Source organism: Jatropha curcas, chromosome 9 (assembly GCF_041381405.1).
Source record: "Jatropha curcas cultivar XTBG-Jc1 chromosome 9, XTBG_Jcur_1.0, whole genome shotgun sequence".
Classification (NCBI taxonomy): domain Eukaryota; kingdom Viridiplantae; phylum Streptophyta; class Magnoliopsida; order Malpighiales; family Euphorbiaceae; genus Jatropha; species Jatropha curcas.
Window position 1 is genome coordinate 24,477,019 of NC_143159.1, and position 60,948 is coordinate 24,537,966.

The 60,948-nt window shown below is 33.2% G+C and overlaps 3 protein-coding genes, 1 long non-coding RNA gene, 1 other non-coding gene and 2 pseudogenes across 5 annotated transcripts; 5 read left to right on the plus strand and 2 right to left on the minus strand.

Moving 5' to 3' along the window:
• The window catches only part of LOC149493869 (cytochrome P450 81Q32 pseudogene), a 14,186-nt pseudogene extending 13,423 nt beyond the window's left edge, over positions 1-763 (plus strand).
• Positions 764-8,100: 7,337 nt separating this feature from the next.
• On the plus strand, positions 8,101-12,130 carry LOC149493871 (putative terpene synthase 3). The gene is made up of 7 exons (XM_089725686.1): positions 8,101-8,478; positions 8,602-8,873; positions 8,975-9,340; positions 9,651-9,869; positions 9,976-10,114; positions 10,973-11,221; positions 11,710-12,130. Exons 1-7 carry the CDS (start codon positions 8,374-8,376, stop codon positions 12,001-12,003), a joined length of 1,644 nt encoding a protein of 547 aa, XP_089581812.1. The 5' UTR covers positions 8,101-8,373; the 3' UTR covers positions 12,004-12,130.
• A 26,717-nt stretch (positions 12,131-38,847) lies between these two features.
• On the plus strand, positions 38,848-42,932 carry LOC105643655 (cytochrome P450 81Q32). Its single transcript, XM_089726154.1, has 2 exons — positions 38,848-39,729; positions 42,273-42,932. The coding sequence occupies exons 1-2, from the start codon at positions 38,848-38,850 to the stop codon at positions 42,900-42,902; spliced, it is 1,512 nt and encodes a 503-aa protein (XP_089582280.1). The 3' UTR covers positions 42,903-42,932.
• A 4,435-nt stretch (positions 42,933-47,367) lies between these two features.
• Positions 47,368-50,910, minus strand: LOC149493872 (uncharacterized). The gene is made up of 5 exons (XM_089726378.1): positions 50,211-50,910; positions 49,297-49,376; positions 48,611-48,798; positions 47,727-48,007; positions 47,368-47,537 (listed from the first exon to the last, which is right to left on the minus strand). Exons 1-5 carry the CDS (start codon positions 50,908-50,910, stop codon positions 47,368-47,370), a joined length of 1,419 nt encoding a protein of 472 aa, XP_089582504.1.
• A 943-nt stretch (positions 50,911-51,853) lies between these two features.
• LOC149493873 (small nucleolar RNA R71) lies at positions 51,854-51,960 on the plus strand. The gene has a single exon (XR_016322767.1). It is a non-coding gene; the product is annotated as a small nucleolar RNA R71 (small nucleolar RNA).
• A 3,586-nt stretch (positions 51,961-55,546) lies between these two features.
• LOC149493874 (uncharacterized) lies at positions 55,547-56,148 on the minus strand. Its single transcript, XR_016322671.1, has 2 exons — positions 55,936-56,148; positions 55,547-55,826 (listed from the first exon to the last, which is right to left on the minus strand). It is a non-coding gene; the product is annotated as an uncharacterized LOC149493874 (long non-coding RNA).
• A 2,525-nt stretch (positions 56,149-58,673) lies between these two features.
• LOC149493875 (putative terpene synthase 3 pseudogene) lies at positions 58,674-59,534 on the plus strand (annotated as a pseudogene).
• Positions 59,535-60,948: the final 1,414 nt, after the last annotated feature.

Genomic DNA, 60,948 nt, shown 5'->3' on the forward strand with positions numbered 1-60,948 from the left:
AATTGGTGAAAATTTTTGTAAACAAAATGACTCGAACCTAAGACTTCTCACATTTATAAAAATACTAATTAGACCACACTTAATTAGTTGGTAACTATATTTATATAACAAGTTATTACAATTTCTATTGTAGGATATTGTATTTGGTGGGACTGAAGCAACAGCCATTACAATAGAATGGGCAATGTCAAATTTACTTAATCACCCTGAAATTCTGGAGAAGGCAAAGAAAGAGTTGGACACAAAGATCGATGATAAAGAAAGCTTGATGGATGAAACTGTTGTTTCTAAATCACCATATCTTCAAAGTATTATAACAGAAACCCTAAGATTGCATCCACCAGGTCCACTCCTTATTCCACATTTATCATCTCAAGAGTGTAATGTTGGAGGGTACAGTGTTGAACCCAATACAATGCTGCTTGTTAATGCTTGGGCTGTACATAGAGACCCCAAGTTATGGGATGACGCAGCTAAATTTAAGCCTGAGAGATTTGAGAGTGGAACTAATCAAGGTATTGAAGCCAACAAGTTGTTGCCTTTTGGGTTAGGAAGGAGGTCATGTCCTGGGATTGGTTTAGCCAACCGGGTTCTAGGGTTTGGTTTAGGGTCTTTGATTCAGTGCTTTGAATGGAGAAGGGTAAGTGATCTGGAAATTGATATGTCTGAAGGGATTGGAATCACCATGCCCAAAGCTCAGCCATTAGTGGCCATGTGCAAGGCACGTGATATCATGACGAAAGCCCTATCTTCTTCTCCATGAAGCTTGACTTACTTCTTGGAATGTTGTGATATAAAGCAAGTTCTTGTGTGTTAATTTGTAATAATGACTTTTACATTATGAATGTTAAGATGTATGAGTTCGGTTCTCGCGTTCTTCCTGTTCAGTTCTTATTCTCTGTCTTTCTATTTTTCTCTTATTTATTCTCACCCTCTTTATAATGTTAATTAAAAAAAATATATATTTGGCTCTCTTTGCATGGTTTGATTAAATTCGAAGGTTCGCTGGATTACTATCTTCTTTGTCACTTTGTTCACTGTCTGGCTTAGAAGAATAGCATGGTGTTCAACTTAGAAAGGTTGGATTGTGAATCTGTGGCGGAAATAATTAAACTCAGGAGCTTCGATATCCTTACAACTAATCACCCTTATTTACCATATTCTATTAGCGATTGGTTTTCACAACCAATGTTAGTTAGCACTTATGTTCATAATAGTTCGAACTCTCTCTCTTTTCCAAGATCTTTAGTATGTTGGGAAAATCCAATAGATGGGATATTAAAGTTTAATTTTCGAAATAGTCGCTTTATAATCAATAATATCAAAGCTATACTTTAAAAAAAATTAATTATTGATTTATTTATTAACTTTCCAATCTATAAGAGTAAGAGTTCCTTTCTTTATTAAAAGTCCGTCTTCTTTCGGTCTGATTATTTTCTCTTTTTCTCTTTTATTTTTTTGAGCGTAAAGTTTTTCTTTTTTATTCATTAGCAAGATCGATAGCTTGAAAATAACATTGTCTACTAACAGGGGATATAGTCTTCCCCTTGAACTAAGAAGTAAAAATAGTTTATGGATAAATTTCAAATTAACAAATTTAATAGGGCTAAAATTGCTAATACCTATATATATAAGAAAAACAATTGTGAATCCACTACTTTGTCTGGCCACTGGCTCCATTCTTTATTTCTAGTGGGTTTTACTTTCAAGGGGAAAAAATATTTTCACGGATGGGCCTGCTAAGAAAGGTGTAGATGCATTAATCGCTTTTTTTTGGCATGGACTCGAGAAATATGCATCTACCTTTATTGAAAGTTTGAAGGCACAATTGTGTTTTGCATATCTTTGCTTTGTTTTATAAGACATCAGTTTTCTATTTATGCGAATCTCATTACAGATTCCAGCCTATCTGGGAGGAGGCTAGATAGTTTATTTTCAGAGTATACAGCTACAATTTCCTCAACATCTATTTCTTGAAATCTTCTTTAAGTTCAAAAAAATCTGCTACCAGAACCATCTTGAAAGAAAAGAGCAAGTTCAATTAGCCTCTTACCTGTTCTATCGATTAAATGCTTTGAAGTAGTCCCAATATCAGTTCTTTTCAGGAGTTCAAGAGCCCATACACTTTGAGAACCTAAAGCTTCCATCAAGATGATCCATTGCATTCCATTTCTGATTTCAAGATCAACTATATGTATCTTTTTTTAACCTGCCACGTGCTCTAGAATAGACTGAATTACTGAAAAAATGGGCAATTCGACAGAAGGGAATTGCTTGGTGATATGCAATGGCGGGTGAGCTTAGGGTTGTTATTGCTTCATGCATATCTAACGACTGCTTTTTCTCCACGATTCCAAATTGTGCATCTATTCTCTCTTGAAGAGCTTCAGGGAAGTAATAAACGACTCGTTGAACTGGATCTAACGGAAAAAGGCCATGAATTTTTTAGCAATCTCCCCCCACTGTAAAACTGTTGATTGCCCACTTTCTCAGCAGAAGCCAGGAGGCATTGCACGAGTTCTACGTCTCTGATTGCTTTATCAGAGAAGCCCAAGGAAATATGAGAAGGATTTTTAAGCATGTGAACAACATCTATTGCCTGGGAAGAGGACTTGAGAAACCTTGCTCCTGCAATTCTAAGAATTTCTTCTGTTGACAATTCCTGGCATACCGCCTTATTATTACATGGTATATCTTTTTCTTCGATCTTCAATCTTTTAAACCCCTTATTGTATTGTCTTAATAGTTCAAATGGAAATGCATTTCCTTTCTTTGACTGTTCGAGTTGTCTCCATATGTTTTCTTGATAGATTCTGTTATCAGAGCAAAGGGAATCAGGATCAGAACCTACAGATTCTTCGAGTTCTTCAGATTCAGAAAAAGGACTTTCTACTCTTTTGTTTGCTGCTTCCTCACTCTCAGGATAAATAAATAAATAAATAAATAAAGATATAAACATATGGAGAAAATTTCCAGTAACCATAAAAAGTTACTTAAAATTTCGAAAGGAATTAAAGAAACCATTTCAGTTAACAAAGAGCAGATAAAAGCAGAGTACATCGATTTAACTATAAAAGTCATTTGCAAATAATAAAATTTAACTTAATTATATTAAATTCTTGAAAGAACTACCGATATAGAATAGAATAAAAAATGCAAGACCAACATGCTTCCTTTTGTATTGAAAAGCTACGACTTACCAGTTCATACAAAATCTAATTGATTGAAATTCCATCTAGTAATAATAAATTTCTATCTTTGAGTGAACATTCAATCAACAAAAAGAAGATAACGGGGGACGGGATAGAACTTGGACCTGTACAATAATTTTAATGAAGTCCTATTAGAGAATTATTAAATTCTGCAATTTTTAATACATATGCAGTTTGAGCAAGAAAGGGGACATGTTGCTTCTGCAGTAGAATGTTGTATGAAGCAATATGGTGTGTCAAAGCAGGAAGCTTACGAAAAGCTGAATAAAATAGTTGCTAATATGTGGAAAGATCTGAACGAGGAGCTGATGAAAGATATTGATATTCCAAAACCTATTCTAATGTGCATTCTGAACATTGTACGTGTAATCGATGTTGTGTACAAGGATGAAGATAGCTATACCCACTCCAACACTTCTCTGAAGGATATTCTGGCTACCTTTTTAGTCAATCCTGTGGCTGTTTAAGCATTAATCAATTGCTTTGTGTTTCTGAAATGTAATTGGAGAAGCAAATAAATGGTTGTGATGTGAAGTTCAGTTTCATATATTATGAATCTGAAAGTGATCTAATAAAGTTCAAACTTGTTCTGGATTTGGTTTTCTAAGTTTTGCTTAATTGCTAATTATTGTATTTCTAATGATAATTAGTTTATATTAGTGAATATTGCATGTTGAGATTGTCTTTTAGAGGAGTGGGTGATTGAAAGAAAGCTTTGAGGCATGAATAATCACTTTCTTTTAAGGATTTATTAAGGCTTAATTGATAAGTGTTATTTTTATAGTATTTTTATTGTGATTTTGATTATAATTTCTATTACTTTTAATTTATTTAAATTAGTTTTTATGTAATATTGATATGTTTTTATTTAAAAGCTTCCTTGAAACACAACTCACTTGATTTTGAGGAAAAATGTAGGGTTTTGCAAGAAAAAGGACAAAAATAAGGTAAAAATTCATTAAGCACGCCCGTGCTGCTACAGTGCCCCCCATGCTACAGTGCCCGTGCTGTTATTGCATAAGACTTCCAGAGGAGTGCACGCCCCAGACCGTGCTACAGTGCACGCCCGTGCTGCTACAGTGCCCCCGTGCTACAGTGCCCGTGCAAATCAGCACGCCCGTGCTGTTATTGCATAAGACTTCCAGAGGAGTGCACGCCCCAGCCCGTGCTACAGTGCACGCCCGTGCCAAGCAAGGAATCCTAAACTTAGTCAAAAGTTGCCAACTAACTTCCACCAATTTATGGAGCTAATCTTGGACAACTTTCTTCACATACAAATCAAGCCTTAATTTATGCACATGGAAGACATGATTGAGAGAAATTCAAGGCTTGATTGAGAGCTTTATTCCATAAACAAGGTGGAATTTATTCCATAAACAAGATGGAATTTATTCCCTAAACAATGTAGAAGTTCTCTCCCAAGAAGTCTATATAAAGAGAGGAAGGATGCATTGTAAAAGGATTGGCATACTCTACATCTCTTCTCCCATCTCTCATTTCTTAGTCTTGTACATAGTTTTATTTTCTTTAGAAGTTAAGTATTCAAGAGTTGTGCAAGGTTTTCAAGGAAGCCATCCAAGCATTTTATCGCTAGTTCTTATTTCTAAACTCTTAATCTTGTTTATTTCTTTCATTATCTTTATTGATTATGGAATATTTATCAAGTATTATTGAGTTTTATTTAATTACTATGTGTAACTAAATTCTTATACTAGGGGTTTGATGTAGCTTAAACTCTTTTCCAATTTATGCAATTAGATTTATTTTTCCTTATTCAAGTTATGATTTATTAATGAACTTAATGCTTCTAGGCAGAATTTTCCCCTAGATTGATTTATTTCAATTATCACTATCGGAAGAAGGATCTTTGATATGAAAAGGTTAATAAAACACATGAGAATAATAACTTGATGCGGAAGTTATACGGTTTGACTCATGGGGGGTTTTCATAAGTTAATGACCTTAGGTTATGAATTCACAAAACAAACCATAAAACTTAATGATTTAATTCATGTTTGATTGCGCTATTGGAAGATAGGTAATTAGACCGGGTTAAAATAGCTAACAATACATCGGGAGAGCTTGTTAGTGATTTTTGGGTTGTTTCCCCTACTTGAATAATTAAATTGATCAATGAACTAATGAAATAAATTGGATAGAGTTAAGTGAAATCAAAACCCCTAGTAGTTTTACTTCCTTGATTTCTTTAATCAATAATTGCTTGCTTAACTTCTTACTTTTACTTGTTGAATTTAATTTCTATAAATAATTTCCTCATCTATCGTTTAAATAATAATAGGATAATATAATTTTGGTACTTGGTATACAATCCCTGTGGATACGATACTCTACTCACTCTATATTACTTACAGCGAATTCGTACACTTGCGAAATAAGCTGTCATTAATGTATCAGAATATGAGAATAAATTTATAAGTATAGTATTTGAGAGATGTGCAATTAAAGCAAATAATAAGTTATTTTTTTATTAAATGGATAATAATATAACTATATTATCAATCCAAAAAATTACAGCCGTTAGGATTTTTCATCTTTAAAATATAGATAATATGAAAATAAAATATGTAATTGAAAAGAATCATATTTTTATTAAATTAATTTTTATTCTATGCTTGTGGCAAGTAATATAAATTTATGTTATGAAATTATTAGTTAGCACATTTATTTAAAAATTAAATTTTAATTATGCAACATTAATTGGACAGATCGATGGAATTTTTTTTTAATTTTATAAGTGTCACATGATAATTTAAAAAAAATAAAAATATTTTTGCATCTGCAATTTTATCTTTAATTACAATTGAGAGTATTATTGCTACAAAAAGTCGAATTAAGGTAAAATTGACAAAAATATCAAAACAGGGTGAAATTGTAACAATTTGCAAAGTTCAAATTACCAAAATATTTTGATATATTAGGCAAGATTTAATTACCCCCACTTAATTCAACTCGAGCTTTTACTCGAACCTAAAAATATTATATATAATAATATAATATTAATTTTAAAAATAATCGAATCAAATCGTACAAAATAAAGGAAAATTTCAGAATTTTGAAAGAAAATACAATATTAAATAAAGAGAGTGTCTTGAAATTTCTCTTTATTTCGGATTTATATATATTCTTTGTCATTATATTTTTTTTGAGGATAATTCTTTATCATTATTAAATTAGTCATTTTTAGTTTTTGTATTGCACATAATGAAGTCTTCAAACTTTGTTCTATCATTTAAAAAGAGTTAAACATATACCTAGTCAATCATGAAGAAAGGATCAGTAACACTCAATATACGATAAAGATTTTAATCATAAAAAAGAAAGAAAAACAAGACCGTAAAAATCCTAAATCGTAACGTAAGCAAGAAGGATGAAGAATAATTTTTTAGTGCTTTGCTTTTAGCAGACTCAATATTTATTGTTCTTCTGAGTAACATGTTCAAATGTCCACATGAATATGTGGATTATTTAATTTTCACAGGGAGTAATCAGCATATGTAATAATTTTTTAGTGCTTTGCTTTTAGCAGACTCAATATTTATTGTTCTTCTGAGTAACATGTTCAAATGTCCACATGAATATGTGGATTATTTAATTTTCACAGGGAGTAATCAGCATATGTTTGAAGAATTCAAGAAAGCGATGACTCGTGAGTTTGAAATGACTGATATTGGCCTCATGTCATATTACCTTGGCATTGAAGTGAAGCAGAATGATGATGGAATTTTCATTTCTCAAAGTGGCTTTGCAAAGGAGGTTTTGAAGAAGTTCAAAATGGAGAATTGCAATCCTGTCAAAACACCGGTTGAATGCAGCTTAAAGTTGACTAAAGATGAAAATGGTGTGAAAGTGAATCCGACAATTTTTCGAAGCCTGGTTGGAAGTCTTAGATATCTGACGTGCACAAGGCCAGACATCCTATATGCAGTTGGATTGGTGAGTAGATACATGGAAGCACCAACGGAATCTCATTGGAATGCATCAAAAAGAATACTCCGTTATTTAAAAGGTACAATCAATTTTGGCCTCCACTACTCAATCTCTGATGAATTTAAATTAGTTGGATATAGTGATAGTGATTGGGCCGGTGACAAGGATGATCGAAAAAGCACGATAGGTTTTGTATTTTTCATTGGTAATACGGCATTCACTTGGAATTCCAAGAAGCAACCCATTGTGACTTTGTCAACTTGTGAGGCAGAATATGTTGCTGCGACAGCATGTGTATGTCATGCAATATGGCTGAAAAGATTTCTGAAGGAATTGAAGATAGCTCAACATGGTCCAACCGAAATTTTTGTAGATAATAAATCTGCATTGGCGTTGGCAAAGAATCCAGTGTTCCATGATCGAAGCAAGCATATCAACACAAGGTTTCATTTTATCAGAGAGTGCATTGAGCAGAAAGAAGTCACATTGAAGTATGTGAGAACGCAAGATCAAGTTGCTGACATTTTCACGAGGCCGCTCAAATATGACGTGTTCAATCAATTGCGAGCATTGCTGGGAGTAACAGATAATTAAGTTTACGGGGGAGTATTGGAATATAAAAAATAAAATAATTGAACTTAATTAAATAAAATAGAAGAGGAGCAGAAGACACGTATCCAAGACAAAGCTCACATGGAAGTTTGGATAAATTCACATGGTAATGTTTTTTCTCATAATTGTTTTGTATGTGTTGGCAAAATAATTCAAAGGGAAACTATGGACATGATGCATCCACGTAAATGGTTGAACATTTGTGGCAAATGAGATGTTTAGTTGGAACAAGTGGCAGGAAACAAAAGATTATATTTGTGGTGTGCATGCTATTTCAAGCCCTATAAATATTGGCAGAAACTTGTATTCCATATATGAGTGAAATATAGAACAAAAGTGTAGTATTTTGAGAAGTAATATTAATTTTCATTGAGTGTTGTGCTTATGATTTTTTTTAATTAAAGTCCTAATTAGTCCAACATTTAAGACCTTAAGAAATTTTAACTTCTCATAAGTTCCCATTTACTTTTCCAAACTATATATGGCTTCACACACTCTCTCTATATATAGTCCCAAAGCCTTGAAACACTAAGTCATTTCACGACGCTATTACTTATCTTGTAGCCTTCTTTCTCAATTCCAAAACACAAAACATCAAAAGATGACCCTTCAAGCTGCTACGCAAACAACTCAGGTTCATCGAACAGCAGAGTTTCACCCATCCGTGTGGGGTGACTACTTCATCAAGCATGTATCGGACAATAATGTAAAGCAATTGGCAATTTATTTTTACTTTCTCAAAATAAATGTTCAAATATCAATTAACTTCTATGAAATGGTTTGATTCTTTAGAAACAGTATGATTTTTGCTTCTTAAGATTTTCTGCAGATAGTGAGCGTTTGGAGTGAAGAAGCCGAAGTTCTTAAAAAAGAAGTGAGGGAAATGCTTAGCTCTGCTGCTGGTAAACCTTCAGAGCAACTCAACTTGATCGATGCAATTCAACGACTAGGCATTGCTTGCCATTTTGAAGGACAAATAGAAGAAGCATTAAAACAAATTTATACTACTTATCAAAATCTGAATGATGATGACGACCTTTATACTGTTGCTCTTCGATTTCGGCTACTGAGACAAGAGGGTTATAATGTTTCAACTGGTAAGCCCCCCTACTTCCAATCCTTAAAAAAAACAAAAGAAAGAAAATAAAATATAATATTATGAGAAGAGGGTTATAATGTTTCAACTTTTTTCGGGTGGACAGATGTTTTAACAAGTTCAAGGATTCAGAAGGTAACTTTAAGGAATATCTAATCAAAGATGTGCGATGTGTGTTAAGCTTGTATGAAGCTTCATATCTCAGTATACAAGGAGAAACCATACTAGATGAAGCTTTTGAGTTCACTAAAACTCACCTTATCGCAACCCAATTGAGTTCTCCTCCTTCTGATCAAGTTAGCCATGCCTTAAGGTGGCCTGCGCGTAGGGGCTTACCCAGGAAAGAGGCTTGGCATTACTTCTCTATCTACAAGCAACGCGAGGAACACAGCGAAACTCTGTTGAAGCTGGCTAAACTGGATTACAATATAGTACAAAAATTGCATCAGAAGGATATGAGCAGGATCACAAAGTAAGCTATTTTAAAGGATTACATACAAACTACTCCTCAGATCTGTCTTAATATGCACTATGGTCCTTATATTTGATGAGAATTATCATTTTTAGCCCCCATAATATACTCTACCTTCTCAAAAATTAAAGTGTTAAGCCATCAATAGATCACATAGACTAAAGTTATTGATCTTACAAAATTGAGGACCAAATTGCATATTCGAGCAAAACTAAAGGAGTGTTCTGTAATTAACAATTTTAAATAATTAAGAATCTCCATTGCAGAAGAAATAACGAGAAAAGAAATTAATTGAGTTGTGAATTTTCAGGTGGTGGATAGACTTGGATTTCACAACAAAGCTACCTTTTGCTCGAGACAGAGTGATCGAATGTTCGTTTTGGGCATTAGGAACATTTTCTGAGCCACACTTCGTTTTTGCTAGAAAAGTATTGTCTAAAGCTATGGCTATGGTGTGTGTAATGGATGATATCTATGATGTGCATGGCACAATTGAGGAACTTGAGCTTTTCACCAAAGTGATTGAAAGGTTAATTTGTTAATTAAGTACACATCCCTTTACTAATTAGTTCATAAGCAAGGTTTACGAACTATAATTAATCTGTTTTTTTTTTTTAATGTAATTTGACTTTCAGCTGGGATATTAGCATGAAAGACCAACTTCCAGATTACATGAAGGTGTATTTTGAAGCATTATTAGATTTTTATTCTGAAATAGAGAAAGAAACAACCAAGGAAGGAAGGTCTTTCTGTATTCATTATGCGAAAGAAGCGGTAAAACTTTCTTTTCTTACCAAACAAATGATTACAAAATATTTTTATTTTACATTTTTCCTGAGTTTAATTTACAGCGCTCACAATTAAACCCTTGCTAGATCATTAATCTGAATCATAAGTTTCAGTCCTAGAGTATCAGAACTTAGATCATTTTGGTTTTGGTCCAATTCCAGCATTTGTTTTGATTTTGAATATGTTCGGCAATATTAGCTGTTTTAATAGCCGTTAGCTATTAATTTATAGCTAGTAGTTGTTTATCTAAGAGTTTAAATTAGAAGTAATCAGTAAGAATAATTGTTTAACTTAAAATGATAAAAATTGACGTTAGCTGTTTAATTAGTTGAATTCGGAGGAAAAAAGATAAGGAGTATGATTATCAAAAAAATTTAAATAAAATCTAAATGCTAAACGTTAGATATTTAACACTTCATAAAAAACTCCTTCAACTTCTAAAAACTATTATAAAAGCTATGTTATTGAATAGCTACAATTAATAGAAATAAAATTTTGAGTTGTTAAAACGCTAAAAATTAGCTGAAAAGCTGTTGCCGAACAGAATCTTCGACATGGTCTGGCAAGGTATAATTCTTGTCTGGCTCCTTTGGTTTTTAATTTTGATTTGAAATAGAAATTTCTAGACCAATTTTGGTCGAAATGGACCTACGGCTGTCCGTATTTGGTATAATAAATTATAAATTTTGATTTCGTAATGTTTAGAACAATAAAATGAATATTTTTGTTCATATTAACTAAATATGAAACACGAAATTTCAAATGAATTTGAAAAATTTTTGTAGCATTTAATTATACCAAATGAGGTTTAAATGGATGTTAATAGGATGAATGAAATTGCAGGTGAAGAAGCAAGTTGGAGCCTACATAACTGAAGCAAGATGGTTCAACAATCATTATGTGCCAACATTTGAAGAATATATTTCTAATGCTGTGATTAGTTATACTTATCCCATGTTGATAACCTTATCATTTTGTGCGATGGGTGAAGTTGCTTCAAAGGAAGTATTTGATTGGCTATTCACTGAACCTAAACTTCTATATACTGCATCAGGTCTCGCAAGGCTCATCAATGACATTATGTCCCATGAGGTATGCCAAATTAGTAGTGTCATTGCTATTTCACTTTAATGTTTCTTTTTATACTTCAACGAGTTGTCTATATCCGTATCTGTTTTTACGATCCATGGTAATCTTCATTCGCCTTTGAAGACAAAGGTGCTCACCTGAGGGAGTTTAATACTTCACTTTAAAGACACATGAGGTGAGAAAATTTTATTTAGACTTGGTCGTAATGACTAAAGACACATGAAGTGGATCTCATATTTGAAATCCATCCTATATATAGATAGATAGATATATGTATAGATCCTTTTTTTTTTTTTATACAGATAGTATGGTGCTACAATTTCAGCAGACTTCAAACTCAAACTCATAAATCAATGCAGTACAAAGGCTCATTAAGGGCAACCTATATAGAGTAGAAAATAATTGGGGGGCAGGATAGATTCTTGTACAGTAATTTTAATTAAGTCCAATTAGAGAATTATTAAATGCTGCAATTTTCAATATGTATGCAGTTTGAGCAAGAAAGGGGACATGTTGCTTCTGCAGTAGAATGTTGTATGAAGCAATATGGTGTGTCAAAGCAGGAAGCTTACGAAAAGCTGAATAAAATAGTTGCTCATATGTGGAAAGATCTGAACGAGGAGCTGATGAAAGAAATTGATATTCCAAAACCTATTCTAACGTGCATTCTGAACATTGAACGTGTAATGGATGTTGTGTACAAGGATGAAGATAGCTATACCCACTCCAACACTTCTCTGAAGGATATTCTGGCTACCTTTTTAGTCAATCCTGTGGCTGTTTAAGCATTAATCAATTGCTTTGTGTTTCCGAAATGTAATTGGAGAATCAAATAAATGGTTGTGATGTGAAGTTCAGTTTCATATATTATGAATCTGAAAGTGATCTAATAAAGTTCAACCTTGTTCTGGATTTGGTTTTCTAAGTTTTGCTTAATTGCTAATTATTGTATTTCTGATGATAATTAGTTTATAGTAGTGAATATTGCATGTTGAGATTGTCTTTTAGAGGAGTGGGTGATTGAAAGAAAGCTTTGAGACATGAATAATCACTTTCTTTTAAGGATTTATTAAGGCTTAATGTATCAGAATATTTCGAACTTTGTTTATTTTTCAATTTCATCTTATTTTCAATTTCACCAGAATATTTCTATTTTATCTTAATTTTGACTTTTTTGCAGCAATAATACTCTCAATTACAGTTAAGGATGGAATTGCAATTTACAAATAAAAAAATACTTTTTATCATTCTTTTAAATTAATAATAAAAGTACGGTTTGAATGCCTTTTGGATATCAAATTATAATCAAATTTAGGGAGTAACACACTTATAAATTTATAAGTATAGAATTTGAGAGATGTGCAATTAAAACAATTAACAAGTTATTTTTTTATTAAATGAACACTAATATAACTATATTATCAATCCAAAAAATTGCAGCCATTAGGATTTTTCATCTTGAAAATATAGGTAATATGAAAATTAAATATGTAATTGAAAAAATTATACTTTTATTAAATTAATTTTTATGCCATGTGGCAAGTAATATAAATTTATGTTATTAAATTTTTAATTAGTACATTTATTTAAAAAATAAATTTTAATTTATGCAACATTAATTGGATAGACGGATGGAAATTTTTTAAAATTTTATAAGTGTCTCATGATAATTTAAAAAAGATAAAAATACTTTTTGCATCTGTAATTTTATTTTTAATTACAATTGAGGATATTATTGCTACAAAAAGTCGAATTAAAGTAAAATTAACAAAAATATCAAAATACGATGAACTTGTGAAAATTTACAAAATTCAAGTTACGAGAATATTTTGATATATTAGGCAAGGATTTAATTACCCCCACTTAATTGTTGCAAGGTCATAGCAATAATCCTCCGAGGATATAACAAAGATACTTTGTAAGTCTTATTTACAAATCGATGACAAAGGAGAAGAAATTATTTTTCAGTCTTTGAATCGGTTATTATAAAACACTTATTTTTTTTAAGTAAAATCAGATCGTTTTTTATTTGATTTACAAACTTACTTCGGTTTCAAGTAAAATCTATTTTCAATTTTCAATTTTTATGGTTCGATTTGGTTCGATTTGAAATCAAACCGCCCATTTGCATATCCCTACTTTACAGCATCTTTTCTATCAAAAGTATTATATTTATGAAATGGAGCATATATGGGGGTCTACATGATTGTACCATCTATCCTCTCATTTTATATCTAATTTCTGATACTTGCATTATTTTTTGTCTAATGTAATCTTTTATGATTTTGTTAACCTTACGTGACCACACATCCATCTCAGAATTCGTATCTCCAAAGCATTCAACACACTACTATATAACATAAAGAAAAAACAGAATTCAATAAAAAATATCTAATTTAATATGTAAGGATGATATAATATTTGTTACAAAATAAATTATGAAATTCACCTATCCAGACTTGGTCTATAGGCTCATCCATAAACCAAACAAACATCAATGCAGGTTATGATGAATAATCTTCAACATAAAAATTGTCACAAACTCCATAGAATTCTAACACAAAGCCAAACCATAAATTAAGCTCTTCTTAATAAATCACATTCGCAATAATGGGATGTAAATGCGCCAAGCCGACTCGTGAGCTATTCGAGCTCGGCTTGAAAAAAATTCGAAAAAGCTCGGCTTGAATCGAGTTTGAGCATTCTCGTTTAGCAATCGAATTAAGCTTGAAGCTAATGATGTTCAACTCGAAAGCTCATGTAGGCTTATCGAGCTTTTATATATACATATATATAATATTATTTAGGTTTACTCGAGCCTAAAAATATTATATATAATATAATATTAGTTTTAAAAATAATCGAATCAAATCATAAAAAATAAAGGAAATTTTCAGAATTTTGAAAGAAAATACAATATTAAATAAAGAGAGTGTCTTGAAATTTCTGTTTATTTCGGCTTTATATATATTCTTTGTCATTATATTTTTTTGAGGATAATTCTTTATCATTATTAAATTAGTCATTTTTAGTTTTTGTATTACACATAATGAAGTCTTCAAACTTTGTTCTATCATTTAAAAAGAATTAAACATATACCTAGTCAATCATGAAGAAAGGATCAGTAACACTCAATATACGATAAAGATTTTAATCATAAAAAAGAAAGAAAAACAAGACCGTAAAAATCCTAAATCGTAACGTAAGCAAGAAGGATGAAGAATAATTTTTTAGTGCTTTGCTTTTAGCAGACTCAATATTTATTGTTCTTCTGAGTAACATGTTCAAATATATTGAAAAAAAAAAAATTTGTCAAGAGTTGGTAAACTGTCAAGAATTTTGAAAATTAATAGAAGAAGAAGACAAGCACATAAAGACACACTGAAGATGGCTAAATAATTAAATTTTTCATTAAAAAATTTGTAGCACTCTAAATTTTCCGAGAGATGTATTATGTGAATGTCATTTTTAAAGTCCTCAAAATTTAGGGTTTTCACATTGAATTCTTATTTTTTACATTTTTTATTCATTAGAAGTTATATATTCGGAATAATAATATATGTTATAGTTCTCTTCTTTAAATTTATTATAAATACTTTAATATGAATTGAATTGGAGATTGAAACATTTAAATGCAGCTTCAACTTTAATCACTGTCTTAGAGGGTGAACATAAATTGGTTAAAAATCAAAAAATCAAATCAATAATAATTATTCACTTTGATTAGTTTAATTATATTTTTAAGTCGTTTTAATTTCCGATTTTTTGGCTCAATTATAGAAATAAACTAAATTTTCGCAAAGTCGAACCAAATTATTTAAATTGAATCAATTTAATTCTATTCAATTTAGTATATACTTTGATTTTTGACTGTGTAGAAAAAATATAATGCAATTTTCGGATTACCGGATCGGTTAGGTTGAAAATTCTTTTCACAGCAAAAGAAGAACTAATAAAAATTATATTGATAATCGTTTAAAAATGTTAAAAATCTGCTTTTTCTTTCGTGGAGAAAATATCAAACTTTGTTATAATAATTAAAAACTAAATAAGTGGTAAGCAAATATTTTAATACGTGATATATAGTCAACGGATGATGTGATTAAAAACCGAAAATACGTAAATTCACCCTGAAACTTTTACCAAAAAAATCTTAAGGCCTCCTCAACTTTCAAAGTGATTTTATAGCACCTTAAATTTTATTTTTTATAATAATCTCATACCTTATCATACTCACAGAAAGTTATGCTGGACAACGAGTGTCATGATGTGTACAATTACACCCTAAGTAATCAGATAATCAAATTCCAAGACCTTTAAGATGGATAAAGCTAAATTCTATGAAAAGAAATTCAATTAAAATATAAAAATACAAAAGAAATTGAAATAATAAAAATATCAGCCAAAAACAATTGAAGATATGAAATCCAAAATAGGCAATATTGCCCTTTTAGTAAAAATATTGGTGCCACTTGTTTTGCCTCCTCCATGAGGAACAAACAAAATAAATAAAAAGGGGGAAAGAGAATATCAAATTAGTTAGGATGAAAAGTTAATCTAGGAAGAAGGTTTTTATGAAAACCTTCGTCTCTTAATCAGATTTTTCATGAAAATCAGTTCCTAAAACCATGCAAAGCCTCAATCTTTTGTTGAAGTATTTGTTGCGTTTTATCAAGAATTGCAGAGAATTTTTTGATCCCTAAATCAAAAGTTGTAGCAATATTTGAAGAGAAAACGTGAATTTTTAGAAAATTGAGACATTGAGAGACCTTGAGAAAGAAGAGTAAACGAACAATTGTTGAAGAAGGGAGAGAAATTTTCTAAGAGAGCAGAGAGAAAAAGGTAAGTTAAAATAATGTTTTTAATTAGTTTAATAATAGAAATATGTAATTTTAATTACTTAATTAAGCACTTATCTAATGTGTATAGATGTGTTATTATTACAAAAAATAAAATTTAAGATTTTTTAGTAAAAGTTAAAGGAAAAATTTATGTATTCAACGTGTGTTAAAATCAACAATATCGAATTTATAATGACTTGGTCCTGCTTTATAAATTAGGGATAGTTTGACGTGTCATTGTCATTGTGGTATGTAAAATGTTATAAATCCAAGTACTAACGACATTCATTCCAGCGTCAACTCCTAATTAATTAACATAGGTACAATTATTTATTCATAGGGATCCAAATCAAAACCTTTTGATCCACTTAAATATTTATTTATTACTAGTACATAACGAGAGAAAGAGTAAGAGAAAAAGGAAGAATAAAATAAAGAAATTTGTTTGTATAGAAGAGAAAGAAAGGGCTCGACAATTATGTAAGTAGGTATACATGTGTTCCTTCTTATCACATTAACGCTCCGTTTGGTAATGATTATCTGATATGTTCTCTAGTGCAGCGGAAGAAACCAGATTAGTGATTGAATGTTTGTTGGTCACTGATTTAGTTAGATCTACTGTAGGAAAATTAGGTGCTACTACTAGGTTGGTAAGGCCAGGACTCTCCACACGAATTGTTTGCAGCAAGTTAAGCAAATGGCTATACTGTTCTAAGGTCAATGCCACATTTGTGCTCAATCTCAAGGCTTCTTGATTTGCAAAATTCACTGAATAACCATTGTCTCGAGATGTAGAGGAGAAATTATTGGTTAGGTGGCTTGCAAATCCCACATCGAAAGAAAGGGAAGGGAATAGGAAGTTGTTTGGCTATAAAAGGAGCTTAGCTCCTTAAGTTTTATTTATTCCAAAACTTGTCTTTCAATTCTTAAGTGGGTTAGACAAGTTTCTCTCCTCTCTCAATTTGTATATTTCTTTAGTGAAATATAAATTTAGTTGTGTCCGAGGACGTAGGCAAAATTGGCCGAACCTCGTTAAATTTTGGTATTCTCTTTTATTTATTGCTTTTGTCTTTATTTATTTAATAGCTATTGTTGGGTAAAAATATTTTTGGTGGTTATTGTCTAATTAATTACTTCTAGGTAAATTCTGTCTAGGCAAGTGGGTTTTAAGTGAGACCATTTGTGACTCCTCCACTTACCTGGGAATTTACTTAGTGTAGTTAGTAAGTACAGTAATTCACAAATTGCTTTTGGTGGAAAAAGCCCAATTTCCACAACAATTGGTATCAGAGCCAAGGTTACTAAGTATTCACTGTGGTTGCAGCATAGTCTGATCTGCCACATAAAAAAGGTTTCCTTGGTTGTGTTCCGCATTTTGAAAATTGTTTTTTATAGCTATTAAATATTTAAAGCAAAAATGACAGACGGAAAGAAAAATACCACACCTGTTACAGCATCAACCTTCGTAAGAAATGCTGTATCAAATGCAAGATTTACAGTGGAGATTTTCGATGGGACCGGTCATTTCGGCATGTGGCAAAGTGAAGTTCTAGACGCTCTCTTTCAGCAAGGTCTAGATGTTGCTATTGAAAAAGAGAAACCAAACGAGATGGAGGAAAGTGAATGGAAGACCATCAATCGTCTGGCATGTGGTACAATTCGGTCATGTCTTTCTAGAGAGCAAAAATATGCTTTCTCGAAAGAAACTTCTGCGAACAAATTGTGGAAGGCATTGGAGGAGAAATTTTTGAAGAAAAACAATCAGAATAAACTCTTCATGAAGAAGAAATTGTATCGCTTCGATTATGTTCCTGGTACCACTATGAATGAACACATCACAAAATTTAATCAGTTGGTGGGTGATTTGTTCAATTTGGATGTGATATTTGGAGACGAAGATTTGGCAGTGTTGTTGCTAGCATCTCTTCCAGATGAATTTGAGCATCTTACAACGACTCTAATCTATGGGAATAAAGAAGTGACTTTCAGTGAAGTTTGTGCTGATCTTTACAGTCATGAACTGAGAAAGATAGAAAAGAAGGAAAAGGCAACTGAAGTAGAAGCTCTGGTGGTTGGAGGCCGTTCACGAAGCCAAAAGAAAGGGGGAAAGAAAAGTAGATCCCGTTCAAGATCCAGAGTTGAAAAAGATGAGTGTGCCTTTTGTCGTGAGAAAGGTCACTGGAAGAAAAATTGCCCAAAGCTGAAAGCCAAAGGCAAAGCTGTTATTAATTCAAACATAGCTGAGTGTGATGATGAAGACTCAGACTTCTCATTAGTTATCATGACATCTATAGACAATTCATCAGCAAATTTGTCAAGTTCTAGTGAGGTATGGCTGCTAGACTCTGCATGCAGTCATCATATGAGTCCCCACCGGGACTGGTTTTTTGACTTTAAAGAACTTGAAAATGAAGTTGTCTATACTGCAAATAATGTTCCTTGCTTCACAGAAGGGATTGGTTCAGTCCGTTTGAAGAATCATGATGGGTCAATCAGGATCCTGACTGATGTTCGATATGTACCGAGTTTGACAAAGAATCTCATTTCAGTGGGAGTCTTAGAATCAAAAGGACTCACTGTAATTGCAAAAGATGGAGTGATGAAAGTCATCTCAGGTGCACTTGTGGTGATGAAAGGAGTTCGGAGAAGGAATAATTTGTATTACTATCAGGGTAATACAATTATTGGATCGACAGCAACAGTTGTTTCTAGTGATGACAAAGAATTGGAAACAACCAGATTGTGGCATAGGCGTTTGGGACATGCAGGTGAAAAATCCTTGAAAAGATTGTCAGATCAGGGATTATTGAAAAATGTCAAAACCTGCAAGTTGGACTTCTGTGAGCATTGCACTAAAGGAAAGCAGACAAGAGTGAAATTTGGCACCGGAATCCATAATACCAAGGGTATTTTGGACTATGTTCACTCTGATGTATGGGGACCCTCTACAACAGCTTCTTTGAGTGGTAAACACTATTATGTGACCTTTGTTGATGATTACTCTCGAAGGGTTTGGGTGTATACTTTGAAGTCAAAAGATGAAGTGCTAGGAGTTTTCCTTAAATGGAAAAAACTGGTGGAAACTCAGACTGGCAGACGCATCAAATGTCTCCGAACAGACAATGGAGGAGAATACAAAAATGATGCTTTTGATAAAATCTGTGCAGATGAAGGCATTGTTCGACACTTCACAGTTAGAAATACACCGCAGCAGAATGGGGTGGCAGAACGCATGAACCGAACGTTGCTGGAGAAAGTTCGGTGTATGTTGTCTAATGCTGGGTTACACAAGAAATTTTGGGCTGAGGCTTTGTCATATGCGTGCCATCTCATTAATCGATTACCATCAACTGCTATTGGTGGCAAAACACCTATAGAGGTATGGTGTGGAGAACCTGCTAATGATTATGATTCCTTACGTGTATTTGGTTCCACTGCATATTATCATGTTAAGGAATCGAAGCTGGATCCAAGAGCTAAGAAAGCCATTTTCATGGGGATAAGCACTGGTGTTAAAGGCTATCGACTATGGTGTACAGAATCAAAGAAAATAATCTTTAGCAGAGATGTCACTTTTGATAAATCTACCATGTTAAAAAAGGTGACAGTAGAGAAGCCAGATGGTACTCCACAACAGGTGGAGGATACTCCCAAACAGGTGGAGTTTGATAGAAAAATCCCAGTGGCAAGTACTGAACCTGCAGAAACTCCTGAGGTAGAAGGAGGTTCAGATGAAGAAGAGGTTCAACTCCAAGAACCTCCACAGCAACTTGAGTCAATTGCACTTGATAGGCCAAGGAGAGTTATAAGAAAGCCTGCTCGTTTTGATGATATGGTGGCCTATGCATCTCCAATTGCAGATGATAGCATTCCATCCACTTTCAATGAAGCTGTCAAAAGTTCAGAAGAAGTAAAGTGGAGAAAAGCTATGGAAGATGAAATGAAGTCCCTTTATAAGAATCAGACGTGGAACTTAGTTGATCCACCAAAGGGAAAGAAGGCAATTGGATGCAAATGGGTATATGCAAAGAAAGATGGATTTCCTGACAGAGACAGTGTTCACTATAAGGCAAGGTTGGTAGCTAAAGGCTACGCTCAGACGGAGGGAATTGATTATAATGAAGTATTTTCTCCAGTTGTAAAACATTCCTCCATTCGGATTTTGTTAGCCTTGGTAGCACAGTTTGATTTGGAACTAGTTCAATTGGATGTAAAAACTGCATTTTTACATGGAGATCTGGAAGAGGAAATCTATATGACTCAGCCAGAAGGATTTAAGGTTGTTGGAAAGGAAAATATGGTATGCAAACTTGAAAAATCGCTTTATGGATTGAAGCAATCTCCGAGGCAGTGGTACAAGCGATTTGATAAGTTTATGCAAAGGCAGAAGTACACAAGAAGCAAATATGATCATTGTGTGTATTTGCGCAAGCTACAAGATGGCTCTTTCATTTATCTACTTTTGTATGTTGATGATATGCTAATAGCTTCAAAGAATAAACAAGAAATTGAGAATTTGAAGAATCAGTTGAATCAAGAATTTGAAATGAAAGATCTGGGCGAAGCAAAAAGGATTCTCGGCATGGAGATAACCAGAGATAGGAAATTGGGGAGACTTTGTCTGAATCAGAAGCAATATCTGAGAAAAATACTAAAGCGTTTTGGTATGGATGACAAAACCAAACCTGTTAGTACACCTCTTGCTCCTCATTTCAAACTCAGTGCAGCTCAGTCGCCAAAAAATGATGCAGAACGGGAATACATGTCAAGAGTTCCCTATGCAAATGCTGTAGGTAGCTTGATGTATGCTATGGTGTGTACAAGACCTGACATTTCACAGGCAGTTGGAGTTGTGAGCAGATACATGCATGATCCTGGCAAGGAGCATTGGCAAGCTGTGAAATGGATTCTGCGGTACCTTCAGAACACCGTGGATGTTGGATTGATTTTTGAGCAGGATAAGAATAGTGGTCAACGCATAGTCGGATACTGTGATTCTGATTATGCCGGTGATTTGGATAAACGTCGATCAACTACTGGTTATGTGTTTACTCTTGCAAAAGCACCAGTTAGTTGGAAGTCTACTTTACAGTCAACAGTGGCTTTGTCTACAACAGAGGCAGAGTACATGGCAGTTACAGAGGCTGTTAAGGAGGCAATTTGGCTTCAAGGATTGCTTGATGAATTGGGAATTAGGCAAAATAACATTGTTGTACATTGCGATAGTCAAAGTGCTATTCACTTGGCAAAGAACCAAGTTTATCATGCAAGGACGAAGCATATCGATGTTCGATTTCATTTTGTCAGAGAAATTCTGGAGGAAAGACAGGTTCAACTCCAGAAGATTCAGACTGCTGAAAATCCTGCTGATATGTTGACAAAAGTGGTGACAGCTGTCAAGTTCAAACATTGTTTGGACTTGATCAATATTGTTAAAAATTGAAGCTTGGCATTGCCAAGCACATTTGAAGACATTACAACTTTGTGAGAGAAAGAGCAGAAGCTTGCATTGGTGGGATTTTCGCCAAGGTGGAGATTATTGGTTAGGTGGCTTGCAAATCCCACATCGAAAGAAAGGGAAGGGAATAGGAAGTTGTTTGGCTATAAAAGGAGCTTAGCTCCTTAAGTTTTATTTATTCCAAAACTTGTCTTCCAATTCTTAAGTGGGTTAGACAAGTTTCTCTCCTCTCTCAATTTGTATATTTCTTTAGTGAAATATAAATTTAGTTGTGTCCGAGGACGTAGGCAAAATTGGCCGAACCTCGTTAAATTTTGGTATTCTCTTTTATTTATTGCTTTTGTCTTTATTTATTTAATAGCTATTGTTGGGTAAAAATATTTTTGGTGGTTATTGTCTAATTAATTACTTCTAGGTAAATTCTGTCTAGGCAAGTGGGTTTTAAGTGAGACCATTTGTGACTCCTCCACTTACCTGGGAATTTACTTAGTGTAGTTAGTAAGTACAGTAATTCACAAATTGCTTTTGGTGGAAAAAGCCCAATTTCCACAACAGAAATCTACAGTATTAATAACATTATTTGCAGAGACTGTATGAAGCTTCTGTTTAGAGCCATAACTAGGTGGAAACCTGTGCTTCTTGCTTCTTGTAACAGGTATCAATTGTGTGTCTAGATTGCCCATAGTAGGTGCCAAACCTATTATCAGCAGTAGATCATTAGTAATTAAACCTCTAAAAAGGTTGTTTTGGCTTAGGAAAGCTTTTAGCATCAATAAAAAAACCTTGTTTATTACTGCGAGAGGATCAAGTAACAAAATCTGTGATTTAACTGTATTGAATTGATCATTCAAGCCTTTAAGAAATCTAATAATATGATCATTCTCTTGATATTGCTTAATTTTGTTCACAATTCCATAAGTACAAGGATTCTGACGTATACAAACAGGTAGAGCTCTAAAATTAGGAAGTTCATCCCATAAGATTTTCAGTTTAGTGAAATGTTCAGCAATCAAGAGCATAAATCTCCTCTTGTAAGTCAGAAATTCTAACAATATCTCCCTGTGGAAATCTTTCTTTGAGATCATCCCAAATCTCAACAGCTTTGTCTAACCACAAGACACTTTGTGTAAGTGAAGGCGATAAAGAATGAATGAGCCAAGAGAGTACCATAGTTTTGCATCGTTCCCAAACAGGATAAAGCAGATCTCCTACAGCAGGTATTATAAGAGTTCCATCAAAGAACTTCAATTTGTTCTTGGAAAGAAGCGCCATCTTTATAGTGCGAGACCAGGTATGATAATTTGCTCCTATCAAAACCGGTGAAACCAGTAAGAGCTGAATTCTCATTTGGATGGAGATAAAAGTGATGCATTGGATCTTGTGTTGGATGCAAAGTTGGAGTCGTCATCGAGTGAATCAGTCAAACGAAATTAAATTGACAAAGGAAATCTCTTAATTTGTAGAGAAATCAAAGATTAATCAAGAAAAATCTGAAAATGGCTAACCAGATTATGTTTGGCAAGGGAGAAAGAGAGAAAATCAAAGGAAGCGGAAGTAAATTAGAGAAAGAGCTCTAATACCATATGAAGTTTCAGAAAAAAAGGAGAAACTGAATTTGATTATGTGTATTAATGAACCAGAAAGAATAATTACACTGATATTTATTTACAGTTATATATCGCAAAAATTACAAGCTACTACCAATTAATTTGCTTAGCCGTACAATTGGTTGCAACAAACTGATTTCCTCTAACTAACATTGGTGTTCTTTTTCCTTTTTGATTGCTGACTTGGTTTATCATGTAACAAGTATAAATAAATTTAATATATAAAATTCATTTATAAATAAATATTTCATGTTTAGAATAAATTTAAAATTGAAAATTTATTTACTTTTATTTTCTAAAATAATTTTAGTATAATAAATTCATAAGGGTAGGGGATGAATAGTTTTCCCATACAATTTTGGGTCATTTAAGTTTGTGTAATTCACTTGGAAATTCTATATTTTTAATAGAATTTTTTGTTTAGTTATATTCAAATCCATAAAATTAAATTCGTAGAATTTGATTGTTCATTTTTTCTCACACCTTATATGAGAATTTAGATTTATAAATGAATTCCATAAAATTTTGCGAAATTCATTTATTCTAAATAAAGGGTAACAGTGAAAAGTTTCAAATTAGATATGAATTAAAGAAATCATTCAACCATCTCAGTTTGAAAAAAATATATAACTGTCTAAATTATTTTTTATTAATTTTTTAAATAATTAACGCTTCTTTAGTGAAAATACCAAGAGATAAAATTAAAGTTGCAAACAAATAATTAATAATTTTTTCAATTTTTTAAAATAACACATAAAATGATACTTAAAATTTTACTGGAACTTATTTGCACAAAAATTCATGGAATAAAATGAGAGAGCTGTTGATCTAGGGCTATTTGTTTTAGGTTAATGACAATTTATTGGACATGAAATTTATTCTTTTGAATAATAGAAAATAATCTTGTTCCTACGAGCTATCAATAAATTGTTTATCTTAAAAGTTAAATTTTGTTAAAATGAAAAATATTCTTTGTAATCTAATATAAAAAAAACTATGTAACTTGTTGAGTGAAAAGATAAAATTGCCAAACAATTTTAAATTCACACTATATATTACTTCTGAATCATTCAGCGATAAGCTATTGATATCACTTCTTAATCATTTAGTTTAATAAGATAATGATTCAAATTCAGCATTTCACAATATTTCAATCCAATTCCTTTTCGTTATTTCAAGCAGTACAATTTTGTTTTCTTTGTCCTGTCATTGAAGGTGTGGGCACACGAAAGTTAAAGGTTAAATACATAAATTCACCCCTCAAGTATGTAATTTTAACTTTATGGCACTCTGAATTTTATGAATAGTGTATCGTGACTTGAACTTGTAAACTTTAATAACATTGCACACTTTTCCATATTAATAGCAATAGTTTTTAAGATTTTTTATTTTTATATGCAAAATATTGATTTGATGTGTAGTTAGCATAAATTTTAAAATAATAATTTTCACGTTTTTCAATTATATAATAAGTGTTTAATTGGTACCAATTTGAAAATTAAAGCGTTCAATAAAATAATAATATAAGTTAAAATATTTAATAAGTGTAATTTTATAGGTTCAAATATTTAATAGATAAAAATAAAAAATAAGAATATTATAAAATTAAAATAATAAAGTTTAGGGATAAATTTATATATTCAGTGGAAAGTACTTATTCATTTAACTCAGAAATTTCATTAACATAGACCTAGTAACACAGCCACTCCCAAATACATATTTTAATTAATACCTTTTCTGGTTTTTCAATTTAAAAAAATTGAAAAATAGTTATGCTCTCTCCTGCTTATTAAATAATTCACCTATAACTTATTAATTTTCAACTTACCTTCCAAAAGTTTGAAGAGCACAGCTGGACGAAAAATATTTTCTTAAAAAAAAAAAAAAAGAACAACCTTGAATAGTTCAACTGAAAAAACAAAATTGGGTCCACCACTATAGTCCCTTCCTTCCAACATCATGCGTATACTACAACCTACTAACATTAACACTGCTACGAATGTTAATAATAAAGTCAACAACTTTTGTACATCTATTATGGAAAAACGTACCTTTTCTCCTTTCCTTGAATGACTGGCCAAGATTTATTGTGCTGTGAAGGGATAACAAGTATATCTTCTACAAGTTTTTCTATCACAATACTGCTTCTCCTATTAACATTAAGTACTCTATATCTAAATGTCGGACATAAAGGTTTATTGTGCCATCACTACCATAAATGTTAGTAATAAAGTCAACAACTTTTGTAATCTATCTTATATTTATTAATAGCTGGATTACTATCTTCTTTGTCACTTTGTGCACTGTCTGGCTTAGAAGAAATAGCTTGGTGTTCAACTTAGAAAGGTTGGATTGTGAATCTGTGGCGGAAATAGTTAAACTAAGGAGCTTCGATATCCTCACTGACAGCGCTTTCGCAAGTATACGAAATCGCCACAAGTAATATATGATGAGTAGAATATGAGGATTGTATTCCAAATACCAAAATTATATTATTCTATTATTATTTAAACGGCAATTAAGGAAATTGTTTAAGAATTTAAATTCAATAAATGAAAATAAGAAATCCAGTAAGCAATTATTGATTAAAGAAAACAAAGATTAAAAACTACTAGGGATTTGATTTCACTTAATTCTATCCAATTTATTGTATTAGTTCATTAATCAATTTTAATTGTTCAAGTAGGGGAAACAACTCTAAAATCACTAACAAGCTCTCCCGATATATTGTTAGCTATTTTAATTCCGTTTAACTACCTATTTTCCAATAGCACAATCAAACATAAATTAAATCATTAAGTTTTGTAGTTTGTTTATAAATTCATAAATTAAAGTTGTTAATTCATGAAAACCTCCCATGAATCAAACCATATAGCTTCAGTTGTCATTCTCATGTGATTCATTAACTTTTTCATATCAAAAATCCTTCTTCCGATAATGATTAATGAAATAGATCAATCCAGGGGAGAAAATTTATTTGGAAGCATTAAGTTCATTAATGAATCATAACATGAAAAAAGAAAAACAAATCTAATATTATAAATTGGAAAAGAAATTAAGCTACATCAAATCCCTAGTATAAGAATTTAGTTAGACATAGCACTTAAATAAAACTCAATAATACTTGATAAATATTCCATAATCAATCAAAATAATGAAAGAAATAAACAAGATTGAGAGTTTAGAAATAAGAACTAGTTAACAATTAACTCTGAATGGCTTCCTTGAATCATTGTACAACTCTTGATTACTTGAACTCTTAAAGAAATGAGACTATATACAAGACTAAGAGAATGAGATCTTCGATGAGATAGAATGGAATGGGATGGTATGAGGATGGATGGAATGGGAATGTCTTTACAATGAACTCTTCTTCCCTTTACATAGACTTCTTAGGAGGGAAATCTACATAGTTTAGGAAATAAAGTCCACCTTTGTTAGGAAATAAAGTTCTCAATTAAGCCTTAAATTTCTCTCAATCACGACTTTCCCATGTGCATAGATTAAAGCTTGATTTGCATGTGAAGAAAGTATCCAAGGTGAGCTCATGAAAATGGTGGGAATTGGTTGGCAATTTTGACTCAAATCAGCTCTTGGTCTTTAGCACGGGCGTGCTAGGAAGCACGATCTGAGCATGCTAGATCTTGGCTTTGTGGAAGGACCAGCACGGGCCATGTCAAAGGCATGCTTGAGTGGGGTCTTGTGGCAGGGGCATGCTTCATAGTACGGGAAGGGCGTGCTAGGCTCTAGAAATCCAGGGTGTTTGTAGCACGGGCGTGCTGTCTAGCACGGTCCAGGCGTGCTAAAAGCTGAATATTTTGCTCCATTTTGTCCTTTTCTGTGCCAAATCCTACAATTTTCTTGAGATCAAATGAGTTGTGTTTCAAGGAAGCTTTTGAATAAAAACATAACAAAATTAAATAAAATTTAATTTAAATAAATAAAAAATACTAAAAATCTTAATAAAAATTACATAAAAATTACTATAAAAATAACACTATCATATAATAAATTATAAAATTTGATTTCATAATGTTTAGAACAGTAAAATGAATATTTTTGTTCATATTAACTAAATATGAAACATGAAATTTCAAATGAATTTGAAAAAATTTTGTAGCATTTAATTATACCAAATGAGGTTTAAATGGATGTTAACAAGATGAATGAAATTGCAAGTGAAGAAGCAAGTTGGAGCCTACAGAACTGAAGCAAAATGGTTCAACAATGATTATGTGCCAACAGTTGAAGAATATATTTCTAATGCTGTGATTAGTTATACTTATCCCATGTTAATAACCGTATCATTTTGTGCGATGGGTGAAGTTGCTTCAAAGCAAGTATTTGATTGGCTATTCACTAAACCTAAACTTCTATATACTGCATCAAGTCTTGCAAGGCTCATAAATGACATTATGTCCCATGAGGTATGCCAAATTAGTAGTATCATAGCTATTTCACTTTAATGTTTCTTTTTATACTTTCACAAGTTGTCCATATCCGTATCTGTTTTTCCGATCCACGGTAAACCCAACTTTTACCCAACTAATCTTCATTCGCCTTTGAAGACAAAGGTGCTGACCTGAGGGAGTTGAATACTTCACTTTAAAGACACATGAGGTGAGAAAATTTTATTTGGACTTGTTCGTAATGACTAAAGACACATGAAGTGGATCTCATATTACATATATATAGTTATATGTGTAAGTCCTATTTTTATTGGCCGGTGTCGAATCCGCCAAAATTAATAATCTCACTACCAATTTAAAGAACTTGAAGAAAATGGTGAGTAAGGTCGAAATCCACAGAGACTAGAGATTAAAAATATTATTTTTAAAACCAGAAAATAAAAACGAATTATGAATGGGAGGATTGGAAAAATTATTGAATCTAGCAAAAATAGTAAAAAAAAAAAAAAGGGAAATTCAATTGGAGAAATATTTCCAGCCAAGGTCAATCTTGTACTAGTTCTTCGTGTTGATCACTGAATTCAAATTGACTCATTAACATAATCAATAAATTGGTTATGGTTACCAAAAATGCTTTAAACAACCTAGTCTTTCCGTAGTAACAGAATAAGCAAGACAACGCGCTTTGATTAATCCCTTACCAAATACTAATTTTGACACGCGCCTAAAATTAAAATATATTGGTAGCATTAAGAATAAGAAAGACCCAATTCAATCTAATAAACAACATGTGTAGTCTATTCAAGAAGATTGTTTATCCCTTTAATATAACTTGAAAATCTGGCTCTAAACAAGCTATATTAATTGCTACAAATTGTTAACTCAATCAAACAATTACGGATTTGATTGTATTAACTAGCACCTGTCACTCTAAATTAATCAAATAACTGGCCATTCACTTAATTAAATAGAACAACAATATCCATCTAAACCATTAATTGCAAGAGATAAACAAATATTGAAGAGTTAAATGAGTAAAAAGAAGAACAATTCTCACAACACTTCGGTAGAACTAGCACTTGATTAAACCTTAAGCTGGAATTGAAAGAATTCAGCCACGTATGGCCATTTCCAAGCTTACAAACTAAAGAAAAGAATTATTAACTAAAAACTCTGATATCCCAACTAATAGCCCATCTCTCCCTTTTATAGAAGAGAAGAGAAGACTGTTTCAAAGGAAACTGAAAAAATATATTTACAATCAAATCAAATCCAACAAAATAAAATCTCATGATCCTCTCTATTCTTCAAAACCTTTGAATAAATCTTCCAAAAAGAATCCAGTAGCTCCTCATCCTCTGACTTAGTGATTTTATCCCAAAAAGGCAAATAAATAGAGTCAACTAATACCTGCATCTATTTAATCATATAGACCAACAAACCCATCAAAAATACCAAATTATATGACTAAAATAGTCACATTTTCATAGGTTATTCAGCACAAATAATAAACCCATCAAATTCCCCCACACTTAATATTTGCTTGTCCTCAAGGAAAAACTCAATCTACACAAAAGGAAATTCACCCAACTCTTCACAGCTCTTATAAGAACATCTTTAGAAAAGCAACCTTAATTACAAAAGTAAAGCTGAGTTGAATAATCAAATCTGAAATCTATGGAGAATAAAGAATTGAATTTACATTCTTTCAAACATAATAGACTAGGCTTGAACTTTGTAATTTTAAACATGCAATTTAAATTCCATATCAATTAAACCATTGCTTAAAGAATTATTTGTTAAATAGCTTGGTCACAGAAAATCATTGCAATCACACACAAAACAAATAATGCTGAACTTTTATTATTATTATTTTTTTTTTTTTTTGTTTTTTTTTTTTTTGTGCTTGAACATTTATCAATTGCCTGAGTGTGTCATCATTGGTAACCCGCTTGCGGGTTCTTGGAGTCACAAACTCAAGTGGCTACTAACACTACTCTTTGCCCAAACTCGGACAGCGGAGTACCTTGACTGCTCAAGTCTTAATTTAATTACTTGCTGTTTTTTTTTTTTTTTTTTTTTTTGATTTAGTAACCTTAAATTCAAAAGTAAACACACACATACTCATCTCCATACCCAAGCTATTTATACAATAATTGGAAAAACAATGGATGTGAATTATGATCAAGCAATTCAGAAATTTAACCATGATTCGTTCAAGCCTCATATATTATGTCAAAAAGAATAACTAAATTCAATAATTTATTCTAAACGGACAAGAGATAATAGCTACCAAATTAACTTTACTTAAGTAATTAAGAGGGCTTCTCTATTGAATTCAAAGGGCTGTTCTAAGTTAAGATAAAATTCCCTAATCATCAGAATTTCAGCTACCCAAAATCAATATCAAATTCAAGCAAATATTAGAACAAATTACTCACATTTTAACAAGACCCAACAAAATTGCTGCCGATTATTACAATACCCAGCAAAATTTAACCAAAACAATTAGCAATTGAACCCAAATTACAGCAAAATTAGAACCCTATTTCATATTAATGATTTTTCTAGCTCAAAATTTCCTCCCCCACACTTAAATTACATTGTCCCAATGTAATACCCAACACAAATCCAAGCAAATAAAAACAGAAATTGAAATTTATGTCCAAGAAAACTTACCTGAACTGCTGGACTTGTGATCTAAAACCAAAACAGGGGACGCATCTATTGGGTACAAAACCTTCGAACACTGCGACTAGAAGAAGAGGGAATGGCTCCGAAGCTACTGATTGGGCTCTATTTTTGCTGGCGTTGGGCGATCTGAACAGAGACTGAACAATCTCTGCTTCGCGTGGAGGAGAGAGTTTGGGAGTGTCGGCTGAATGAAATTCACTTCTCCTTTTCTTTTCTTTTGTTCTCACCTTACTCACGTGCTGTATATATGAGTCAAAAACAAAATAGGAGAACAAAATATAATAAGAAAAAGCCCACACTTGACGCTTATAAGGCCTATTAAAATCTCATATTCCATTAAACTGTCCCAAGGAAAAATCACGGCTTCTGCATCCAAAAATAATCAAATTGGATCAGTTTATTAAAGAAGATGACTAAAAATAAATAAATAAATAAAATAAAACAAAAAGAATTTTTTTTTTTATTCATTTGCTCTTTTATTTTCAAACTTCCTACTTTCAAACCTGAACTTTAGGAATTTCCAATGATATTTCCTCTGTTGCTACTCGAAATCCCTCATAGAATGGTTTCAATCGGTGCCCATTAACCTTAAAAATTTTATTAGTCTCTAAACTCTGAATTTCCACTGCACCATGAGGAAAAATATTGATAACCACAAAAGGTCCAATCCATCTTGACCTTAACTTTCTTGGAAACAATTTCAGTCTTGAATGATAGAATAAAACTTTCTGGCCAATTAAAAATTGCTTTCTTGAAATTGAATTATCATGAAAGGCCTTAGTTTTCTCCTTGTAAATCCGAGAACTCTCATAAGCATCATTTCTAATCTCTTCCAGCTCCTGTAATTGCAACTTCCTATGTTCTCCAACAGCATCCACGTCCATATTGCACTTCTTTACAGCCCAATAAGCTCGATGTTCTAATTCCACCGGTAAATGGCATGGTTTCCCAAAAACCATTCGGTAAGGAGACATTCCTATAGGTGTTTTATAGGCTGTGCGATATGCCCACAGAGCATCATCTAAACGCAAACTCCAATCCTTTCGATTTGGACTCACTGTTTTCTCCAGAATTGACTTAATTTCCCTATTCGATACTTCCGCTTGCCCGCTTGTCTGAGGATGGTAGGCAGTAGAAGTTCGATGAGTAACCCCATATTTCTTGAAGAGAGCTTCCATTGTCTTATTACAAAAATGTGTCCCTCGATCGCTAATGATAGCTCTTGGAGTTCCAAACCTGGCAAAAATATTAGACTTCACAAAATCCACAACAGTTTTAGCATTATCATTTCGACAAGCCTTAGCTTCTACCCACTTAGAAACATAATCAACAGCAAGCAATATGTAAGTGTAACCAAAAGAAGCAGGAAAAGGACCCATGAAGTCTATACCCCATACATCAAAAATTTCACAAATCAAAATAGGATTAAGCGGCATTTGATCTCTATGTCCTAAATTTCCAGTTCTTTGACAATTAGCACAAGCTTTACAAAAAATATATGAATCATGGAATAATGTTGGCCAATAAAATCCACATTCAAGAACCTTACGAGCTGTTCTCTTAGGTCCAAAATGACCACCACAAGCATAAGAATGACAAAATGTAAGAATGGACTCAACCTCATCATTAGTGACACACCTTCTAATTATTTGATCGCAACATGGATTTTCTGATCAAGCCTTAATACAGTATTTTTATGAAGGTTTATTACCTATGGAGAGGCAAATGATAGATGCAGCAAGTGGTGGAGCAATCGATAATAAAACTCCCTAAGCCGCAAGGGAATTGATTTCCACAATGGCTGCAAATTCTCAACAATTCGGGTCTCGCCATGAACCTTCGAGAAATATTAATGAGGTAAGTGTTTCTTCTCTTGAAAATAAAATTAATGATTTAACATCTTTGGTTCGGAATTTAGTTGTAGGAAAAGGGCAGCAAGTTAAAGCTTGTGGAATTTGCGCCTATACTGGACATCCTACAGACATGTGTCCAACTTTGCAAGATGAAAGTCAAGAACAAGCCAATGCAATGGGAAATTTTTCAGGTCCTCAACGGAAATATGATCCGTATTCAAACACCTATAATCCGGGCTGGCGAGACCATCCAAATTTGAGCTACGGAACAAAGCCGTCAAATTTTCCAAAATTTCAGAATAGGCAGCCAGCACCTGATCATGGGTCTTCTAGTTCAGGTATGTCTCTTGAAGACATTGTTAAATCACTTGCTACTAACACTATGCAATTTCAGCAAGAGACATGAACTAGCATCCAAAATTTGGAGAACCAAGTTAGCCAATTAGCCACTTCATTGGGTAAGTTAGAGTCTCAAGGTAAGTTACCTTCTCAAACTATTTTGAATCCGAAACAGAATGCAAATGCAATTACTTTGAGGAGTGGCAAGGAGCTGGAAATTCTAACAGAAAAAAATTGTGTACGTGACTTGGTACCAGAGGAAGAAGTAGAGAAGGTCAAGCCAACCGATGGTGCGGAGTTGGAGAAGTCTGAAATTCTGAAGATTCAGCCCCCTTTTCCTCAAAGATTTGCCAAGTCTAAGAGGGAAGAAGAAGAGAAAGAAATTCTTGACATATTCCGGAAAGTGGAAATCAATATTCCACTACTCGATGCTATCAAGAAAATACCCAGGTACGCAAAGTTTCTTAAAGAGTTGTGCACTAATAAAAAGAAATTATCTGGGTATATTGATGTGGGAGAAAATGTTTCTGCTGTGCTTCAAAGAAAATTACCCCAAAAATGCAAAGACAAAGGTATGTTTGCCATACCTTGTCAAATTGGTAATTTCGGGATTGATAGGGCTATGTGTGATTTAGGAGCATCAATAAATGTAATGCCTTATTCTATTTATTTGCAACTAAATGCTGGCCCTTTAAAAGAAACTGGGATACTTATTGTTCCTGCCGATAGATCTATAGTTTACCCCAAGGGAGTGTTGGAAGATGTGTTAGTTCAGGTGAATAACTTAATATTTCCAGCAGATTTTTATGTTATTGATATGGAGGATGATAAATCTTCTAATTCCTGTAATTTACTGCTTGGAAGACCCTTTCTTAGTACCGCTAGAACTAAGATAAATGTGTATGAGGGGACATTAACTATGGAATTTGATGGTGAGGTGATTAAATTTAATGTTTATGATGCCATGAAATTTCCCAATGATGTTTCTTCTGTTTGTGGCATAGATGTTATTGAACCATTGACTGAAAAAGTGCTTCATTTGAATGAAGAAGATAAGCTTAAGGTTGTGCTTTGCAATGACTTAAATTCAGAGAGCCTTGGAAAGCTTGAAGAAAAGTTTGTGATTGAAGAAGAATTGCATGAAGTGGTGCTTGCATTAAAAGCACAAGACCCTAAGGTAAGCGATGGACCTATAATTAATTTACCTAAATGTCACCATGCTCTTTTGCCTTCTGTTTTGCAGCCACCAAAATTGGAGCTTAAGCCGCTGCCCCAACAATTGAAGTATGTGTTTTTGGGTGAAGAAGAAACCCTTCCAGTGATTATTTCAAATAAACTCAAGAAGGAGGAGGAGGAGAAGTTAATTCAAGTCCTGATGAAGTATAAGAATGCTATAGGGTGGACTATTGCTGACATAAAAGGCATAAGTCCATCCATATGCATGCATAAAATTTTGCTTGAAGAAGATAGCAGGCCAAGGAGAGAAGCACAAAGGCGTCTTAACCCACCTATGATGGAGGTTGTCAAGAAAGAAATCGTAAGGCTTTTGGATTCTGGTGTGATCTATCCAATTTCGGATAGCAAGTGGGTAAGCCCCGTTCATGTTGTACCTAAGAAAACGGGCATTACTGTGGTAGAAAATCCCGATGGTGAGTTAGTTCCTACTCGAGTTCAAAATGGATGGCGTGTTTGTGTAGATTACAGGAAACTAAATGCAGCAACGAGGAAAGACCACTTTCCGCTGCCATTTATTGACCAGATGCTTGAAAGGTTAGCGGGTAGAACTCATTATTGTTGTGTAGATGGATATTCAGGATTTTATCAAATTCCAGTTGCACCTGAAGATCAAGAAAAGACAACATTCACATGTCCATTTGGAACTTTTGCTTACCGACGAATGCCGTTTGGGCTTTGCAATGCCCCAACAACGTTTCAACGGTGTATGGTAAGTATCTTTTCTGATTTTGTAGAGAACATTATAGAAGTTTTTATGGACGATTTTACTGTTTATGGAAATTCTTTTGATGAATGTTTAATAAATCTTGAAAAAGTTTTGGGAAGATGCTTAGAATCTAACCTTGTTCTTAATTATGAAAAATGTCATTTTATGGTTGATCAAGGGCTTATTTTGGGTCATATTGTTTCTTCTAGGGGTATAGAGGTAGATAAGGCAAAAGTCGATGTTATAAAATCTTTACCTTACCCCGTAAGTGTACGGGAAGTTCGCTCTTTTCTTGGACATACAGGCTTTTATCGGCGATTTATCAAGGACTTCTCAAATATTGCTCAACCTTTATGTAAACTATTGCAAAAGGATGCTGATTTTCAGTTTGATGAAGCCTGTAAGCAAGCATTTGACATATTGAAAGAGAAGTTGATCACAGCCCCTATTATTCAAGCTCCAAACTGGAATTTTCCATTCGAGATAATGTGTGACGCTAGCAATCATGCTGTAGGGGCTGTTCTTGGGCAGAGAATTGGCAAGGAACCTCATGTTATTTATTATGCCTCAAGAACACTTGATAGTGCTCAAAGCAACTACTCCACAACGGAAAAAGAACTGTTAGCTATTGTATTTGCTTTAGAAAAATTCCGTTCTTATTTGCTATGCACTAAGGTTATTGTGTTTTCTGATCATGCAGCTCTGCGGTATTTGTTGAAGAAGAAAGAAGCTAAACCTAGGCTAATAAGATGGATCTTATTACTGCAAGAATTTGATGTAGAAATTAGAGATAAGAGGGGGTCAGAAAATTTGGTGGCAGACCATCTTAGCCGGGTACCTGTGACAGAGGAAAATCTACCTTTAAATGATGCATTTCCAGATGAGTATCTTTTCTCTTTAAGTAATAGTACTCCTTGGTTTGCTGACATTGTCAATTACTTAGTTACTAGATCATTGCCTGATGATTTAACTAAGCATGAAAAAGATAAAATTAAAAGAGATGCCAAATACTATGCTTGGGATGACCCTCTCTCCCAATACTCATGTAGAGTTTCATTATTCTTTTGTCGACTCCCACAAATATCTCTTCTAATGCTGGCAGCCCTTGAAGCAGGAAAGAATTTATCTAAGAAAGTTCTTACCATTTCTGTCCATGACGTAATAGATCCGGATGGCAAATAAAATAACCACTCTTTGGCAGAATCGGCTAAAGAGAAAGGAAAAGCTCTTAATTTTATTTGTTCCTCAGAAATTCCATGGGGTTTCATGGTAGAGCATACAACATGAAATTCCTTTAAATGTTTGTGAGGATCTTCATCCAACAAACCTCTAAAAGTGGGCAATAATTGGATCAAACCTGATTTAAGCTCAAATGCAGCCTCCAAGGCTGGGTATGTGATGCAAAGAGGAGTTTGATTAATTGGAGGTGTTGCCAACTCCCTTAATGTTCTCTGATCAGCCATCTCCTCTTCTGGTTCAAACTCACCTGAACTTTCAGAAAGTTCAAGAACAACAGTCTCTTCTGGGTGTGAAGTAGTTGTAGGAACTTCAGGATCAATTGTTTGCTCTAGAGTCACTGTAGCAGCTGTAGACAATTGTTTCTTCTGCTTTGCCTCTTTTCTCAATCGTCTAGCAGTTTTCTCGATTTCAAAATCGTATTGGAGATCACCTGTACTATCTGATCTGGTCATAAAAAATATATATATATAATTAATTAACTCTACTCCCCGGCAACGGCGCCAAAATTTGGCCGGTGTCGAATCCGCCAAAATTAATAATCTCACTACCAATTTAAAGAACTTGAAGAAAATGGTGAGTAAGGTCGAAATCCACAGAGACTAGAGATTAAAAATATTATTTTTAAAACCAGAAAATAAAAACGAATTATGAATGGGAGGATTGGAAAAATTATTGAATCTAGCAAAAATAGTAAAAAAAAAAAAAAAGGGAAATTCAATTGGAGAAATATTTCCAGCCAAGGTCAATCTTGTACTAGTTCTTCGTGTTGATCACTGAATTCAAATTGACTCATTAACATAATCAATAAATTGGTTATGGTTACCAAAAATGCTTTAAACAACCTAGTCTTTCCGTAGTAACAGAATAAGCAAGACAACGCGCTTTGATTAATCCCTTACCAAATACTAATTTTGACACGCGCCTAAAATTAAAATATATTGGTAGCATTAAGAATAAGAAAGACCCAATTCAATCTAATAAACAACATGTGTAGTCTATTCAAGAAGATTGTTTATCCCTTTAATATAACTTGAAAATCTGGCTCTAAACAAGCTATATTAATTGCTACAAATTGTTAACTCAATCAAACAATTACGGATTTGATTGTATTAACTAGCACCTGTCACTCTAAATTAATCAAATAACTGGCCATTCACTTAATTAAATAGAACAACAATATCCATCTAAACCATTAATTGCAAGAGATAAACAAATATTGAAGAGTTAAATGAGTAAAAAGAAGAACAATTCTCACAACACTTCGGTAGAACTAGCACTTGATTAAACCTTAAGCTGGAATTGAAAGAATTCAGCCACGTATGGCCATTTCCAAGCTTACAAACTAAAGAAAAGAATTATTAACTAAAAACTCTGATATCCCAACTAATAGCCCATCTCTCCCTTTTATAGAAGAGAAGAGAAGACTGTTTCAAAGGAAACTGAAAAAATATATTTACAATCAAATCAAATCCAACAAAATAAAATCTCATGATCCTCTCTATTCTTCAAAACCTTTGAATAAATCTTCCAAAAAGAATCCAGTAGCTCCTCATCCTCTGACTTAGTGATTTTATCCCAAAAAGGCAAATAAATAGAGTCAACTAATACCTGCATCTATTTAATCATATAGACCAACAAACCCATCAAAAATACCAAATTATATGACTAAAATAGTCACATTTTCATAGGTTATTCAGCACAAATAATAAACCCATCATTTATACAGATAGTATGGTGCTACAATTCCAGCAGACTTCAAACTCAAACTCATAAATCAATGCAGTACAAAGGCTCATTAAGGGCAACCTATATAGAGTAGAAAATAATTAGGGGGTGACAGTGATTTTTCACAAGTATACTAAATCGTAGCAAGTAATATAAAGTAAGTAGAGTATCGTCTTCTCAGGGATTGTATATCAAGTATCAAAATTGTGTTAACCTATTATTATTTAAACGGCAATAAAAGAGATCTGTTGTAAGAAAAGTAAATTAAAAATAAAACAGAAATAAATCAAGCAACAACATTCAGATGAAAAGAAATCAAGGATTTTAAAACTAATAGGGATTTTGATTTCACTTAACTCTATCCAATTTATTTTATTAGTTTGTTAATCAATTTTAAATGCTCAAGTAGGGGGAACAACCCTAAAATCACTCAATAGGTAACTTATTGAGTGAAAAGATAAATTTGCCAAACAATTTTAAATTCACACTATATATTACTTCTTAATCATTCGACGATAAGCTGTTGATATTACTTTTTAATCATTTAGTTCAATAAGATAATTATTCAAATTCAGCGTGTTCACAATATTTCAATCCAATTCCTTTTCGTTATTTCCAGTAATACAATTTTGTTTTCTTTGTTATGTCATTGTAGGTGAGGGCACGCGAAAGCTAAAGGCTAAATACATAAATTCATCCCTTAAATATGTAATTTTAACCTTATGACACTCTGAACTTTATAAATAGTCTATCGTGACTTAAATTTGCAAACTTTAATAACATTACACACTTTTCCATATTAATAATAGCAATAGTTTTTAAGATTTTTTATTTTTATATGCAAAATATTGATTCGATGTGTAGTTAACATAACTTTTGAAACAATAATTTTCACGTTTTTCAACTATATGATAAGTATTTAATTGATACCAATTTGGAAATTAAAGCGTCCAATAAAATAATTATGTAAGTTGAAATGTTTAATAAGTGTAATTTTATAAGTTTAAATGTTTAATAGATCAAAATAAAAAATAAGAATACTATAAGACTAAAATAATAAAGTTTAGGGGTGAATTTATATATTTAGTGGATATTACTTATTCATTTAACTCAGAAATTTCATTAAATTAGACCTAGTAACACAGCCACACCCAAATACATATTTTAATTAATACCTTTTCTGGTTTTTCAATTTTAAAAAATTGAAAAATAGTTATGCTCTCTCCTGCTTATTAAATAATTCACCTATAACTGATTAATTTTCAACTTACCTCCCAAAAGTTTGAAGAGCAAAGTTGGACGAAAAACATTTTCTTAAAAAAAAAAGAACAACCTTGAATAGTTCAACTGAAAAAACAAAAATTGGGTCCACCACTATAGTCCCTTCCTTTCAACATCATGCGTATACTACAAAAATCCAAAGATTTTGTCAATACATCCATTTGTATACAACTTCATGTCAGCACTGTGTATATATATATATGAACTAAGAAGCAGCACTAATAGATACACAGCAACAAGCATGGAAGACAAATATTTCTATCCGGTGATCTTTGTCCTTCCTTTCCTCTTTCTTGCCTTAAGAACAACAACAAAACAGAAAAGAAAGGCACCGCCAAGCCCATTTTCTCTTCCAATTATAGGCCATCTGCACCTCATCAAACTTCCCATGCATCAAACACTTCATAATCTTTCCCAAAAATATGGCCCAATCATCTCTCTCCGATTTGGTTCCCAGAAAGTAATGGTTATATCATCACCATCAGCTGTTGAAGAATGCCTCGCTAAAAACGACATCGTTTTTGCAAATCGTCCCCCGTTTACTCTATCCAAGTACGTAGGTTACGACAACTCTACTCTCTCAACATCCTTTTATGGAGACCATTGGCGCAACCTTCGCCGCATAGGCATGCTTGAAGTTTTCTCCTCGAATCGCCTGAATGCGTTCTCGGGCATTCGACGAGAAGAAATCAAGTTTTTCCTAAAGAAACTGTATGATATCTCAAGTAATGGTTTTGCTAAGGTAGAGTTGAAACCACTGTTGATGGAGCTAACGTTTAATATGATTATACGAATGATAGCCGGAAAACGGTATTATAGTGAGGAGACGACAGGAAAGGAGAAAGAAGAGGCAAAGCAATTTAAAGAAACGATAGAAGAGACTTTTGAATATGCAGGAGCCTCATATTTGGGAGATTTCTTGCCTATTTTGCAGTGGATTGATTATGGGGGATTTTTGAAAAGAGCGGAAAGACTTGGTAAAAGAACTGATAGTCTATGGCAAAGTTTTATCGATGAACATAGAAAGAAAGAAATAAAGAACACCATGATTAGCCATCTGCTTTCTTTGCAAGAATCAGAACCAGAATATTATACAGATGAAGTTATTAAGGGTCTTATTCTGGTGAGTGATTTTAACTAATATTTCTATATTTTTTTTTTTTTCTGCATCCATGTTTTCTTGCTTTAAGTTTTATGTGAAGCCATTCTCATTAGTTTTTGCATTGAAGACTTGTTCCATTCGCATGCATAGTGTTTTTATTAGTAGAATTTTAATTGCTTAGACTATGTCCATGGGTGCATTCATTGAGCAAATCAATGAAAAATAAGTTGAGGGCTTCATTATAAAACATGGAATTTACTTATATAAAACCGAGTCAATGAACTGAACTATGAACCGAACCAATGAAAATAGAATTTTTATTGAAATGATAGAATGTCTGACCACACATTGCAAAAGATTGATAAAGAGGAACAATTTTTAAAAACTTTCTATTTTAATTGGTTTTGGTTTAGGCAGTATTTTCCATGAAATATATTTTTTTTTATCAGCAAAATTATTAATTTTATTATTAATAACTAGGAAAAACTTAACAAATCTAAGCAATCTAACCCAAGCCATCAAATTTACCCTATACACCCAAGTCTTAACTTGAAAATGTTATGTGAAAAAATCTAGTATAATTTCATGATATATGAAAAAAATCTCATTAAAAGACCTGTTATCACTTTTCGCGAGCTGTGAAAATTAAAAATAGAACATAATCATAATTAAAACGAAAGAGAACCTATAACCAAGTTATAAAAGGATTTAATGCCTATAACCAAGCAATCTGCAAAAGAGTTTCTAGCTAACATGAACCATAGAAGAAATTAGAGAATCTAGCTTATCAAAGTGTTCTCACCACCTCCAAGGGCGTTTTTCTTTGTTTAGCACCCAAGATAAGGGAGTCTTTGAATCTGATTCGATCACCAAAGGTAAGAGTTTAAAAACATAATTTATCTATAAAAGATTATCTTTTAACATTTATCTAAACACTGCTAAAACATGTAACAGTATCACCACAACTAGTAGCTATTAAAATAAATAATATTAAAAACATAATTTAATTTTTATAATGTAAAATATATTTCTTAGAATGTAGATAAAAAATATATAGAAAAACAAAACAATTATAGCATAATTGAAATCCTAAATAATAAAGAATTAACTAAACCAGCATATACATAAAAAAGGAGCACGCCAATGTCTGTACTCACATATATAATAAAAATGATTGATGCAAGTTGTTGAAATTTATTAGTAAAATATCCTAATTATAATAAGTTAAGCACAATAAACAAATATAATGTTGAGTCACACTTACATTACTCATACATAATTTGATCAAAGTTTGAATTATATATATATATATATATATATATATATATATATATATATATATATATATATATATATATATATTAGCCACCCCATGGCGGCTTGTGTAGTTTCATATACTACAGTCGAAACAATGACGTACATGCTAACTATCAACCCCAATTACTGGGAATTAAATATTGCTAATTCAAAACAATAATTTATGTACTTTGGTGTTTAATATTTTGGTCATATACACTTAAGTTATGGGTTGAATTCAACACTCAAAAATCACTATACATATAATCAAATTCGAGTTGTAATTGATTTGATCAAATCAAAACTGGTTTACAGTTCAATCAACCAGTTGAATCGACCGATTTAATTTGAGTTGAAAAACTATTCTCATATTACATGGGGGAAAAAAAAATACTGGGATAAAGTGAAGGGATAGTTTGGTCACAAAAATTAGTTGTTTAATTTTGTGTAATTCATTTGGAAATTCTACATATTTAATTATTAGCTTTTAATTTAGTTATATTCAATTTTACAAAATTTTTTAGAACTTGAAATTTTCATTTTTTTTAAAATATAAAAATATAAATTTTCAAATGAATTCCAATACGACTTTAACATGAAGTGTACAAAATTTAACGAAATTCATTTATTACAAACAAACAATAGAGTGTTTTTAAGTAAATGTGACCTTACTATGGGGTTTAAATTCAAAATTCTCACTTCTAAAGATAACTCGAGTACCACTTAGTTAAAACTCATTGTTTAATATGTATGTTATATTTAAAGAATATGCACATTTATTTATATCACACATTTTTTTATAGTTTATTTTGAAAATCAATGATATCTTAACTTGTTAATATATACCCCAAGTACATAATTTTCTTTCTTCTTTCTATAATTAATATCGTCAAATGTTTATGCATTACAATTTATGAGATTTAATTATCATTCGTTACATTTATATAATAATTGATAAGAAATAAATAAATTTTTAATTTAGTATAATTTTGTAATTGGCTCTACTATACCATGGATAATTATATTTTTTTTATGATTTATGAAGATGTCTATTGGATTGAAATAATATTATGAACTACATATAAAAGGATTAACCCCTCCGTTAGCTTATCAAATCGGTGAAAATTTTCTAACAAATTGGTGAAAATTTTTATAAACAAAATGACTCGAACCTAAGACTTCTCACATTTATAAAAATACTAATTAGACCACACTTAATTAGTTGGTAACTATATTTATATCACAAGTTATTACAATTTCTATTGTAGGATATTGTATTTGGTGGGACTGACGCAACAGCCATTACAATAGAATGGGCAATGTCAAATTTACTTAATCACCCTGAAATTCTGGAGAAGGCAAAGAAAGAGTTGGACACAAAGATCGATGATAAAGAAAGCTTGATGGATGAAACTGTTGTTTCTAAATCACCATATCTTCAAAGTATTATAACAGAAACCCTAAGATTGCATCCACCAGGTCCACTCCTTATTCCACATTTATCATCTCAAGAGTGTAATGTTGGAGGGTACAGTGTTGAACCCAATACAATGCTGCTTGTTAATGCTTGGGCTGTACATAGAGACCCTAAGTTATGGGATGACGCAGCTAAATTTAAGCCTGAGAGATTTGAGAGTGGAACTAATCAAGGTATTGAAGCCAACAAGCTGTTGCCTTTTGGGTTAGGAAGGAGGTCATGTCCTGGGATTGGTTTAGCCAACCGGGTTCTAGGGTTTGGTTTAGGGTCTTTGATTCAGTGCTTTGAATGGAGAAGGGTAAGTGATCTGGAAATTGATATGTCTGAAGGGATTGGAAACACCATGCCCAAAGCTCAGCCATTAGTGGCCATGTGCAAGGCACGTGATAACATGACGAAAGCCCTATCTTCTTCTCCATGAAGCTTGACTTACTTCTTGGAATGTTGTGATATAAAGCAAGTTCTTGTGTGTTAATTTGTAATAAAGACTTTTATATTATGAATGTTAAGATGTATGAATTCGGTTCTCGCATTCTTCCTTTTCAGTTCTTATTCTCTGTCTTTCTATTTTTCTCTTATTTATTCTCACCCTCTTTATAATGTTAATTAAAAAAATATATATATTTGGCTCTCTTTGCATGGTTTGATTAAATTCGAAGGTTCGCTGGATTACTATCTTCTTTGTCACTTTGTGCACTGTCTGGCTTAGAAGAATAGCATGGTGTTCAACTTAGAAAGGTTGGATTGTGAATCTGTGGCGGAAATAATTAAACTGAGGAGCTTCGATATCCTTACAACTAATCACCCTTATTTACCATATTCTATTAGCGATTGGTTTTCACAACCAATGTTAGTTAGCACTTATGTTCATAATAGTTCGAACTCTCTCTCTTTTCCAAGATCTTTAGTATGTTGGGAAAATCCAATAGATGGGATATTAAAGTTTAATTTTCGAAATAGTCGCTTTATAATCAATAATATCAAAGCTATACTTTAAAAAAAAAATTAATTATTGATTTACTTATTAACTTTCCAATCTATAAGAGTAAAAGTTCCTTTCTTTATTAAAAGCCCGTCTTCTTTGGGTCTGATTCTTTTCTCTTTTTCTCTTTTATTTTTTTGAGCGTAAAGTTTTTCTTTTTTATTCATTAGCAAGATCGATAGCTTAAAAATAACATTGTCTACTAACAGGGGATATAGTCTTCCCCTTGAACTAAGAAGTAAAAATAGTTTATGGATAAATTTCAAATTAACAAATTTAATAGGGCTAAAATTGCTAATACCTATATATATAAGAAAAACAATTGTGAATCCACTACTTTGTCTGGCCACTGGCTCCATTCTTTATTTCTAGTGGGTTTTACTTTCAAGGGGAAAAAATATTTTCACGGATGGGCCTGCTAAGAAAGGTGTAGATGCATTAATCGCTTTTTTTTGGCATGGACTCGAGAAATATGCATCTACCTTTATTGAAAGTTTGAAGGCACAATTGTGTTCTGCATATCTTTGCTTTGTTTTATAAGACATCAGTTTTCTATTTATGCGAATCTCATTACAGATTCCAGCCTATCTGGGAGGAGGCTAGATAGTTTATTTTCAGAGTATACAGCTACAATTTCCTCAACATCTATTTCTTGAAATCTTCTTTAAGTTCAAAAAAATCTGCTACCAGAACCATCTTGAAAGAAAAGAGCAAGTTCAATTAGCCTCTTACCTGTTCTATCGATTAAATGCTTTGAAGTAGTCCCAATATCAGTTCTTTTCAGGAGTTCAAGAGCCCATACACTTTGAGAACCTAAAGCTTCCATCAAGATGATTGACAGCTTATTTCGCAAGTGTACGAAATCGCTACAAGTAATATATGATGAGTAGAGTATCGTATCCACAGGGATTGTAATCCAAGTACCAAAGTTATGTTATCTTGTTATTATTTAAACGATAATTAAGAGATTTGTTGTATAAATGTAAAATAAACAAGAGTCAAGTAAACAAAAATTGATTAAAAGAAATCAAGGAAGTAAAGCTACTAGGGGTTTTGATTTCACTTAGCTCTATCCAATTTATTTCATTAGTTCATTGATCAATTTAATTATTCAAGTAGGGGAAACAACCCAAAAATCACTAACAAGCTCTCCCGATGTATTGTTAGCTATTTTAACCCGGTCTAATTACCTATCTTCCAATAGCGCAATCAAACATGAATTAAATCATTAAGTCTTATGGTTTGTTTGGTGAATTCATAACCTAAGGTCATTAACTTATGAAAACCCCCCATGAGTCAAACCGTATAGCTTCCGCATCAAGTTATTATTCTCATGTGTTTTATTAACCTTTTCATATCAAAGATCCTTCTTCCGATAGTGATAATTGAAATAAATCAATCTAGGGGAAAATTCTGCCTAGAAGCATTAAGTTCATTAATAAATCATAACTTGAATAAAGAAAAATAAATCTAATTACATAAATTGGAAAAGAGATTAAGCTACATCAAACCCCCTAGTATAAGAGTTTAGTTACACATAGTACTTAAATAAAACTCAACAATACTTGATAAATATTCCATAATCAATAAAGATAATGAAAGAAATAAACAAGATTAAGAGTTAGAGATAAGAACTAGTTTATCAATTGCTTGAATGGCTTCCTTGAAACCTTGCACAACTCTTAAATACTTAGCTTCAAAAGAAAATAAACTATCTAAAAACTAAAAATGAGAGAGAGAAGAATAGATGTAGAGTATAGGATATATGATGCCCTTTGAGTGGCTTCTTTGCTTCCTTATATAGCCTACTTGGGGGAACAAGCCTTGTGCTTTTACGAGTGAAGTCCAATTTTGTGAGGTGGAATAGTTTGTAAATTAAGCCATGAATTGCTCTCAATTATGGTGTCTCAAATGCACATGGTTGAACTTTGACTGGCATGTGAAGAAAGCATCCAAGGCATCTTGTGAAAATGGTAGAAATTAGTTGGCAACTTTTGACTCAAAATATAGAATTCTTGGTCTGCACGGGCGTGTTGCCTGGCACGGCCTGGGGCGTGCCAGTCTTGGGGGGATTAGAGGCTTTGGCACGGGCCGTGTTCCGCAGCATGGCCTGGCAACCTAGCGCGTACGGGCGTGCTGTCTGACCGTGCAGTTTCCTGGAAGTCTGGTGCAGGCGCGCACGGGCGTGTCGAGTTGCACGGCCTGGGGCGTGCACCTCTCTGGAAGTCAAGTGCAGGTGCGCACGAGTTGCGCTTCTCGCGCTTGCGCAGTGTAGGTTCGCGCTCGCGAGTGTGAGGGTCGCGCTCGCGCATGTGAGGCTCGCGCTCGCGAGTTGCGCGGCCTAACTATCTGCCTCTCGTTTGCACTTCTCGCGCTCCCGCAGTGTAGGTTCGCGCTCGCGAATGTGAGGGTAGCACGGGCGTGTTCCTCGGCACGGCTTGAGGCGTGCATCTCTCTGTCTCTTGGTTTGTCTTGCCTTGTGCCAGACACGGCCGTGCTTCGCGACACGGGCTGGGGCGTGCCAATTGTACTTTGCTTTATTTTTGTTCTTTTCTTTGCAAAATCCTACAATTTTCTTTCCAATCAAGTGAGTTGTGATTAAAGGAAGCTTTTGAATAAAAACATATCAATATTACGTAAAAACTAATTTAAATAAATTAAAAGTAATAGAAATTTCAATCAAAATTGCAATAAAAATACTATAAAAATCAATACTATCAAAATTCCCCAAACTTAAATTATTGCTTGTCCCCAAGCAACAAAAATTCTCCTGAAAATAGCATGGAATAATTAATTGCGAATTTAATCACTTAACTGAATTAATCATAAGAATAAATTATAAATAAAATCCCCTTGTAAGTTATTTTTAGCCAAAATTAATGTAACATAATCCTTTTATTAAACATGAGTAAAGAACATTTTGCCTCCTTCTTTTTGAATAGTAAGTATTAGGACAAATAAAGCTTACATGTAATATTTCTCATCTCAAGGTATTTTTAGGTAACCTCATTCTATCTTTTTAATTGGTTGCATTTTATGCTCCATACCAATTTTATTTTTATGTGGTCGCATTTTTATGCTCTATACCACTTATACATAGGGATATAAGTAACAAGTAGTTGCATTTTATGCTCCATACTACTTGGTTTTAAATGGATTTTTGTTTTTCTTTAAAAATTAAAACCTTCATCCTTTATTGATTTAAAACATACATGTAAGATGGCTTTGGTATCCTTTTTTTCTTTATTCAAGTTTTGGATTCAAAATGCTCTAAACAAATGGTTAAGTTTCAGGAAGTATGTTAAAATCAATTTTTGGTTTAAAATAATTTACTTTGGAAATATTATTAATTTATTCAAAAGTTCAACTAAGATAGATCATAAATTCATGCTAATAATTATTCCATACTTATTTTATTGAAACAAAATTTATACTTTGGATAAAACGTCCACCCCCTACTTAATTGAGCACATTGTCCTCAATGAGCAATTCTCCAAACTTATGGTAGTGCAAATAATAATGAGTTCAGAAAGTGTACCATCGTTGGGCAGGAGAATGCACTGGAGAGTGGTAGATCATCCAAGCTATGAGGTGAGAGACATAAAATAATAACCAAAAGGTGGAAATGGACAAGCAAATATATAGAAAAAATAGATCCAAAGAAGTAACTGGAAGTAAGGGAAATCCAAAATGTGCAGAACAAACCAATGCGAAATGTGTGATAATGCACGGGCGTGTCATGGTGCACGGTCTCAGGCGTGCAACCTTCTGAACCCTTTTTTTTTTTTTTTTCATTAATAAATCAAAGAACACATAAACCAATAATCAAAATGAGAATGGGTTGTCTCCCATAAGCACTTTTGTTTAACGTCGTTGAGTTCGACGCACCAAACCTGATGCAAGCTTACTCGAGATTGATAGCGGTTTTAACAGGATCAAAGCTTCCACCTTGATAAACCTTTAGGCGGTGAGCATTGACCTTGAAACTTCGATTATTGTCCATAATCTCAACTGCTCCATACGGGAAAATTTCTTTAATCGTGAATGGCCCGGACCATCTTGAGCGTAGTTTTCCTGGAAAAAGGCGGAGTCTAGAGTTATAGAGTAATACCTGTTGGCTTACCCTTAGATTTCGCAAAATAATACGCTTATCATGCCACTGCTTTGTGCGTTCTTTATAGACTTTGGCATTTTCATAAGCATGAAGCCTCATTTCATCCATCATATTCAATTGAAGCAACCTCTTTTGACCAGCTTCCTTACTGTCAAAATTAAGAAATTTGATTGCCCAATATGCTTTATGCTCCATCTCGACAGGGAGGTGACAAGCCTTCTCGTACACCATTCGATATGGTGACATGCCAATTGGTGTCTTGAAAGCAGTTCTATAGGGCCAAAGAGCATCATCGAGCTTCTTGGACCAGTCCTTCCTTGATTGGCCAATAGTTGTCTCCAAAATCTTCTTAATTTCCCAGTTCGTGACTTCTACTTGTCCGCTTGTTTGAGGGTGATATGGAGTACCTACACGATGTGTAACGCCATATCTGGAAAGTAGTGAGTCAAGGTACTTGTTATAGAAATGCTTACCTCCGTCGGTGATTATTGCTCTTGGAGTACCATGCCGTGTGAAAATGTATTTCTTGATGAAGCTCATCACACTTTTGGCATCATTATTGGGAAGGGCAACAGCTTCTGCCCATTTCGATACATAATCCACCGCCACTAGGATATATTGGTTCGAGTATGATGAAGGAAATGGTCCCATGAAGTCTAGACCCCAAACGTCGAAAATTTCGACTTCAAGAATGCCATGCAAAGGCATCTCATGTCTTCTTGAAATGTTACCTAACCTCTGACATCGATCACAAAGACGAACATAGTTAAAAGCATCTTTAAACAGATTAGGCCAATACAAACCGCTTTCCAAAATACGTGCTGCCGTCTTGTTTGCTCCAAAATGCCCTCCACATTCCATTGAATGGCAGAATTTAAGGACACTGTCCATTTCACTTTCCGGTATACACCGCCTGAATAGTTGATCACCACAGTATTTGAACAAAAATGGCTCCTCCCAATAGTAGAATTTGATATCATGGAAAAATCTTTTCTTTTGTTGATAAGAAAAATTGGGAGGAGTAATTTTGCACACAAGATAGTTGACTATATCAGCATACCAGGGGGTTTGAGCTTTTACCAATAGCAAAAGTTGCTCATGGGGGAAGTTCTCATTGATTTGTAGCTCGGTTGTATCCTCTTCCTCCAACTCTAATCTGGAAAGGTGGTCAGCCACAAGATTCTCGGTTCCCTTCTTGTCGCGAATTTCCAAATCAAATTCCTGCAATAAGAGAACCCAACGAATCAGTCTTGGTTTTGCATCCTTCTTTTCTAGCAAATACTTGATGGCTGAATGATCTGTATAGACTATTGTTTTTGCTCCAGTTAAATAAGCTCTAAATTTATCGAAAGCAAAAACAATGGCTAAGAGTTCCTTTTCAGTGGTGGCATAGTTTAATTGTGCATCATTTAATGTGCGACTAGCATAATAAATGACATGCAACTTCTTTTCTCGTCTTTGCCCAAGGACAGCTCCTACAGCATGATCACTAGCATCACACATAAGCTCAAAGGGGAGACTCCAATCTGGTGTAGCAATGATGGGTGTTGAAGTCAGCTCTTTCTTCAATCTGTTAAAGGCACTTAAACACTCTTTGTCAAAATTGAAAGGAACATCTTTAACTAACAAATTACAAAGAGGTTTCGTGATTTTGGAGAAATCTTTGATAAATCTCCTGTAAAATCCAGCATGACCAAGAAAACTTCTTACTCCTCTTACTGAATTTGGGGGTGGTAGCTTTTCAATTACTTCCACTTTTGCCTTATCCACCTCAATCCCTTGCTGTGAGATTTTATGGCCTAAAACAATTCCTTCACTAACCATGAAATGACATTTTTCCCAATTTAAAACAAGGTTAGTATCTTCACATCTTTGCATTACTAGAGATAAATTATAAAGACATGCATCGAAAGAAGATCCAAATACAGAAAAATCATCCATAAATATCTCAATGGATTTCTCAACCATATCAGAAAATATGGACATCATGCATCGTTGGAAGGTTGCAGGGGCATTGCATAGTCCAAATGGCATTCGCCTATAGGCAAAAGTGCCATAAGGACAGGTGAAGGTAGTCTTCTCTTGATCTTCAGGAGCAATAGGTATTTGGAAGTATCCTGAATAGCCATCCAAGAAACAATAGAAGGGATAACCTGCAAGTCTTTCAAGCATTTGATCAATAAAAGGCAGAGGGAAGTGGTCCTTACGTGTTGCTTTGTTCAACTTCCTGTAATCAATGCACACACGCCAACCTGTGACTGTTCTGGTAGGAATCAATTCATTGTTTTCATTAAAAATAACAGTCATACCTCCCTTCTTTGGCACAACTTGGACAGGACTTACCCAATTACTATCGGAAATTGGATAGATAATACCTGCATCCAGAAGTTTTATGATTTCAGCTTTGACTACTTCCTTCATGTTTGGATTTAATCGTCTTTGATGCTCGATTGAAGGCTTGTAGTTGTCTTCCATTAGGATCTTATGCATGCATACACTTGGGCTTATTCCTTGTAAGTCAGAAATTGACCATCCTATTGCCTTCTTGTGTTTTCGAAGAACCTGCAACAACCCCTCCTCTTGATCAAGCGTTAAGTGAGAAGAAATAATAACCGGAAAAGAGTTGTTCTCACCTAGAAATGCATGCTTCAAATGAGGAGGAAGCTGCTTCAGCTCTTGTTTGGTTGGTGTATCTTCTTTTTCTTTTTCTTCTGTATTATTACAATTATTATCTATGCTATATAAAGTTTTATCTACACATGTATCTATTACATCTATTCTAAAGCAATCATCGCAATCCATAGGTAGTTTACAAGATTTTAACACATCGAAGACAACCTCTTCTTGACCTACTCTTAATGTCAATTTTCCATCATGTACATCAATTAGAGCTCTTGCAGTTGCAAGAAAAGGTCGTCCAAGGATCAATGATCCTTCTCTTCCTTCATCAATGTCAAGGATGACAAAATCAACTGGAAAAATGAATTTTCCTACCTTGACTAGTACGTCCTCTACAATTCCCTTGGGATATTTGATTGATCGATCGGCTAATTGTAGAGACATCCTTGTTGGCTTGAGTTCCCCCATTCCTAGCATTTTAAAAACTTCATAAGACATCAGATTTATGCTAGCTCCTAAGTCAGCTAAAGCCTTTTCAAAATTTAAATTGCCAATGTTACAAGGAATAGAAAAACTCCCTGGATCTTTAAGCTTTGGTGGCAATTTGTTTTGAATGATCGCACTGCATTCCTCAGTCAGTTTTACCATTCCCTGGTCATCGATCTTTCTTTTCTTGCTCAAGATTTCCTTCAAGAATTTTGCATAGCTTGGCATTTGAGCAAGAGCTTCAGCAAAAGGAATGTTTATTTGAAGCTTTTTGAAGACGTCTAGAAATTTCATGAAGCTTTGGTCATCCTGTGTCTTTTTCAACCTTTGTGGAAATGGAACGTATGGTTTCACTTCTTCCTTCTCCACCAGATCAATGATAGGCGCTTTCCTCTCTTCCTCTTTCTCTTTCTCCTTTCTGGGCTTGTCTTCCAATTCTTTACCACTCCTCAAGGTTATGGCTTGTACCTGTTCTTTAGGATTTTTCTCAGTGTTACTAGGTAAGGTTCCTTGAGGTCTAGCTGCCATCATGTTTGCAAACTGTCCCATTTGGATCTCCAGATTTCTTATCACAGCTTGTTGGATTTTGTTGTGTTCTCTTGTTTCGTTCATGAAATCCATGTGTGATTTTGAGAGGGCAGTGAGGAGATCATCATGAGACTTTTTCTCCGGAGGCAAGAAACCTGGTGGTGCATTTAAAGTGTTGTTAGAATTACCATATGAAAGGTTTGGATGATTTCTCAACCTGTTATCGTAGGGATTCGAATATGGGTAATTTCTCCTCTGTTGATTCATTACGTAGTTCACTTGCTCCAAAGTTTGTGGATTTGCAGAATCTAGCATGCATTCTCCAACTCCATGCGGTTCATTGCATCTGTCACAAGTTTGCATGATAGAATTCACAGATTTAGTGGTTAGCAAATCGAGCTTTCTTACCATGTTATCAACCTTGGCATTGAGTGCAGTGATGGCATCTATTTCATAGATTCCAGCAGTTTTTCTTCTTTCAGAACTGCTTTGATAATGGCTATTGCTTGCCATTTCTTCTATTAAATCATATGCCTCATCGATCTCTTTTCTTTCAAAGGATCCTCCTGCAGCTGCATCCAAAGTGATTTTAATGTTAGGTGACAATGAATTATAGAAAGTTTGGACTTGTAACCATTTGGGCAAACTATGGTGAGGACATTTTCTCAACAAATCTTTAAATCTTTCCCAAGCCTCATACAGGCTTTCTTGATCATGATGAGCAAAAGTCATGATCTCATTTCTTAATTTGGTGGTTTTAGAAGATGGAAAGAATTTAGCCAAAAATTTCTGGGCTAACTCTTCCCAAGTTGTAAAACTCCCAGCAGGACAAGATTGTAACCATGATCGTGCTTTGTCCCTTAGAGTAAAAGGAAAGAGTCTTAATCTAATGGCATCGTTAGAAACACCATTTTGTTTAAAAGTATCACAAATTTCCAGGAAATTAGTGATATGAGCATTAGGATCTTCACTAGGAAGTCCTCCATATTGAATAGAAGTGGAAAGCATTTGTATTATTGCTGGTTTAATTTCAAAATTATTTGCTTCCACTCTTGGTCTAGTGATGCTGGAGGTAGCTCCGTTAAGAGAAGGTGTGGTGTAATCTCGCAAGGTGCGGACATTCTGAGGATTTGCAGCAAGAGGCATATCTGGAGGTGGAGGATTATTTTCATTCATGTTTGATTGTTGTTCGGTTCTGTTTTCTTGTGCTCTCCTTGCTGCGTTGTTCCTTCTGCAGGTTTTCTCAATTTCTGGATCAAAGATCAGAGGTTCTGTCCTTCTAGATCTTCTTTGCATAAAACCTGAGATAGTCTCCAGAAAAATTGAATGACTAAAAACAAATAAATAAATGTCTAAATTAATAACAAGATAATTCGTATTGATATTGGTATTGACAAATCCCCGGCAACGGCGCCAAAAACTTGACAGCTTATTTCGCAAGTGTACGAAATCGCTACAAGTAATATATGATGAGTAGAGTATCGTATCCACAGGGATTGTAATCCAAGTACCAAAGTTATGTTATCTTGTTATTATTTAAACGATAATTAAGAGATTTGTTGTATAAATGTAAAATAAACAAGAGTCAAGTAAACAAAATTTGATTAAAAGAAATCAAGGAAGTAAAGCTACTAGGGGTTTTGATTTCACTTAGCTCTATCCAATTTATTTCATTAGTTCATTGATCAATTTAATTATTCAAGTAGGGGAAACAACCCAAAAATCACTAACAAGCTCTCCCGATGTATTGTTAGCTATTTTAACCCGGTCTAATTACCTATCTTCCAATAGCGCAATCAAACATGAATTAAATCATTAAGTTTTATGGTTTGTTTGGTGAATTCATAACCTAAGGTCATTAACTTATGAAAACCCCCCATGAGTCAAACCGTATAGCTTCCGCATCAAGTTATTATTCTCATGTGTTTTATTAACCTTTTCATATCAAAGATCCTTCTTCCGATAGTGATAATTGAAATAAATCAATCTAGGGGAAAATTCTGCCTAGAAGCATTAAGTTCATTAATAAATCATAACTTGAATAAGGAAAAATAAATCTAATTACATAAATTGGAAAAGAGATTAAGCTACATCAAACCCCCTAGTATAAGAGTTTAGTTACACATAGTACTTAAATAAAACTCAACAATACTTGATAAATATTCCATAATCAATAAAGATAATGAAAGAAATAAACAAGATTAAGAGTTAGAGATAAGAACTAGTTTATCAATTGCTTGAATGGCTTCCTTAAAACCTTGCACAACTCTTAAATACTTAGCTTCAAAAGAAAATAAACTATCTAAAAACTAAAAATGAGAGAGAGAAGAATAGATGTAGAGTATAGGATATATGATGCCCTTTGAGTTGCTTCTTTGCTTCCTTATATAGCCTACTTTGGGGAACAAGCCTTGTGCTTTTACGAGTGAAGTCCAACTTTGTGAGGTGGAATAGTTTGTAAATTAAGCCATGAATTGCTCTCAATTATGGTGTCTCAAATGCACATGGTTGAACTTTGACTGGCATGTGAAGAAAGCATCCAAGGCATCTTGTGAAAATGGTAGAAATTAGTTGGCAACTTTTGACTCAAAATATAGAATTCTTGGTCTGCACGGGCGTGTTGCCTGGCACGGCCTGGGGCGTGCCAGTCTTGGGGGGATTAGAGGCTTTTGCACGGGCCGTGTTCCGCAGCATGGCCTGGCAAGCTAGCGCGCACGGGCATGCTGTCTGACCGTGCAGTTTCCTGGAAGTCTGGTGCAGGCGCGCACGGGTGTGTCGAGTTGCACGGCCTGGGGCGTGCACCTCTCTGGAAGTCAAGTGCAGGCGCGCACGAGTTGCGCTTCTCGCTCTCGCGCAGTGTAGGTTCGCGCTCGCGAATGTGAGGGTAGCACGGGCGTGTTCCTCGGCACGGCTTGAGGTGTGCATCTCTCTGTCTCTTGGTTTGTCTTGCCTTGTGCCAGACACGGCCGTGCTTCGCGACACGGGCTGGGGCGTGCCAATTGTACTTTGCTTTATTTTTGTTCTTTTCTTTGCAAAATCCTACAATTTTCTTTCCAATCAAGTGAGTTGTGATTAAAGGAAGCTTTTGAATAAAAACATATCAATATTACGTAAAAACTAATTTAAATAAATTAAAAGTAATAGAAATTTCAATCAAAATTGCAATAAAAATACTATAAAAATCAATACTATCAATGATCCATTGCATTCCATTTCTGATTTCATGATCAACTATATGTATCTTTTTTTTAACCTGCCACGTGCTCTAGAATAGCCTGAATTACTGAAAAAATGGGCAATTCGACAGAAGGGAATTGCTTGGTGATATGCAATGGCGGGTGAGCTTAGGGTTGTTATTGCTTCATGCATATCTAACGACTGCTTTTTCTCCACGATTCCTAATTGTGCATCTATTCTCTCTTGAAGAGCTTCAGGGAAGTAATAAACGACTCGTTGAACTGGATCTAACGGAAAAAGGCCATGAATGTTTTTTAGCAATCTCCCCCCACTGTAAAACTGTTGATTGCCCACTTTCTCAGCAGAAGCCAGGAGGCATTGCACGAGTTCTACGTCTCTGATTGCTTCATCAGAGAAGCCCAAGGAAATATGAGAAGGATTTTTAAGCATGTGAACAACATCTATTGCCTGGGAAGAGGACTTGAGAAACCTTGTTCCTGCAATTCTAAGAATTTCTTCTGTTGACAATTCCTGGCATGCCGCCTTATTATTACATGGTATATCTTTTTCTTCGATCTTCAATCTTTTAAACCCCTTATTGTATTGTCTTAATAGTTCAAATGGAAATGCATTTCCTTTCTTTGACTGTTCGAGTTGTCTCCATATGTTTTCTTGATAGATTCTGTTATCAGAGCAAAGGGAATCAGGATCAGAACCTACAGATTCTTCGAGTTCTTTTGATTCAGAAAAAGGACTTTCTACTCTTTTGTTTGCTGCTTCCTCACTCTCAGGATAAATAAATAAATAAATAAAGATATAAACATATGGAGAAAATATCCAGTAACCATAAAAAGTTACTTAAAATTTCGAAAGGAATTAAAGAAACCATTTCAGTTAACAAAGAGCAGATAAAAGCAGAGTACATCGATTTAACTATAAAAGTCATTTGCAAATAATAAAATTTAACTTAATTATATTAAATTCTTGAAAGAACTACCGATATAGAATAGAATAAAAAATGCAAGACCAACATGCTTCCTTTTGTATTGAAAAGCTACGACTTACCAGTTCATACAAAATCTAATTGATTGAAATTCCATCTAGTAATAATAAATTTCTATCTTTGAGTGAACATTCAATCAACAAAAAGAAGATAGTATTTAAAGAGCAACAACTATGATTAGCATTCCTTTCACATCAAATATAATTGTAAAAACGAAATTCCAAACAAAAATCAAATACAAATCCATAAAATTCCAAACACAGTCTCACTTGTACGCCAAAAAGAACAAAAAGAAAAAAGAAAAACCTTAAACAATTGAAAGAATCGAAAATCTGAATTGAAAAATGAAATTTGAAGGGAACTGTTACTACGACACTCCCCCACAGTAGTATCCAAAGTGTTTCACGTTTACCAGGGACCACAAATTATATGTGGTCTTCAAAAAAAAAAAATGAGGCAAGGAATAAAAGAAAAAGAAAAAACTCTAAAATAGGAACAAAAAGATCATAGTGTGTATAAAATATACCAATTGATTTCAAGAACACCTTGAATCAGTTGTTCTAAGGCAAGCCGCAAAAAAACTGATATTGAGCAACTGTAGTCTTATGTACACAACCACCCTCTCTCCTCCCCTACAGATTCTAAAACAGAATTTTGAACAACCAAATTATCAAATAGTAAGATGGGCTTTGCAGAATCTCACGCACCAAAAATTCAGTGTATGAATTGTCTATCATCAGTCAGGCCACTATTAATATCTGTAGCCTGAATGTTGGCTCAAGGGTCAAATCTCGGATGTTGATAATTAATACAAAACAAATAAATTTAAAGTATGTTATTTGTGCTAATTTTATTTTATGTAGAATTTCGTTGGAAAGGATATCAAACAAGGCAAATACTACTTTGAGCATGAAGATTTCGAAGACCTAGTAGCTAGGTATTTAGAAAAACTTTGTAGGATAGAGAGAAAATCCATATATGAGCACAAAAATCCTTTTCTCTCTCAAAAATATTTGTCGGAAAATTAGTTTTCTTCAAAATAATTTATTTTCGAAAATATTCCTTCAAATCGAAAAGATTTATTTTCCTAAAACTAAAGAGATTTCTTCTCTTAATGTTTTTGGTAATAAAACCATTCACCTTTTCGAAAATATATTTTTGAAAGATCTAAAGTGCTTTAAAATTATTCTCTTACCTTAAAAATGAAGGAAAATCTCCTTCGGTTTTGGTAAGTGCATCTTTCCGCAAATTCTCCTCAAAATAAATGCTGTCAAAATATCTTCTATTTAAAGGAAATCAAAATCGTATTTCATTCTCTTACCAAAAAGGGATAAAGTGATCTTTTGGTAACAAAGGTTTTCGCATCGTTTTAAAAAGGAAAGAAGATATTCTGACTTCAAAATAAAATCTCTTTCCAAAAGGCGACAGCTTCTTTGTTTCCTATATAAAGGAACATTCACGCCTTATTCATTTGGTGAAGTAAGAGTATTTGTTTTAAGAGCTCTCTCTCTCATTGAACGAATCCTTTTCTCTCAAAACTTACTCTACCCCCATTTTCTTTTCATCTCTACACTTAACGTTTTCAATATTTAAAGTGAAAAGAATTTTTACAATTTCATTTTGAAAAACAATTCTGTATTCTAATCGATCTTCTAATCTGATAAAATTGTTTTTCCTGTGCTCATATAGGCATTTCCTTCTGTCTATTTAGAATCTGTATTCTATAGTAGACAGGCTCTTTATTTGTTAAACTTTTGAGTGTAATAGCTTAGGTTAGAAGCTATTGAGATAGAGGTTATCAAGAGACCTTCTCCATGTGTGGGATAGTAATGTCTTGAATCGAGTTTTCTGTACTCTACCAAAAACAGAAAGGGTTGAGGTTAATTAGAACATTTGGTAAATCTAGTGGGACAAAAGGGTAGATCTAGGTTTTTGATCTATTGACTTGTACTGTTGGTTTGTCTCTTACCCTTTAAAAGAGATAACTTAGTGGAGGATCTCAAGATGAGTCTTGGGGAGTGGATGTAGGCGAGTTAGTGCCGAACCACTATAACTCTCGGTGTTAATCTCTTTATTCCTGAAGTTTGGTTGTTACTGTCTCTTTTACACTCTTGTTTAATTTCTTAGAAACGCTGAAATTGTTAATAATTCAGATGTTCTAAAACAGCAATAAGTTTCATCTATCCTGAACATTAGAACTCTGGTATTCTAATATAGTGAATATACAATGTTCTAACTGTTGTTCTATTTCCAGTATAATTCACTGTTTGGGTTTCTATTTTGTTTTCTAAACTTTATGAGGATGTTCTAATCTTGATAGCTCTCTATCGTAAAGTTGTTCTAATTTTTTATTAAAACTCTGTGAAGAAGTTCTAATCTTAATGACTATCTTTCACTTTGCTTTATATATGGTTTTGCACACTTTATGAGAAAGTTCTAAGTTCAATAACTTTCCTTCATAAAGAAGCTCTGATATTGTACAAGTCAGTGTGAAGCTGTTCTAATCAATAGCTGCACTTTGCACAAACTTTCTATATCTGAAATTAGAACATTGTGAGGAGATTCTAATTCATATTCTATTCTCACAAAGTTCTGTGTGTGTTTTTCCGCTGTGCTTATAATTCTAATTTCTGTTTAGAACTTCTAAAATTTATTTCAGTTTTTTAGAAAACTCAATTCACCCCCCTCTTGGGTTGTGCCATATATATTCGGGACCCACACTGAAGATCCTGATGGTGCAGGTGGCAATCGATTAGGAGTACCATAAAGATACAGCGTTCATTTTGGAAAGATATTTTTGCGGAAGGATACTCTTACTAAAACGGAAGGAGATTCTCCTTCGTTTTTTAAGGTAAGAAAAACTTTTAAGTATATTAGATCTTTCAAAAAATTATTTCCGAAAAGAGAGTGATTGTATTACCAAAAACATTAGAGAAGAGATCTCTTTAGTTTTAGGAAAACAAAACTTTTCGATTTAAAGGAATATTTTCGAAAATACATTATTTTGAAGAAAACTAATTTTCCGAAAAATGTTTTTGAGAGAGAAAAAGATTTTTGTGCTCATATATGGATTTTATCTCTATCCTACAAAGTTTCCTAAATTCCTAGCTACTAGGTTCTTCAAAATCTTCACACTCAATGTAGGACTTGCCTTGTACGATTTCTTTCCATAGAAATTCTGCATAAAATAAAATTAGCACAAATAACATAATTTTAAATTTATTCATTTTGTATTAATCATCAAAATCCGAGATTAAAAATGGACCCTTGAGCCAACAGTGCGATGGGTGAAGTTGCTTCAAAGCAAGTATTTGATTGGCAATTCACTGAACCTAAACTTCTATATACTGCATCAGGTCTTGCAAGGCTCATAGATGACGTTATGTCCCATGAGGTATGCCAAATTAGTAATATCATAGCTATTTCACTTTAATGTTTCTTTTTATATTTCCATGAGTTGTCCATATCCGTATCCATTTTTACAATCCACGGTAAATCCAACTAATCTCCATTCGCTTTCGAAGGCAAAGGTGCTGATCTGAGAGAGTTTAATACTTCACTTTAAAGACACATGAGGTGCATCTCATATTTGAAATCCACCCTATTTATTATTATATATGTATCCGTCCTATTTTTTTTATACAGATAGTATGCTGCTACTATTTCAGCAGACTTCAAACTCAAACTCATAAATCGATGCAGTACAAAGGCCCATTAAGGGCGCATATAGAGTAGGAAATAAGTGATTATTAGGTAACGGGGGACGGGATAGAACTTGGACCTGTACAATAATTTTAATGAAGTCCTATTAGAGAATTATTAAATTCTGCAATTTTTAATACATATGCAGTTTGAGCAAGAAAGGGGACATGTTGCTTCTGCAGTAGAATGTTGTATGAAGCAATATGGTGTGTCAAAGCAGGAAGCTTACGAAAAGCTGAATAAAATAGTTGCTAATATGTGGAAAGATCTGAACGAGGAGCTGATGAAAGAAATTGATATTCCAAAACCTATTCTAATGTGCATTCTGAACATTGTACGTGTAATGGATGTTGTGTACAAGGATGAAGATAGCTATACCCACTCCAACACTTCTCTGAAGGATATTCTGGCTACCTTTTTAGTCAATCCTGTGGCTGTTTAAGCATTAATCAATTGCTTTGTGTTTCCGAAATGCAATTGGAGAATCAAATAAATGGTTGTGATGTGAAGTTCAGTTTCATATATTATGAATCTGAAAGTGATCTAATAAAGTTCAACCTTGTTCTGGATTTGGTTTTCTAAGTTTTGCTTAATTGCTAATTATTGTATTTCTGATGATAATTAGTTTATATTAGTGAATATTGCATGTTGAGATTGTCTTTTAGAGGAGTGGGTGATTGAAAGAAAGCTTTGAGGCATGAATAATCACTTTCTTTTAAGGATTTATTAAGGCTTAATGTATCAGAATATGAGAATATGAGAATAAATTTATAAGTATAGTATTTGAGAGATGTGCAATTAAAGCAAATAATAAGTTATTTTTTTTATTAAATGGATAATAATATAACTATATTATCAATCCAAAAAATTACAGCCGTTAGGATTTTTCATCTTTAAAATATAGATAATATGAAAATAAAATATGTAATTGAAAAGAATCATATTTTTATTAAATTAATTTTTATTCTATGCGTGTGGCAAGTAATATAAATTTATGCTATGAAATTATTAGTTAGCACATTTATTTAAAAATTAAATTTTAATTATGCAACATTAATTGGACAGATCGATGGAATTTTTTTTTAATTTTATAAGTGTCACATGATAATTTAAAAAAAATAAAAATATTTTTGCATCTGCAATTTTATCCTTAATTACAATTGAGAGTATTATTGCTACAAAAAGTTGAATTAAGGTAAAATTGACAAAAATATCAAAACAGGGTGAAATTGTAACAATTTGCAAAGTTCAAATTACCAAAATATTTTGATATATTAGGCAAGATTTAATTACCCCCACTTAATTCAACTCGAGCTTTTACTCGAACCTAAAAATATTATATATAATAATATAATATTAATTTTAAAAATAATCGAATCAAATCGTACAAAATAAAAGAAAATTTCAGAATTTTGAAAGAAAATACAATATTAAATAAAGAGAGTGTCTTGAAATTTCTCTTTATTTCGGATTTATATATATTCTTTGTCATTATATTTTTTTTGAGGATAATTCTTTATCATTATTAAATTAGTCATTTTTAGTTTTTGTATTGCACATAATGAAGTCTTCAAACTTTGTTCTATCATTTAAAAAGAGTTAAACATATACCTAGTCAATCATGAAGAAAGGATCAGTAACACTCAATATACGATAAAGATTTTAATCATAAAAAAGAAAGAAAAACAAGACCGCAAAAATCCTAAATCGTAACGTAAGCAAGAAGGATGAAGAATAATTTTTTAGTGCTTTGCTTTTAGCAGACTCAATATTTATTGTTCTTCTGAGTAACATGTTCAAATATATTGAAAAACAAAAAAATTTGTCAAGAGTTGGTAAACTGTCAAGAATTTTGA

What these genes read in the sequence shown, in the direction of transcription:
- LOC149493871 (XM_089725686.1), top strand. Translation starts at nt 8,374, where the DNA reads ATGACCCTTCAAGCTGCTACGCAAACAACTCAGGTTCATCGAACAGCA. An exon ending in AGCATGTATCGGACAATAAT is followed by an intron (nt 8,479 to 8,601) that starts GTAAAGCAATTG and finishes GATTTTCTGCAG; the next exon opens with ATAGTGAGCGTTTGGAGTGA. An exon ending in TTCACCAAAGTGATTGAAAG is followed by an intron (nt 9,870 to 9,975) that starts GTTAATTTGTTA and finishes TTTGACTTTCAG; the next exon opens with CTGGGATATTAGCATGAAAG.
- LOC105643655 (XM_089726154.1), top strand. Translation starts at nt 38,848, where the DNA reads ATGGAAGACAAATATTTCTATCCGGTGATCTTTGTCCTTCCTTTCCTC. An exon ending in TTATTAAGGGTCTTATTCTG is followed by an intron (nt 39,730 to 42,272) that starts GTGAGTGATTTT and finishes TTTCTATTGTAG; the next exon opens with GATATTGTATTTGGTGGGAC.
- LOC149493872 (XM_089726378.1), bottom strand. Translation starts at nt 50,910, where the DNA reads ATGCCAAGCTATGCAAAATTCTTGAAGGAAATCTTGAGCAAGAAAAGA. An exon ending in AGCTACCACCCCCAAATTCA is followed by an intron (nt 48,799 to 49,296) that starts GTAAGAGGAGTA and finishes CTCTTATTGCAG; the next exon opens with GAATTTGATTTGGAAATTCG. An exon ending in GATATAGTCAACTATCTTGT is followed by an intron (nt 48,008 to 48,610) that starts GTGCAAAATTAC and finishes ACTACTTTCCAG; the next exon opens with ATATGGCGTTACACATCGTG.